The following is a 52,160-nucleotide window of genomic DNA, read 5'->3' as shown; positions in this document are numbered from 1 at the left end:
AATTCAAATAATTGTTAAAAGAATTTTAATTGCACAGAAAATTTGCGCAAAAATTTCAATCGCACAGTCATTCAATAAATATTATTTAAAAAAATGTCAAAATATTGTTCCAATTTGTTTGTATTGGTAAAGAGAGACCGAAGAGAAAAAACAAAAGAAAAAAATTCAATACAACATATTTGATGTGTTACCACCCAAATAATTGTTCCTTGCGTTTAATGTTCGGTTGCACTGAAAATTTTCCGAGTATTTACTTCTCCTTCTCGGTCATGCTTGCAATTGGCCTGCCTTAGGCCACTTTGGTTTCTTAAGGTTTTTCAGTCAATTTGACCTATAAGCCAAGCTATTAAGTCAAATAGCACGAATAAATTTAAAAAATTGTTAAAAGAATTTCAATTGTATAGAAACTTTGCACAAAAATTTTAATTGCACAGTCATTCAATAAATATTATTTTAAAAAAAATGTCAAAATATTGTTCCAATTTGTTTGTGAGAAACAGAAGAGAAAAAACTAAAGAAAAAAAATTTAATACAATACATTTGATGTGTTACCACCCAAATAATTGTTCCTTGCGTTTAACGTTCGGCTGCACTGCACATTTTGCGAGTATTTAAAGGAAAATTTAAAAAATAACGTGAGGGTAAATTAATGAAAGGAAATATAATAATCGTAAGTACCGGAATGTAGTCCGGCTAAAACTATACACTGAATATCGCATGTAGTTAATTGCTTAATAAAAGTAGGAATTTCCTTGTACCAGATCCAGGGGAAAATGCCGCTCTTTTCCCGACCGTAGCGATATTCTATAACATATATTTTTATATCCCTCTATCAAGTACAGTGCAACCTTGATATAACGAAGGGCCAACAGACTGGCAAAATGTGTTCGCCATAACGAGGATTCTTTATATCGAGGTTCTTCTCCACATATTTTCCTATCAATAGGGTGAAGAATGTCGTTCGTTATAGCGAGGACTTCATTCCGTAGATGTTCTTTATATTGAGGTTCCACTGTATTGCTTTATTAGGTGTTATTTGTTGTATGAGCGCTAAAAATTAACTGTTGCATTATGTAAGTAGCAAATTCTTCAATTTTTCTAAAAGACATTACGTTTTGAATTTTTTGTATTCTGGTTCCAATTACCTTTAATGATATTTAATAGATTTGTTTCTGAATTTAAAACAAACTGTTACTGAGGCAGCTGTGTTGTTCGCCATAAACTATATTTTAAGAAGGTTAATGTTTTAAATAAATTGTCATGTTGAAATCAATATGTCTGTCATGTTTTACTGAATTTAGTCCGTACCACCCAACAGTGAAAAACCTAGACAGAAGATTCATCTTCATTCGGCTCCAGCCTCGCCCCAGAGTCATTCGCTCAGTAAACCTGCTGTACTGGACGTTAGCAGAAGACGCGCCATGTTTACGAGGGGTAGATAGAAGAATCGGCTTTTTTTCCTCGTAAATGTGAGCCACAGTCAACAAAAGTTACACGAGACGGGGGCTGAAGTTTTCACTTGTTTCTTGCTTGAACGAGAGTTATGCCAAAAGAAACGCGTGAAACCAACACTCAGAGGAAGTAAGGGGAACAATGTATGAGCTAGTGCGAGGACATCTGCATCCTCTGTTGTCCCAAAGTGTTTCAACTAATTGTGTCTTGGCCCGAATGTAGAGTTGTATGAAAAACAGAAGGACTGGATAGAATAACTTCGAACAACTATTCTCACTGGGGAAAACACGCACAAAAGCCTACGTTAGCATCAATCCACTTCCTATAATTCTCAGCGTGGCCCAGGGGGGTACACGGCATACCCACAGACCTTGTCCCTCAGTTTTAAGAGCAGCCTGCTTGATTCTTCAGCCAGTTCTAGTAAAGTTTAGGTCTCGTCACCCTCGATAGCAGCTCTCGTCCCACCCTCCTCCCCGTAGCGACGGGCATTCCTCGTACTCTCCCGTATCTTATGCATTTAGCCTCATTTGGCTTTGTGTGCAGGTGTTCCAGGTGAGAATATATTACTTTAGTAAAATCCAAGTAGTGGTCTATTATCAATGCTGCGTTCTGATTGGTTGAGCAACTACTAGGCTATATGTTATAGCCCACTAGTAGCGAAAAGCGCCGGCTTTGAAAACCAAAACAATGGCGGCTAAATCGCGTTTTGCTAGCTAAATTTGTTTTGTCTCGATTAGTTTTAACCCAACAAGTTGGATTTTACTAAAGCAATTAATTATTCCTCTCGCCCTCGTGGCCTCTGAGTCAACCGGCTATTGACTCAGAGCCCATTCGGCCTCGAGGAATAATTGTTAAGTATTCTCTGATGTAATTTACAATGACGAAGTAGAAGCACTGTTTCACTAGCTTGCACGTCACACGTGATTGGAAAACGGCTTTGTTGTTGACCGCAAACCTTTTACCTCCGTATTTGCTTCTCTCTTTGGTTTCGCAATGGAACGTTATTACAACGAAGGAAGAAGGGAGAAAATGAAAACGATATTCCGAACGTTTCCAGACGGTGAACAAGGTCTTGACTATCAGTTTCGTTTGGTCTCCTCTTCAGTCTATGTTGCATCTCCGTTTTTTTTATTTACTCTAAAGAAAACGCATCTCCCGTGTTCGCTTGTGTTTCCTTCTTTGGTAGACTTTTGTTCACGAGCTGGATTGGATCTCTTGGAATCAGGATGTTCACTTTACACGGGATGCTCTTTCCTATCACAGGTCTGTGCTTGTGTGCCAGTTACGTGCTCGCAAAAATTATTAAAGGAGTCAACAACATTTTGTCACCCATTGCAGATTGATGCCTCTAACTTGTAAAAAGAGGAATCGAGTCTGAGAAGAAAACTCACAAAATTTATTAAGCGAACTCTCCTTTTCAGTCTATTGTGCTGTTACAATTCTCTGCTCATTCAGTACTATACCCATTTAGTTTATTATCAGCTAGAAAACCAGCTGCTTTAAGTACAAACTAATGCTGGCAAAAGTCTTCTCTGATTCGTTAAAACAGACTGATAAGCAGGAAACCTGGAAAAATAGTTTTTCTGTCTACGTGTGCACAGTTACACTGTAAGCTTAGGTCATCTGGCCAACACAGTAACAGTGAGAAAAATAGTTAAATTACACCTTTTAAGATTATCTTGTCAAGCTGTCGATCTACAGAAGGTGAAAAGCTTCATCGAAAATTATCGGCTTTACTTTTCCACAAATTAACAGGCTTCGGACGTGATTGGAAAATTCAGGAAGCAAACAAAAGCGCAGTACGTGGCAGAGAACAGAAATTACAACTTAAAATAGATATTTAATTTCATGGTCACCTGAGAAACAGGAGATATCCCACACTATAATCCCGTATTACTTGCAAGTATTATTAATCGAAAACACGGGAAATAGGAAGCTAAGATTGACGAATATAACAATGATTTCCTGAAAATCCAGACGAAAGGTCTTAAGATGTACAAGCTTCTTCTTTTGTTGGAAAGAAGAGTTGCCATGGAAGCTCAGTACTAAAACAGAACACACCTGCTTTACAACGAATTCATGACACTAGTTGTATATGCTTGTCGAAGCTGAACATGAATGTAATTCTAAACAATTAATTAACTGATCAAAATAATATATTAGTAACATTACTTAACACTCGGACAATATATCCCTAAGTTAACCTATTATGCAGTAACCACCTAATTGAAAACATCCCCTTAAAATATTAATTATAGCATAAATCAAACCTGGTTAGGGGGTAACGTAGATCGAAGCTAAACTTTCAATTGCTTGCATTTTTATGGTCGCAAGGCCCCTTTTGATACCTGCCAATGACTTGTCAGGTTTAACGACTCTGTTTCTTGAAGTAACAAGTAGCCTTACGTTATGCCAGACAATACCTTTGTAATAAAGGAATAAATTGAACCCAAATGTCTTCCATGATTACAGTATTGCTGCCAACGGGCATAATTTAACAATTAAAATAATTCCTAGTTTAAAAACATGGTTACAGCATGCTTACCTCCATCGATCCACGGATGTTAAGTTAATTCATCTTCGATAGTGCACGTTTAGGGTTGTTCAGCTCCGCAAATATTCTCCAAATAGCAGATGTCGCCCTTCGAGTTTTCTTCTTGCTATTTCTTCCATGCTTTTAGCTATTTTTTCGCCTAGTTCTTACTCTTGAAACGAGTGAAATGTCCGCCATTTTTCAAGTTCTCAACCAAAACAACTCAACCTCGTTCCCAGGTCTTCTCGGTTAACGGTGCATTAACCTGCAAGAACGCTGCATTTTTTACGTCATTTCCTCACTAAACACAAAATTCTTCCAAATTTGGTCATCAGTAACTGTTTATGGTGAATTAATTGTGTGCTTTTAGCTAATCAGAATCGGGGAAATATTTTGAATGAATAATAATAGTAATTAACAGACCAGCATTTTCAATTCTGAATCAAAAAAGCATTGTTACGGTACAGAGCATGTCTTGAGTAAGACCTGATGTCATATTTATTCAAAAAGCTGAATGCAGTGGTTATAGAAGTCAGTCACAACTATTTTACCACCACTAAGAACAGTTTCTGATCAGTGAGCATTAAAAAGGATAGTGACCGTTCTCATGCGTCTGTTTTTGTAGAGATCTTGAAGCTATTCACGAGTACAGTATTGCTGCCAACGTCCATAATTGGTAACGCAGCAGCATTTTCAATTCTTAATCAAAAAAGCATTATTACGGTACGAAGCATGTCCTAAGTAAGAACTGATGTCATATTTATTCAAAAAGCTGAATGCGGTGATTAATAAAGTCAGACACAACTATTTTACCATCACTAAGAACTGCTGCTGAGACCGGTTCATTAAACTCTCCTTTCCCACTTCCTTTTGTTCCAAACTTAGCGACAAACTTGCCACTCAGATCAAACACCTGAATCCTGTGATTTTGTTCATCACAAACCATCAGGTGTCCCGCTTTGTCCATGGACAAGCAAGACGGCGCGTTGTACTCTCCGTCAGCATCTCCCTTCTTCCCAAATTTATTAAGAAAGTTACCTTTCCTATCAAAGAATTTTACAGAATGATCACCTTCGTCTGATACTATGACATATTTGCCGTGTTGAATACAGTGAAATGGTCTAGTGAAAGAACCCTCTTTTCCAATTTTACTTAAAAATTGACCCCCAGCAGAAAAGATCTTTATCAACTTATTCTTTAAATCAGCAACAAGGATGTTGCCATCACTGTCAATTGATAAACCACAAGGATTATTAAGTTGCCGATCAAGACTTCCTTTTTCACCAAAATGGCTCAGGTATTGCCCCTGTTTACTGACTTCTTGAACCCTATCATTATTTTGTTCAGCCACAATAATATTAGCAACATGAAAAGCTATCCCAGCAGGCCTGCTAAACTCACCAGGCTGTGCTCCCTCTCCACCAAGAGATTTAATAAGAGTTCCATCGCTCTTGAATAAATGGATCTTATGGTTACCAATGTCACTCACTGCAATTTCATCTTCATTTACTGCTACCCCCCAAGGATACTTCAGTATCTGTTCTCCAAAAGATAACACAGGTCTGAACTGTCTGGGTTTGACTTGAACCTCAAAAGGGCTGCCACGGATATGTTCTCCATTAACCTTCACTGATGCACTGCATGTTCCTGTTTCTTTGGCAAAATATTTGATCTTGTAAGTGCCATCTTTGTTATCTTGGACTTGCACCTCAGCTGCGCAATTATCGCTTTGACGATTGCTGATTTCCAGTGTTACAGAGTCGTAATCGTCGTGATACTGTTGGCCCTCCGCGTTTCTTGTTGTCACAATGAGCTGTGATTCAAGTCCAACAATCGCTTCACTGATTCCTTTTCCATCAGCACTTGATTGTTGGGCTCTGGTAATGGAAAGATAATTAAGGGAGCCAATTTGTTCAAGGGATGCAAGATAGAACAACTTTTGATTTTTCACAAAACAGAGTCCCGGAAAACCCCTTTCACAGTCGGCTGTGTCATCTTGGTTATTTTCATCCTTTACTATTTTGTCCAACATATCGCTCGGCTGCATGATTTCAGCGCTTGTGCATCGCTTTATAAGTGTTTCAGTCTTTTCAATATCTGATTCACAAAGTTGACACCCCCTCTGCATGTCGTTCCTATGTATTTCTATTTGTTCAAGAGTTGATTCTGTTTTCCTTTCCAAATTATCAAGGATTTCTAGTTTCTTTGCTTCAATAGCTGCATGAACGCTGTCAGCATACTCAATTACGTTTTTCCTGACACATGCGGCTTGTTCCAGAACTTCATTGTAACGTTCGTTAAGTTTCTCGATTTGACTTTTCTTTGCTTGCGCTTTTTTTTTCTGAGATTCAATCGCAGATTTCAGTCTTAACTTCCGCTCATTTGCAGCCAGTTCAAGAAGCATCTTTGCGTGCCCCTCGTGATCTAACAAAGCACAGGAGTTGCAAATTGCGACTTCGCAGATCTTGCAAAAGAACTTCATTTTTTCCTTTTCGTGGCCTGGAATTCCGCAAAATGTCGGTCGCTTTAAAATGTTCTCAAAGTCTTGGTCTTGAAATTCTTCCAATGCCAGCGCGTAGTGCTCTTTATTCGCCTTGATCCTATTGTGAAGACCAATGCACTCTTCACACCAGAAAGAATAACACTGGAAACAATAATGGCTTTGTTTCGTTCGTTCGTCGCAATTTCCACACTTAACTCCGGTTGTGTTGCACTCCCTTATAGCTAATACATCGAGCAAGCTGTTAATGCGAAAGTTTGTTGGCAAAGCTGCTAGGTTTCCATTATCAGGGACATTGAATTCCTGTCTGCACTCCGGGCACGCAATTTTATCTCTTCTGCCACTCGTTCGTTGAATCCCATTCAGACAATGAAGGCAAAAACTATACAAACACGGCAACTGCTTTGGATCGGTGTACTTGCTCATACACACAGAGCATGATAACTCTTCGTGAAGGTTGTTTAACAGGGTTTGAATATCCATAAGGAAAGAAGAATATATAAGAACAAACTGAAAGAAGAAAAACACACGTCCCGCCTTACTTGTCTACAAAGGTCTTTAAAGCATTGTCTTTTGATCTCCAGAAATGAAGCTCCAGACGCTGACCAATCAGAAAGGGTTATTTGAGATATGTCATCAAGATCAACAATTCCGAGAATAACGTTTGCGGGATGGATTCCACATGTTGTTACTTTCTTCGCAACAGCTTAGTAAATAAACTAAACCATTTTGTTATCACGTTTCAGAAACTCGAAAACTCGAAACGACTCAATCCTGAGGAATGAACATCTTTCCAATTTCCAACTGAACACTTGGGTAATCTTCCCTGAGGGGGTATTTATAGGCACCTCATTTTATAACACTGTACCCTGGCTCCAGAGGTCCGTTCTCGAAAATAAAAGAAACCTCTGGCACCAAAGTTACGTACACTGTGGACCGTAGTCTAAATTGGTCCTTTTTTTTCTCCCCTTCCCTAAAAATGTCGGACAGCCACCCAGCCTTCAAAAATGGCGTATTCTTTTCGGCTCATAGTATAGAAAATTTAAAGGTTCCTCTTAGCCTGCGTAGCCAGCGTTTTTGCTCTCGCTCTTATTTTCAAGTACCGTATTTATTCGATTAACCGCCCTGGGCGCTTATTAAATTTTTGGACCTTGAGAGTGGGCGCTTATTCGAGGTGGGCGCTTATTTGAGGCTGGGCGCTTATTAAGTTTTCACCATTTTCAGCAAGTGAGGTATGTTTATTTTGCAACAAAACAACAAATGCTAATAACAAAACGCGAAGAAGTAACAAAGCAAGGTTTCTGTAAAATACCCTGAAGAAAACTCCGTCCTCGGGGAAGTCTCTTATTAGAATTTACTCACTCAAGTGGGTGGGGTGGGGCTGAGCGCTTATTTGAGTTTGATTGAGAGGGGGAGGAGGTGGGCGCTTATTCGAGGCTGGGCGCTTATTAACTTTTTCTGCCTTTAGGATGGGCGCTTATTCGAGGTGGGCGCTAATTCGAGGTTGGGCGTTTATTCGAATAAATACGGTAGTTTCTCTGCCGTAAATGCTACTCAGGGAAGCTCCTCAGAGATGCGCACAGATCTGGGTAAATCCATTCTCATGTTAAGAATATACTATTACCGTTCGTGACTGAGAGGAGCGATTACGATCTGTGTTTATGAAATACTTGTCTTTTAATTTAATGCCACGGGACATTGATTTTGCCATTTCAATGGCCATGAGTAAGCATACCTTATTAACGCTAGCTGTCAAACTAGCCGTCAAGTTCAATGGTGGGATTCTTTATATGTTTGTACCGCAGACATAAAGTGCTAACAATAGTTCACCGAATCGATAAATTGTCGAAACGGAAACCCTCCAAGCCTGGTCTAAAATTCCGTTATGTAACAAACGAAAGGTATGACAGGGGAGTCGATAGAGGGCTCGTGTAACTCCTGTATGGTTTCGCGATATTTGGACCATGTACTCATGCTGGACTAGTGTCGATAGCTGTGCTGGTAGTAGCACCGCGCGATTGCTAGTGAATAAAACTCCCTAGATGCATTGCTTAGGGCGCAGTCTGCGAACCCTCCAACTCTGTCCTGAAATTTTGATTCAGAGAGCAAGTCCTATAGGCAGCTGTAGTCTGGCGGGCCCGCAACTTTGTGCAGAGCTCGTGTGAGTGGTCTTCATGGAGGAAGCTCACTTTTGCAATGTTGCTTGCGAGCCTTTCTTATAGCAGAAGTGTGTGTTGTGGAAGAGCTTGCCTCTGGAGGTTCAGCATTTGACATCCCTTAATATCTTTAAAGGAAAATATTAAATAACTTAATTTCGATTACGGAAAATACTTAATAGGCAATGTAACCTTTACACAAGGCCTTCTTGTAAAGCAGGTTTTTTAATATTTTAGTTTTTATATTAGATTCTAGTTTAATTAGGTCGTTAGTTTTCTATACTTGAATGTTTATGTAGCTGAAGGAAATATCGCGTATAAATAAATAAAGTTACCTACCTATCTACCTACTACTTATTAGTCCAAGGGCAACGAACTGCGCGCGCGTCACCTTCAGAAAGAAACTACGTTAAAACTGTCCCTATATCCATATAATTTATACGGAAATATACTCTGTACTCTTTTGAAGCTAAAATTTGTGTGAAGATTAGTTTTCAGCTGCTCTAATACATCGTGAAAGTAAAATATCGGTTCTATCGATGGTTCTGTAGCTTAAATTTTAGTGACATCATGTGAAAACCAACAATAGTGCTATCCATGTGAATAAACCTCTATCCACTGGATAGCGCCATGGTTTTTCCCAGTACTTATCCGCTTGATAGTGATTTAACTGCGCTGGGGCCCGGTGATGAATGGGGTGTAAGAAAATGTACATGAAGAAGCAATATAATTTAAAAACTGAACGTATTTCGAGTAAAAATTAAAATGCTTTAATTTCTATCCTCGTCTTTCTCTCGGGACACATGGAAAATGGGTTCAAGAATTGGGTGCAGTGATTTCTGGAATCGTTTAGGTTGGCAAGTGTTAGTTATCATTCGTCGATGGTATTCCAGGCATTATCAAGAGAGAATAGCACTAACCAATCATAAGTAAAGCTTGTCCACCCAAACGATTCCAGAAATCGTTGTGCCGAAAGCTTGTACCCACTGCAGTTATTGCGCATGTGCGCAATGGCGGGATCTGGGCTGACTACATCTACATTTAGATTTTCACTTTGAGTATGTGCGTATTTGCTAAGACACGCCCTCTTAATATGTCCCTCTTTTCTGACTTTGCGTTATTCGCATTCTCATTCAATAGGCCACTTGCACTAAGAGGTCACGTGACCAATGCTTCCTTTAAACGATGAGTTGGAATCTTGCTGATGCCATAAAAACGATGTCACATGACCCCTTAGTGCAAATGGCCTATTGTTTCGATGTAATTCAGTGCTTTTTAATGGCTCTCTGGACTATTTCAAGTCAAAAATAGAATAAAAAAATAAAATCAACAAATTTGAAAAATTGTGATCTTGTATCTTGTTTGCAAAATAGAGTCTCCATGACGACAACAACCACGCATAAAAGGGAAAAACACCACGCGAAATACGTCAGTTGCGTTGAAGCTAGTTTCAAAAAATGGGCTCGTCTTGTTCAATTTCAAGCTCTTACAACGCCTCCCATAACTTCAGCAAGCATTCTAGAAATGGTAATAACACAAACAGAGTATCAGAGACTATAAGCAGTCAATCGCGAGGCGAGGTTATTGAAATAATGAGCGTTTCAAGCGAAGAAAAAATTTCAACTTCAAAGGCGGTATCATCAGTTCCGTCATTTCAGTGGCTCGTGTCATCTCCGATTGTAGATATAAAAGAGCAGAAATATTATAATGGACGAAAAAATCGAGCTGTGGAGAAAAATGCGACGACAAACTACAACAGAGGCGAATATTTGAATTCCTGGAGGCATCCAGCGCAGATTCCTAAACAACATAATGATAGTATTCCTTCATCTTGTCTCTATCGTACGTCAGCAGCAAGCGATGTAAGCGATCATCTGTCGTCGAGATGTAGAAAGGACGAAAAGAAAAATCAGTGCTTGGGACGTATCCCTTCAGCTATGGATGAAGATGAGGCTCTGATTGGATTTGGAGTTCAGAAAAAGGTCACATTTTCAAAATCGTGCCTCTGAGGTAAAGGGGTATCCTTTAGTGTAGTAGGCTAGGGCAAGGTTTTTTTTCCTTATTACGGTAAAGTACGAAGCGTATTGTCCAAATAGTATATATAGTATTGGAAATAATAATTCACTTTCCATTAACGTAATAAAAACTTGCTTGCCATTTTTTTTAAGCTAAAGACCACAAGCTATTTATTTTTTCAGTTGTGTCAATTGATGAAGACATGTTGTTATCGTATTTAGATGTTTATTTGCTGTTGATAAAATTAGAAAAAACACGAATATGTATAATGGAGTTAGAGAAATGGCAAGAAAAAGATGTTTTCTATTTCTGTTGTCGCATAAAACTAACAATAGTTACAATAACATGTAGAAAAATTATTTTTGAATATCGAAGGCTACCAGCTATTTATGCGAGGGATATGATAGGATATGTTATTATCAATTGAATTTATTTATATATTAACCTACCATTTTTAGAATCAGAAAAATCGTGATCTTGAAAAGAACGAAGAACGAGAACCGAACGGGCATAACTAATTTATAAAGAAATGGAAATAAAGATATCAATTAAATATTTTTCGCAGCAAATTACGAATGTATATCAGTAATGTTGTGTTATCCAGTGTCTAAGCCCAATCTTGTCGTGGTATAACTAAAAAAGGCTTTCTGTACCTTCCTAAACTTGCACCGATCAAAGACAAGAAGAAGAAAAAAGTTGTGAAGTATCAAGATCTGACCGGGGAGGTTGGTTAGTTAAGTGACCGTAGCACCAGTTCTTGGTGGTGTCCTGGCAATTGGGAGCGATAACAAACGAGTCTGGAAAAGAATGGAGTGACTGTGACCATCGACCTGTCACAGAATGCTGCTCTACTTGGGACTCTGATAGAACAGAAAAACACTTGAAGCCAAAGGCTGAATGATGTATTAAGAGTAACCATAACATAACATAACATCACCTTTATTTAAACCTAGGATTTACAGTGTAGCTGTAAAAGCTAATATCTCCGAGAGAGAGAGAGAGAGAAAAAAAAATAGAATGATAGTAAAAATAACCTTGAAAGAAAGAAAACAGAAAAAAGAAAACGAAAATAAAACAAAATACATAACTATGAGAAAAAGAATTTAACTATCTATTATTTGTATTATTTAATTTTATTATAGTGCTGAACCATAAAAACATTAACGATATTGATAAAATTTGTAAGTAAATGAAATTATAAAAAAAGACTTTATTAACATTGACTGATGACTCGTAGTGTGCAGCATGCAGGAAAGCTAAGTAATCCCTTGCTTATTTCCCCCAACCTTTTCAATGAATTTCTCATTTCAGTTCCCAGTTTTTATGCGTTGGTTTTGCTCAGACTGGACTCTGTTCATTTATATACAGTCTTGTTTTTTTTTGTTGCCGTTATCAAAAAAAAATCTTGCAATTATTATTTATAACGTGCATCGTCTCTCTGGAAATGATGCGAAAAAGTGTTACTTGAGATGTGTCGCAAGGAATGGCTTCTAGGATTGCATGCAAAAAGATCAATAGTTCTGAGAATTACGTTTTGGGATGGATTTCCTCACAATCATGTTCTTACTTTCTTTGAAACAGGGAGTTCTTTAAAAACGAAAATAGACCCCGACCCCGACTCCGAGTTTTACTGACACCCCCCAGAGATGGAAAAATGGCTACCCGCACGTGAACATACATAAAGACTTCCGTTTTGACACTCTGCATGACAAATTGTGTTCAGTGAAAATTTTTCATGTTTTTTTACAAATACAAAGGCGATAGCAATGAAATGGAGTCAAAGCTCAACTGAAGGTCAGGGGTCAATTAAATACTAACTTTTAAAAGTGTAATTTACATGTTTGTAGCTATTGTTTTAGGGTATGAAAACAATAGCTACACCTGTAAATTACACTTGTACTGTAAAAGGTTTATTAAATTGACCCCAGGTGTTGTTCGAGATCTAGTGGTTTAAGAAAAGGACCATTAGAAAAGTTATGAGGGGAGGGCGAATTTTAAGTCGCATGAATTTTCGTTCGTTAATATTTCCCTTGCATAATTTTTTTAGACCTTTGCAGGAATATTTCTTCTTCTGGGGTTTGATTGCAGAATACCTGGCCCACTAAATCTCTTACTTAAAAAAATTGCTCCCACAGTCCCACGGTCGTGTTAAATCATGCCGAATCACTTTAAAAATCTGAAGTGAGTAAAACGAGAGCTCCTGCAATCGATGCCAAGTAACTAGCGTGTTTATAAAACGATGTATGCTAATGACTCCCGCAGTACTCAAAAGATTTTCCCTTGCACGAATTTTTTCTGGCGTCGCCCGCCCCTCCTCCCTCTTGCCTCTCATAACCAGTGATTTTGTTATCTCTGTGTCCCTTAAAAATCCCCAAATCAAAGAGCAAAATAATTCATGCTTGCTTTAAGTTTGTCTTATGCGTCCCGTAGGACGCAAAGATCGATCGATCGATCGATCGGAACATGTGTATTTGGGAAATATTAAGCCCGTTTGCGTAATTTCTGTTGTCGTTATTATGGCTGTTGTTTAACGATGCCAGAGCCAATGACTTAAATCGGCTCCTGACGATGCATATTTCTTTTAGCCTTTGTTTCTAAACCGAGCTAACCTTCTGAACCGCAGAAGACTGGACCAGGAGGTTTCGATCGAGAGGGACTTGAATCTAATTGGAAAAATGGCGGCTTGCTCGGTTCGCCGTCAATGTATATTTTACCGGAGCGTAGAAGTAGAATAAGTTAGCCAGTTTTGTGTGGACAGTAACGTTAACGTGCTGAGAAGAATGTAGTCTATTTTACAGGCACTCATAAGCATGTATAGTTTCTAGAATTTGTGGATAATTCGGGAAAAGGACCTCGAACTCAGTCGCCATGGTGAGTCGGAAATAAACTATTCCTAATATAAGCTTACATATTTTTTTTATTAAATGAACCATTTAAGCTTATCATTTTATAAGCCCGGTAGCGTTTCATTTATGGAAATGGAAATTTTTAAAGGGTATTTGTGGGATACTCATGTACATCATCATGTACATAACAAACCTTTGGGACCGAAAGCATATCTAAAAAGCTGCACGGCTTTCGTTACTTTTAATGATGTTTATTTTATTATGCTGAAATCATATATAAACTTACAAAAAGAAGCACGAAGAATGTTTTTTAGTTTTAAATTATTCTTTGGATAACCATATAAGTAATGTTCTTTTAATGTTTTCCTGTTGAATGTAGTGTCAAGCTCATTTTAGCTTACGAATGTTATTAACGCAATACGAGTAAGGTTCATACATAAGCTTATATCTTTAAAACAGCTGTATATGTCGTATTTTAATTATTCAGTTGTATCTCTTGGGTAGTCCTTCCACTTGGTACTAATTTTTGTTCTCAAAATTTCACAAAAAAAGCATTTAAAAAGATTTTCCTGTGATTTTGTTGGTTTGAACAACTAATAAATACAAGTCACTACAAGCCCACAATAATATTTTCAAAACTTTATAAAATTGGAATAGCCAACTGTACGTCCTTAAGCCTTTGTTATGTGTACCTATCTCCTATTTTGTAGTCATTTAATTTCTATACCCCCCAGAACCTGGCAAAAAAATTGAACTCCAGGTTGCCCAAGCAGTATTTCAATTTATTCCTGCTTTGTCAATCTGTATTTGACTTACAGTACTGCTGTTGTAGTGAATTGAATTTTGTGGTCCATTATTTTTCAAACCTCCTAATTATTCTTAATAATTTTCTTGTTACCATGATGAACAGCTTAGTTTTTTTGTCAGGCAAAACATGAAGTTTTAGACCTATCATTTTTTAAAACACTGGTTATTAGTTTTACCCTGATGGTTCAGAAAATCAGAATTTACGGTGGCTGAACATAGTTTTGGCAGTTTGTGAGTATACCGTAAAATTCCAAAAATAAGCCCCTCCATGTATACCATGTATAAGCCCCTCCAAATATAAGGCCCCCAAACTGGTAACACAAAAACCCTCTGTTAAATTGCCCCTCCCCTGTGCTTGGAAAATTGCCCTCAAATGCAAAGTAAAACAAAGCAAAAACGGTAAATTTACTTCCAACTATAAGACTAGCCAATCGATTTTGAAACGCAAATTTCCCTCCATAGATAAGCCCCTCCGAAAATAAGCCCCTCAAAAAGGGTCTTTGAAAAATATAAGCCCCGGGGCTTATTTTCAGAATCTTACGGTATGTCATTTGCCAAATAATGGCAAGAGAAAGCTTGCAGCTCACAAGCTGAAACTTTGCAAGTAAAAAATGTTTTGATGAAAGATTTTGATTGACGGGTAAAATTTGACGTTTTCGTTGTTCCCATCTCAACATAGCAATTGAATACAGCCTTAAAATTTCACTTTTGCTCAGTTTCATAAAATTCACCCATTAGATTTTCATATAAACTTGCACACAGCTTACAATAATCATTAATCATTACCATTTCAAACTTAATTATTTGACCAAATTTTAACAGACGAGTTTTTACATTGTCAGTAATATTATGGTACTGTCATTATTAATTGTGTCATAAAATTTGTCTCTTCAACTTCCATTTCAAAGTTCTCATTATTTAAAATACGATAAAAGGAAAAATTCTGCAAAATATCACAAAATTTTAATGAGTACAGAATGCAGATTTTGAGAAATCGTCTTCAGTGTACCATTGCTTTTTCCCCACCATGTTTGTTTGTCTGATTTAAAACATGCGCTGTCACGCGAGTTACTGCTGACCGCCTGCAAAACTGTGTTCAGCTACCTTAAGTGTAGCTTATATATTTTGATGTGTCTTTAATTATCATGTCACTTGGAGGCAGTGTGGTGCTCAGAGGCAGTGTGGACGAGCGGCTAGAACCCTGGACTTGTAATTCAGAGGCCCCAACTTTAAGTCCCACCCTGATTGCTACAATCATCATCAAAAGTGTTGGGAAGGCTGCTGCTTTGTAGCTCTTTTTTTTCCTTACTCCCCTCCCCCCTGACCCAAATGAATGTTGAGCAAAACTGTTATAATGTTTGTGCGCATAATTGTCCTGTTATACATGTATCCCAACATTGAATACAGGGGAAGGGCAACTTTTAGCAAAAGAGAAAACTCTCTTTTTTGAGGATTAAATTGGACTACTGTTAAGATATACAATCTTCCCAATAAGTTTTGTCTGGGATTGTAGCTAGATTTATTCTCGTTACCCCAGTAACTTGGGGCTCGTTGCTGGGTTGCGGGTTAGGCGTTAATTTGTGAAAATGTCTTGCTTATATCTTAACTCAAACTGGTTGTAAATAGAGGGTGGCTACTTAATAGAAGGATGCTCACAGTATTAGAGGTTCAAAAGTATGATTTCTGTTTTAACTTTATTTTCAGTCCAGTAAAAAAGCTGGTGAGTCAGTGAAGGTTGTTGTAAGGTGTCGTCCAATGAATGAAAAAGAAATAGCACAAGGACATCAAAGGTGAAAACTTTTTAAAAATTTTTACTGTGATCCCTAAACATCCATTAAAAAATAAATGGTATTTTTCAGTTGTTTCTTGGGAGCCATAGGCAAAACTTGTCATAGGGTGCAAAAATATTGGGAAATAATAATTATGCAGATTAATTTTGTTCCCTGTGTCACATTATGCAGGGACAAGGGTCTATTATGCAGAAAGGCACTATTATACAGTTTCTCTAGAGTGAGTCTGGCATAAAAGTGACAAAATTGTAAGGTTTTCTTTTTCTTGAGGTGTGGTGTTAACACTTTTCTATTATTGAATGTTATGGAGTTTTTTTAGTGTAATATACAATCAGATGCCTGTGTAAAAATTTCGCACTCAAGTTATATTAATTTTATTGCCCGGCCTTCCTTTCAGGAAGAGACGGGTTATTAACATGTATCAGGTACATGAAGTAGCATTCACAATTTCTTGAAATGTTTTTTTTTTTTTTATGATCTCTTCCTAGAATAATAGAGATGAATGTTAAAAAAGGAACAATTGAAATTACCAATCCATCCAAGAAGGAGGAAGTACCACGAATGTTCACTTATGATTCTGTTTATGACTGGAAGTAAGTCATTCATTGAACTCTCTATTTAGAAGTAGAATGGTGACTGAGTCACTATTGTAAATAAAATGTAATGTGGAGTAAACAAATACTGTTTAGTTCTTGTAAACACTAGCTAGAATAATGAAATTTATTGAATCAAAACATCTTTTTTTTGTTTCTTCTGTTTCTCAACTCAAACATTCATCTAGATCTTTTGGATTCTACCTGCAAAACAAGTTCAGAGAGAAAAACCCACTGCTTGATTTTATTACATAAATTGGTCACATTACTTTTGCCTAAAGAAAAATTGAGTAAATATGCAACACACTCAAGATTCCAGATTTACTCTTAATATTTAAAAAAAAAAAACAGTAAATTACGTTTTAAAATATATATTTTTTTATTTGTTACCAAAGCTCAAAGCAAAGAGACCTCTATGATGAAACATTCAGTCAACTGGTGGATTCTGTGCTTGAAGGTTATAATGGTGAGTTGACAATAATTATTCCATTACTTGTAAGAGAAAAACAAACAAAACACACCTTATTTCAGCGAGCAATGCATATACTAGGACACTTTTTTTACATATCTCCTTCTGGAGACAGGACTGCCATTTTATGTGGTCATCTGAGCCAAATAATTGTCTAGCCATCTGCAGGGCAATGGCAGTACCTTCATATCTCAGTTATTTTTTAGTCCAAAGTGTTTGACATGCAGGTAGTTGAATCACTTGGGAAGTGTTTGAATTAAATTTGGATGAAATTCCAAGCGATGCTTAGTTAGCACTTTTAATTGTACATTTAGTTAGATGTTATGTAAAACTAATAGTAATTTAATTTGTGATATTTCTTTTGGCAGGTACAATATTTGCTTATGGTCAAACAGGGACGGGAAAAACCTTTACAATGGAAGGTAAGAAGCATATTTTTTACATTCATCAAATATAATGCCAGCAGTTTTTTTTTTACTCAGTTGATTAATGGTTAATGTGTAAAATAATACATCCTGGCTGTAAACACTATCTAATAATAACTTAGGTGGTCCAGGTTTTCCATGCTTGACATCATGTTATCTTATACTTCAATTTTACAAAGCTTCCAGAGGAGCAAAACGTTTTTTCCACCATGCTAAGAAACTTAATGTCATCTAGTATAACTAAAGTATTTCAGTTTGTCAGACCAAAGTCCAGCCAAATTTTCTTTGTGCAAGAACAAAAGTGACCCACTTTTATACCAACAAAATCAAATTATCACTTAAAATTATATTGTTGTAAATTGTAGGAGTGAGGTCAGACCCAGATATGCGAGGAGTGATTCCGAACTCGTTTGATCACATCTTCACTCATATTGCCAGGACACAGAACCAGCAGTATTTGGTCAGAGCATCATATCTTGAAATATACCAGGTACGTATGAAATACAATATCACAAAACAAGGTGGCATACATGTACCTGTACATGTAATTATCATTTGACAAGAGTGCATTAGTATTTTCAGGCAATTTGTGTGACTGATTTTTTGTGTTTTGCTGCCAATGGCACGGAAGTTGGATATTTGGCAGGAGGGCTTCCCTTATATAACTTTGTTGAGTACCCCTCTCCAGGCTTTTAGCCAGACATTGAAAACTGGCCATCCAGAAGGCATGTTTTCCCATAAAATTAAAAGAGATTAAGTGAATTTTCCTTGTATTACCAAAAATGGGCTTCCATAGGACGGCTGGACTCCCTTTTGGCTAAAACCATGCCCCTCTCCCACCCGCAGGTGGACAACCCTCACACTATCCTCAGTCTCTTTGTAATTTTCCTTAATCATGGTTCCATTATCTGCCAGCAAGATTTAAAAAACGGAAAAAGAGTTGTATTAATTTTATGAATTTTAATGGTGGATGCTGTTTTTAACAGGAGGATATCAGAGATCTATTGTCAAAAGATCAAGGTCGGAGACTAGAACTAAAGGAAAGACCAGATACTGGGGTCTATGTTAAGGTTAGTCAGTTGAAATGTTTTATTTTATTGCTGCGAGCGTCACGTCAGTGAGCAGCAACTGTATTTGTGACTGACCATGTACGTCCTAGGTGCTATGCAATTATGCATTCCAATACTCGATTAGCCTGTGAATGCAGACGTTTTTCCAGTTTTCGCTCCTCTCCACCTGAAAAGTACTTTTCTACCAACCTAGGTTTTAAGGTTGGTGCACTATTTGATATGAAATTTCTTTCAGACTACGTGTTCCTTCTATCTTGCCATGTATAAATAACGCAGTTAGCTGTTATGAATCTTGACTCGCTCTCTGAAGGTGTTATTTTGACAAGTCAGTTATTTGTTATGATTTTTAGGACCTGCAATCATTTGTCTGTAAAAGTGTGAAAGAGATTGAGCACGTAATGAATGTTGGCAATCAGAACCGAGCAGTGGGGTAAGTACATACATGTAGCTTTTAGGGCCTGTTTACATGGAGGTGGGGACCCCATATAGGTGAGGTAGCATGTGGCGGGTCACCCCACCTAACATGTAAACGTGATCAAATTGAAATGAGAGATTATATGAACAGGCGGGCTACCCCACCTAAGCGGGTTACCTCACCTAAATGGGGTCCCCCACCTCCATATAAACGGGCGTTTAGACATATTTTAAGCCAGAAAATCACTTATTATATCTAGCTTATCTAAGTGTAACCTGACCTTGGTACAGTGTATACGACACAAGCGTTCATTTCAATAACCAGTAGCCTCATTCACGATTATTTCCTAAGTTAAGGAGGTAAAATCCCAAAAATAACGACTGCCAAGTAATGTTATACCGTTAGCTATTGCATGGTTTTAGGGCGTGTCGAAAAATGAACTTAAGAGGGTTGCGTTTAATTTTATATACTTCAAATTTAGGTTCATTGGTGTTGGCAGGTTTATAGCGATTGCTTAGTGACAAATGCTTTTTTTTCCAATATTATCGCTTGCTCAACAGAAAACTGCCGGCGCAAATTTTTTCTTTTGAATTATTCGCTCAGCCGAGATTGGAACTCATGATTTTGCCTGCCATTTTGGTAATGAGCCCCTCCGAATCCAATAAGCCTCCACTAATGATAAGTCCCTCTAAAAATTACTGGTTTTGAAAAATATAGTCACTTAGATTTGTTTTCGAGATTTTAAGGTAGAGCTGACGGTCTTGTACTTTTTCTTACTTGGTGCATTTACAAGTGCTGATTGGTGATATCTTCTTTTTCTCAAAAGAGCCACGAACATGAACGAGCATTCGTCAAGGTCCCATGCAATCTTTATCATTACCATTGAATGCAGCGAGGTATTTATGTAATATACTAGTTCACTATTGTTTAATTAGATGTAGAACACGATACGTTTTTTTGCATCAAATGGAAACTCGGAAAAAATCCGAGCCCAAGATGGGATTCGAACCAATGACCCGTCGTGATCTAGTCGGATGCTCTGACCACTGAGGTACTGGAGACTCGATGGCCAGCAAGGGTGAAATGTGGGTCTTTGACTAGATCTGCATCACGCAGGCACATAGTCAAACTAGGACAAGCACGTATTACTCATAACTTTATCACGCAGTCACATTAAGGCATATCGTAGATGCAACCATCCAACCACCAAGTGAGTCTTAAGTAGAAGTAGAACATAATACGTTTTTCGCATCAAATGGAAACTCAAAAACACATCCGAGCCCCAGATAGGCCCTCCGTGATCTAGTCGGATGCTCTAACCACTGAGATACTAGTGATCCCTCATCGTTATTCGAATATTTTAGCTGGCTTATGGCAGTTAGCTAAGTTAATTCTTAATTTGCTTTTCAGCCTGGTGCGGATGGCGAGAGTCATATTCGTGTGGGTAAACTGAACATGGTGGACTTGGCAGGAAGTGAGAGACAGACCAAGACAGGGGCTACGGTAAGCGTTGTCACTACTGACAGATAACGTGTGGTTGGGATTTTTGCGGGGCGTGATGACCAGATTTTTCCAAAGTCTTTTTGAGCATTTTGAGGGAATGTGAAATTAGGCGTGGTCATGCACAACACGTACGAAGTTGTTGGTTTTTTTGACTTGCTTCGTTGCTGTCGAGTAGTTGGATCTTAAGAAGTCACTATTATGGAAGGTTGACTGGCGGGTACACTAAATGTTACAAGACAAGACATCAACTCTTTATTAATGAGTGGAACATTTCCTCCAAACATGTGTCTGAACGACCTACTGCCCATCCTAGTCCAAAGACAGCAGTTTTTGTACCTGCACGTTTGCTTTCAGCATTTTTTTCCCACTGATATAAACATTTGTTGTCTTTTTAATTGGGGAGTGAATAAACAATCAGGACCGGCGACGATGGCGACGAGAAAGTAAAAAAATAATTGGTATTTTTAGCAAAATCATATCACCTTTTTTGTTACATTTCTTTAACATCCAGTGCAAGACTACATGTACGACTTGAAACGTCCTAACGCGACGTTTTATGGAGAACGGAAACTGCAGGAAAATTCTCTTACATTTGACAAATTGACCGAGGTTAAAAAAATGCGATAAAGTCTTAATAGTAGTGCCTCTTAGCTTCGCAGATCGCAACCGGTTAGGGTACTTCTGAGGAGCTGAAGAAGGAAACAGGGATAAAGGAGGAGTCACGTTTCCTCACTCCCTTCCTAATCTAGTTCGCCGCTTTCCCCTCGTTTTTTCATATTTGTGTTCCATTCGTGCCGCTCTTTCCTACCTGAATACCTAGAACAGCGATGTGCACTAAGAGCCTCTTTATTCTGGTTATTTCTTTTAGGGGGAGAGACTCAAGGAAGCCACTAAAATCAATCTCTCACTGTCAGCGCTTGGCAATGTTATATCTGCCTTGGTAAGGAAATATTAAGTATAAGGAAGGTATAGATCTAAACAACTATTATGTCGAGGGTATGAACTTGGCGATTATGAAGAGAACGTTTTATAGTTTGCAGGAAGATGTATATCCACTCTGTACTACGTGTAGTAAGTTTCATCTGCAACTAGTTCCTGCCGCTTTAACATGCTGCTGCTGGGTGGTTAAGGTTTACCTCTGATGTGTGAAACTGTTTAACAAGGAACTTTGAAACCAAACAGTGTTCTCATGAATACGAATCGATAATAATTTGCGAAGAAAGAGTTACTTATGTCATATTGATATTGGTGTAAACGAGGTTTCAAATCCCAGGCATGCTAATACGTTTTGTATCCTGGGATTTGAAACCTCGCATATAAATCTGTATACACTTGTATGCATTTTAGTAAAGGTTTTTTCTCTAATATAAACCCTTTGACTCTTGTCAGACAATATGGGGAGTGAGAGTTTTAGTGTTCCAGCTTTTAAATCTGTAGACTAAATCCTATAAACTAAGTTACCATCAAATAGAACCTCTTAAGCAGGAATTTTGCATGATACTAATTTATTTTCTGTATTTTACAAAAAGCCGCACAAGCTATGCTTACTTGTGTGAAAGCCAGTCTCCCAGTTTCTGTTACTGATTTTCATTTTTTGATACCTAGCTTAATTGATCATGTTTTGTTAGTTTGAGTGGGCTTTTTTCATGGACTCCGCATCCACATTGGCCAATTTGAAGTTTGTTTTGAGTCGGGGATGCTTTTGATTCCTTTACAAGCCATTATTAAGTAGCGCAAGAGGCAGGGTCAAAATTCGTCCTCCAGAACAGCCCCCCAAAACGCGATTCCACAAATACAACGTCGACCCGGTCTCACCTGTAAAACGGCCACTACAAACGCTGCATTGTAGACCTTCCTATAGGCGGAGACACTTCTCTGGTCCCAAAGAAGTCTTCCCACGTGTGGTTCGCCGTCGACTGTCTTCTGTAGCCTTATCGAGATATTGGCTCGTTATTGCTGTTTGCTGTATTGACAACTCTTTTAATTTGTTTTTGTTAGGTGGATGGCAAAAGCACTCATGTCCCGTACAGAGATTCCAAGTTAACAAGGTTATTGCAAGGTAAAACGAGTTTAATTATTTAGTCTTTCGTAAGCAAAATATCTATTTTCGTAGGGGAAAATTAAAAGTGCGCATTTGGTCATGTATTATAAGAGAGTCATTTTTCAAATGTTCATGTAACAAACGTGAAACCACAGGAAAGTGCCGCTCAGCATCTCTCATTTGCATTGTCAATCACGAAAAGTTCAGCTTTGCTGAATATCTCAGAGAATGAATCAAACAATAACAAATGAATAAATAAATACTTCATTATTCAGTATTAAACAAGTACACATGTTAAACCAGTTTAACTGTGTGATCTGTATCTGTTTATGCAGACTCGCTTGGAGGAAATGCCAGAACAGTTATGGTTGCTAACATAGTAAGTACAGGAAGTGGCATTTAGTTCAGTGATAGAGTGATTTTGAATAGTGACTGTTGTAACACTGTCATCGGTAAAAAAAAAACAAGCTATGCTGGCCAATCAAAGATTTCTGCGCAACGCTTCACGGCATAAGCGCAATTATGATGATGATGATGATGAATGACTGGTGGTGAATAGTGATTCATAAACCTTTTTTAATTTAACCTTGTTCATTCAGGGTCCTGCAAGTTATAACTTTGAGGAGACGATCACAACGTTAAGGTAAGACTTTGCATCACTGCAAATATATTACACTGTTAACTGTAGTAGAAAAAAGTTCCATGGGTATTCACTCACAGCAAGTGTAACAAAATTAACTCTTACACTTTTCTCCCCCGTCTTCAACAAGGACCCACTGAATAAAGCTATTTTGTATGACTGGGAGTAACACTTCCTTTCCTTTGAATCTGAGAAAATTTAAGTGGCGCCGAAGACGTGTGGACCTATGCGAGTGAAACCGCAGGCTTTAACAAGAAAGGAGTACCCATCAAGCGGAAAAATTTAGCGCCATCGAATGAATTGAATGGAGTGCGCTCCTTGCCAACCTCAATCGTCACTTCAGATTAACACAGACGAGCGCACTTTATATTTCACTTCATACTAAATTTATTGAAGAAAATATCATGATTTGTTTTAAATTGAGTTCTCTCTTTCTCAGGAAAGGTAGTTATCCCTGTAGCACCCTGGTAGCAGAACCTCCTTTTTTCGTCTGGATCTAGTATCGATCAAGCAAGAGTGTCCCGCGCGGGCAGGGTGTCCCTGTAGGTTTTCCTAGCCTCATTAGAAGTATCAGGTTGAATCTCTAATTCACTGCTTTTTTATGTAAACACAGATATGCTAACCGTGCGAAGAATATCAAGAACAAACCTAAGATTAACGAAGATCCTAAGGATGCCTTGCTGAGAGAATTTCAAGAGGAGATCGCCAAGTAAGAGAAAAGAATACACCTGTCGACTTAACGTTACTTTTATCCACCCACTTAAGAAATGCTGCTTTTTACATAGTTGAGCAGCCTGTATTCGTCGTGCCTCCAGCAGGTTTTGGTAGTTTCAGGTGTAATCACCAAATGACGTAATACAAAAGATTGAAAAGACACTGAACAATATCCACACCACAACACAAAAGCGAACCAACAATGGTTTCCGCAATACCAAGAAACACCCCACTTTTCGTTTTTTGTCCAATCAATGCTTAGTAAAATATAACTGGTAAAGTGTAATCCAAATAAATAAATGAATGAATGAGAGGGAGAAAGGGTGGCGCAGTGGTGAGACCACTCGCCTCCCACCAATGTGGCCCGGGTTCGAATCCTGGCGTCGCCGCCATATGTGGGGTGAGTTTGTTGTTGGTTCTGTCCCTTGCTCCGAGAGGTTTTTCTCCGGGTACTCCGGTTTTCTTCTCTCCAAATTAAAATTCGATCTGGAACGCACGGACGCGTTTCTACGAGTTCTTTATGAACGTAAGTGCTCCGTGGGTAAACAAATTACATTTACAAATGAAGGAACGAACAAACAAACAAACAAACGAATGAATGAATGAATGAATGAATGAATGAATGAATGATGCATGCATGCATGCATGAATGAATAATTGCAGTTAGTAAACTCCAGTTCCATTTGAACGATCACACCATAAAATTTGATCCATCCATTCAAAAGTAAGAACCACATCACGCGGGCATACGTCCGCGTGATTTGCTGAGTGAGGCACTTTGCCAAAGACACTAAAATACATTTTTATGAAAATGTGTTTTATTTTATTGTTGATTGGTTTTGTTTTGAATTTTCCAGACTGAAGAGAGAATTGGAACGCCGAGGAGGTGGAGGAAAGAAAGTTAAAAGGAGAAGAAGAGGAAAGAATGGTTAGAAGCCAAGTTATATGATTATTATTGTATTTTTGTATTTTACCAAATATACAAGAAGCCTAACTGCGGGTACAAAACACGACGCTAAATTCAGTGTTTCCAGTTTTGTTTTTCACAAGACGAATTTCGCTCGCTAGGTCTTGACTTCGTAAGCACAGCAGTAAACGTATCTCGTTCAAGCTCAAAGTTTCCTCAATTATTTTTCGTTTTTTATTGGGACAAACCGATGCTCGTTTCTACAACTTTCTTCCATTTTCACATGCTCACATACCCACTTACAATCCTCTATTTATCCAACGTTAAAAAGTTAACAAGGAAAACCCTTCGATCTTCCTAGATACGTCGCTAAGGGCCTCTGCTCGCTGGGTAATGTTGATAGAAAAAGACAATCATTTTGCAAGCTTACGTTGTGCCGCCTGCGAATGTATTTCAACTTTTGAAGCTTGTTCATTACATAAAAACGTGTCTGTTTCCAGGCTCAGTCGAAGAAGAAGAAATCGAGGAAGAGGGTGAAGAGGGAGTTGAGAGTACAGATGACAAAATCAAAGCTGAACGGGCTAAACTTGAAGAGGACAAAAAAGCCTTGCAGGATAATCATTCCATGATGGCTGAGGTTCGTAACCGCTTTAAACTCACTGACTTTCTTTATGTCTTTAATGGCTGTGACCCTAACACCTGAAAGCTCAACTACTATAAAGATCCAAACGAACAACTATTATGATCCAAAATATTACAAAACTTTGAATGAAGTTGGTGTGAACTGCAGAAATACAAATCTGAATTCAGTATGACCTTCGCGGTTTTGATTGCGTTAGCAATTCAAACAAGTGCAAATAAAACATGAAAAAAAGACACTTTGTTGAGATCACCGCTTGATACATTGAGGAAGAGTAAATGTTTCAGAAAAAAAAAAAAACAGAAAAACATTGAAATATAAACAACAATTAAACGATTACCAATGATTTGACACAAAAGGATTCACCTTCATTGTCTATCGAACAGATTTCTGTCGCTAGACATCCAGCGTTTTGTATCATCAAATGTGAAGTTCTTTATTTTATTGCCGAAGTCAAACGGAAAGCAGACCACGTGATCACGCGCCTTTAGTACCGTTTTATCACGTAATGTCGTTATAGAAATGCTTTGATCTATGTAAGGATCATTATTGGCCCTATCAGAATCACGATGGAGATCATGCTGTTGGTATATGAAAAATATTTCAATTGTCATTGTCATCAAACTTATGATAAGTACTACTTTTCTCTGTTCAGGAGAAGGAAAAGTTCCTGGGTGAAATACAAAAGCGAGAGCAGCAGTTGAAAAAACAGCAAGAACAACAATCAGCTTTAACAGCAAAAATCAAGGTCAGTTAACATCCATGTTAGTTAATTGACCCAGTTACTGTTGCGGTGTCACTGTCTCTCATTGTTTGAGTGAATTACAAGTCGTGCAGCATTCATTACCAGATATGAAGCCCCGACCCGGATCCAGTCTACAATCGGTTCCATGCGGCGCGGACTAGGTTGTTTACTGCCTCCCTGTTTTCTCAATGCAACGACGACGGCAGGTTAAACATCGCTGAAGTCGCGCTTTTCCACCCTTCGTTCAATTTTTCCTTCTTGCTCAACCCTTGAAGCACTAAAATGCACATACAAATTCTCCAGGAAGAACTAGATGAGAGAATTTGATAAATGATCAAAACATTTCCTCTTTAATGATCCTTTCAATAATTCTCAGAAGCTTTTCTCTTGACGGTGTATTGCTATCATTAAGAGAAAGTTGATGTTGCATTTTTTTGGAACTTGAAGTGTTAAATTGCCAACATTGAAACCAATGTTCTATGCTGCCTTCTGCTTCTGATAGTGAATTGCAGCTTGCTGTGTTCTGGCATTCGTAGAAGGCAAGTTTGGGTTTTAAAGTGACAGTGGCCCTTCGACTTTTCTTTTGTTGGGCATTTGCTGAGCTTCATTTCTGTGGGAAATGTTTCCAGGAAACTGCCGAGGTTGGTGAAGTTATTTGCAAGGAAAAACGGCAGTGGTCGACTCCCTTAAATTTTGGTCTTGTTGTTGTTGTTGTTTGTTTGCTTGTTTGTTTTCCTTTTTTCTCCTGTCTTCTGTTTGACTAAATCGTTCCCATTTGAGTGTGTTTAGAATGATCTCTTACCCCCTGCATATGTTAGGTGTCACAAGTGGTACAAGGGACGGGGATCCGCACGGGCGGCTCAAGTGTGAACGGGTTAAGTACACAATCATCTAACTTTATTAGTTTCCTTTCACAGATGATGGAAAGCAAATTATTGGTTGGAGGAAAAAGTATTGTAGACACAACCACTGAACAGGAACGAGCTCTTGAAGAACGGAGACGACAAATCGCTGAACAGCATGTAAGTTATTGTTTCAGTTGACCATTTTCACGATGAATTCATTTTACTTAACATCCTTTGAGGTTTTGCTTTCTCCAACTAATGAGGACCTGTATTATTTCAACCCCGCTGATAATAACGCCATCGTTATAGGGCCCCTGAATTACAGGAGTGACTCCTTGGTATCGATTTTTGTGATATGTAGTGATTGCGGATGAACTACACTGATGTGGACTCTCTTCACGATCAGGCATAACATGAGACCTGTAAGGGTCAGGTACCCGCACCCTTCTTTGCTCTAGTGGGATCAATTTAGCGGTATAAAAAGACACGGAACATTTATTTTCAAACATACAGAACAATTTCATTTTATGGAAATGAATACGAAGTGCGTTCTTGTTATCTAAACTTAGCCTCCTACTCAGTCTTCCTCAGAACGCAATTCTTATAATCTTGAGGCCTGAAAAGTGCAGAACCTAGGCTTCATATTTTGTTTGAAATAACGGAAGTAGAGAATAGAACAATTCTAGGGGCAAACTCAAAATAATTGTTACTCCTACAACAATTATTTATTTTGTTTCGGTTTGCCTTATGGTTATTCTCCATCAGTGGAAAGTCTAAAAAGCTTTGTAATTCCACAACTTGCAACTAGTTTGGCTCTGTTGAATACATTGCGACTTACGATTTTGTTCTTTCGCTTATGTTGAATAGATACTTTTTTCCCTTCTTTTTAGCGACGTGAAAGAGAGATGCAGCAAAAACTCGAAGAAAAAGACGAAAGTACAGTAGAGATAAAAGAAACGTTCACATCTCTACAGCAAGAGGTGGATAGTAAAACTAAGAAACTGAAAAAGGTAAGGGTGTTTGTTTTGGCGAATCTTTGTTTACATTTTTTTGCCTCATTAACATAATGCTCATCATTATTTGACGATGCTAATAAAATAAAACCTTCGAATATTGAAAGAGCATAACAATTTCAGTTATCGCTGAAAATTTGAGCCTGATGCACCAAATGGTTTCGCAGAAATTCTCTTTTAAATACTCCAAATTTTACAAAGTATGTATGGCTCATTAACATTTTTGCCACCCATCAATCTCGCAGTTTTCGATGGCTGATTTAGTGATATTTCCTTCAATACTGCTTGCAAAGAACTGAAAAGTGCACAACTTACTCAAGTTAATCAGCTCATTCAACTTTTAAATTTAGCTCGTATATACGACCACGGCTTCTATGAGTTAAGTCGTATGCTAATGAGGAAAAATGTAAACAGTGACTTCAGCAAAGATTTGCCTATTGAAAAATATCTCGATGACTTTGTCATAAGACTGGACTGTTTTGATCCCACCCTTAAAGGAACAGTATCCCGTTACTGCGCATGCACCAAACTTTGATTTTTGGACAGGATGTCGCGAAATCAAAAGATGCTAGGAGAGTAAGAGAATCTTGAAAAATCCGTTTGCATCGCGCTTGGCCGGGTTCAATACGACACTAAAACTTCTCAGAATTATAGATCAATGATATTTTGTTCCTGTTAAGTTTTTATTTGGGCAAAATCTGGATTTTTTGGCGTTACTTTTATTGCCGTTGGCCGGAGGACCAAAAGATTGGAAGCACTTTGATGCCGATTCAAGGCTTATTTCTTCTGCTAGCTTCCATACAAGCTCAGATAATTGTGAAAGGAATACGCAGAAATGAAACAGCAACAATAAAGACTGTAAGAAAGAAACCGTTGAGACATTGATGTGACTGAGGAGATCTTGTGGAGGGGAGCTTCGTGAAGCAGAATGTTTTGCAACGACGCGTTAGTAAACTTTTAAATGAATCACCTTACGGCCGACAAAATCGAACAAACAGGCGCTACACGTTTTGAAAAACTAGTGACATGAATCATAATATCATTCTTGACTAATCTTTGTGATGATTCATAGCGTTGAGATTGCATTTTTATTTATGTCTTTCAAACGTTTGAGGTTAGAACGCGAGCAAATCAGGCAGATATTAGTGGACTTGGAGCGATTGACCTCTGACACGAGTTTCAAATTAGAAAATATGTTTTTAAAGCGAGCGGAACGAGATTTTCGGGTCGCGAGGCGGCCCAGCTAGCGATAAAATCGCGATGAGTCTTCGAACCGCGAGCCAAATTTTTATATAAGACGAAAGACTTCTTCGAAAGTCTAAAATATTACTTGAGAATATAAACAACAAATCTCTGTCGGCGGTGCGGTCCGGAAGGAAATCTTGTCGATTCAATTTGACAGTTCTATTGTCTTTAAAAGAAAAAACAGATGACGCTCGCGCGTGCGCATAACCGGGACACTGTCCCTTTAATATCCACTGTGTGAGGAATCCATTTTTTCCTGTAGCTGTTTGGAAAATTGCAAACTATCCGGGCGGAGATTGCTGACCAGCAAGAAGCGCATATTCGGGAACGACAGGAGTTAGAGCAAGCACAAGAGGATCTCACGCGGGAACTGAAACTAAAGTAAGTCGGGAAAATGTGTGTTACTGAGAAATGATGTTTATTGTCATTAAGTTACACAGACGAACCAGGAAAAAGAAATTCGAGTTCTCTCAACAAAAGTGGACTCAACCACGGAGCTGCATGAGGCACGTTGGAGCTAGCATTAACTTATCATTGAACAAAGGAGACTGACTTAGAGGAACTGCTTTGGTAAATGAAAACAGGATCATTTTAACATGGATTTGCGATTATCAATTTTCAAGCTGGCACAGAATATCAACTATCCAGCCTCGGCTAAGAAAACTTACCCAAGGCTTTGATTATTCCGAATATGACAAAAGCCTTAATGATTTAAAGTTAGAAATAAAATAACGGCAAATGCACTATCGCACGGAACACAGTTGAATGTTTATCTTCAAAGAAAGAATAGAAATTGCTCTTGGACTGAATCAATTATCCTGCACTCAAGCTTTCTCTTTTGAGTGGCGAGGGGAGCAATTTGCGAGAGAGCGCTCAAGTGAGTGGCGCTCCTCTCGCGTCTTCTACCACGTGCCGCTCGCGGATAGCTCACAATCACACATTGTGCGCAACCTATAGATTGATCACTTACCTGTTAGCATACTAGTGTCTAAGAACCTGTAGAGAGCTCTAGTTTCCAGAATTAACTGTAGGCTCTTAGCCAATAAGAAGGCAGATGGTGAGTACAATGTATAACAACAAATGCGCTGGATTTTCTTTTTCTTTTTCCTAGGACGTTAATAATAGAAAACTTTATTCCACCTGACGAAAAAGTGAAACTAACAAACAGAGCGACTTTCGATGAAGAAAACGAAGAATGGAAATTGAAACCTTCCTCTCAAAATTCCAGGTAAGTTTTTTCTGATGTGTATAGGCTGTTACTAGTACGACTGGAACGGCGGTGAAAACGTCACTTAAATGTGAATTTGCGCTGTTTCAAACTTCATCGCTCATTCCATTTCATTCAATTTGTCAAATGTTGGCGAATTTTTCTGGAGTTGAATACAAAAGGACTGTTTCTAAGTTTAGAAAAAGAAAACAAAACGTTCACTTCGCATACGTGCAACGACGGCTGAGAAATGTAAAAAGAAAGCGTGATGCACGTGCAAAGTTGTTTTGCTAATCCCAAGTTAAATTTTTTTCTTCTTACCGTTCTCATTGACATCACATTTATGGTACGAGGTCACAAACAAAGTTCATCGTTAAGCACAGTAACTGAGTTAGTGACTCACTAACTCAGTTACTGTGCTTAACGATGAACTTTGTTTGTGACCTCGTACCATAAATGTGATGTCATCTGTTTGTCGAGGAGCAGGATTTGGCAAAAGTGGTTGGAAAAGGGATGCCGGCGAAAGTATGGGGATGTATAGTCAAAATATGAGTAAAATTTTAAAATTCTTTCAATAATGTTGTGGTAATGTAAAAGGCCACAGGTTATAGGGAATTTGGGTTCCGCCTGTTTCACCATCATCATTTCAACCACTTATCATCTTAAGTTCCATGTAATAGTTATTATTATGGCCATTTAATCTATTTTCATTTTTTGGAATCACACGTTCATGCAAATACAGCGTGTTCTTACAATGTAACTACTTGGTGAGTGTGTTAGTTGAGTACACTTGGCGGCCTTTTCTCGGACAACACCCCACTGAAATCTTATGTTACATTACACAGCCAGCAAGCTATGGCCAAACGACCCGTGTCAGCCGTCGGCAACAGACGACCTATCACCGAGTACGCCAGGATGGCCGCTGCTATGGGAGGTCACATGAGATACAAGGTATAACAGCTTTCAGTGGAATTCGTTAACTTTGTTGTAGATGTCCCTTCTATAATTTTCGGATCTTTCACTCGGTGCAGCTCTACTCTTGTCGTCATTTACAGCTTTTACACGTGTAATTTACAAGTGTAGCTATTGTTTTTAGACTCTAAAACAATGCTACAATTGTAAATTACATTTGTTAAAGTTTTATTAAATTGACCCCAGGGCCGCGCAGGTCAGCTATGAAAAGGGAGTTCAAGCAGCGACGTTTTAGAGCGACGCACGTCAACCGGAAGTGAGCCTTTCTCTCTTTTAATAAGCCTTGACGCTATCAAATTTGTATTAAAAACGTCACTGCTTAAACTCCTTATTGGCCAATTTTTTTCCTTGTCCCCAGTAGCAGTCCCACCGCAAAATCCGATTTGTTTGACTACAAAGGCTCGTATCTCGTCCGCAAAGACATCTTTCGACTAATCATGATATTTTTCTCCTGTAAAGGCTGAGAATATTATCATGATAGAGTTGGATATGCCGAACAGGACGACCAGGGATTATGAAGGGCCTGCTGTGGCACCGAAAGTCCAGGCTGCTCTTGATGCCGCTCTGCAGGACGAAGAGGATCTCACACTGGATGCTGAGTGAGTGTTTACACAGTGTCAAGTAATATGCTGCATGATCTTTCGCCCCCGTTCGCATTCACAAAACATGCTTAAATACACCAGCTTTAGCAAGAATGAAAATCAGTTACGAAAGCGTTAAGCTAGACTTCCACTAGTTCAAGCTTATTTCCTTGCCAAAGCCATACGTAGTTGTGGAAAAATTAGGAATATGAGAATTTCATTTCAGTCGTGCTATAGTCGAACTTCACCGCCCTTTAAGACACCTCCAGAATACGAACACCTCTTCAAATCAGACACAGACAGTACTCTCGTTCTCCAAGATGTCAAACTACACACTGTCCTAATCCTGTATTACAGACAACTTTGTAGCGCCGACACTCCGTAATGTGTCCTTTCTGAGGAGGTATCACTAAACTTGTTAACCAATACCGCATGTCTATCTTTTTTAGTAAATGCCACCTCCACGCTGTTAAAATTGTATTACACGTCCCTCTCTAATAAACGTCCCGTCTAATAAACGCCCCCTATGAGAATTACTCAAAACTAATTGGGATTAGCAAAAAAGAAGCATAATCATTCAATTCTTTCAGTTTCTTGCTTGATTAACAAGGCTCTGGCGGCGTATTTTATCTTGCTCAATGTTAATTTCAAAGTAAGGATAGAATAACGATTGCCACACAATAACCCTGAGCCGCGAGGATTTTGACATCGATATTAAGTTGTGATCTGAAAGAGCGATATGGATCCCTAGAAGGCCTAAACGTATCGACTGATGGAGTGGATGTTCCGCTGTTTTTAAACTCTCTTGAAATTTTTGCCGAAAGCATATTAGTTTTGTTGAGGTTGTTCGAATAATGAGAATAGACGCCCCGGGCGTTTATTAGGCCATTTACTGTACAGAGTGTAGGCAGAGTATCAGAGTTTTGGAATTATTTTCTTAGGGTTTTTCTGGTCTCCTAAGTTTTTCTCGAAGGTATGGTAATTCCTTTTTACGTACTTTCCTTTTTCAGTGTTCTTCTCAGTAAAACGAAAGTGAAATCAAAGAGACGAGATAGACCTGACCGAACATCTGAGCGTCCGAAAACGGGGTAAGCATAGAAATGTCACGTCAAGGACAGTGAAAAGCCAATCAATATTATCCGTTTGATGAGTAGGTATAAAGATCGATTATTTACCAGTGCTTGGTTTTCACACGTTTCTTGACTTTCATGATAAAAGCCTTTTATAGAGCCCCCCTCACTGATCTCCCGGATTTGAAGTACAGTATTCCACATTGAAAATTTGTTTGCCCAGTACGGAACACAAGGATTAGGCCACATTGGGAAAGGAAGAACAATTTTTTCAAACTAGGTTATTTACTATAGATTCTGGTAATAGTACGAAATAGTGTATCAAGAGATTAGGTATTTAGTGAGAAAGTTGAAAATTTTGTTGCCGTTGTTGTTGTTGTTGTTGTTGTTGTTGTTTTTCTTTTTAGGAATTGGTGACCCTCCGGCTTTTCCTTTACTACATGTAATACCATGCATGTATTTACAATACATGTGTAGATTTTCTATTTAAGCCCCTATCCTTTATTAGTAAAATCCAACTAGTGGTCTATTATCAATGCTACGTTCTGATTGGTTGAGCTACTACTAGGCTATATGTTATAGCCCACTAGTAGCGAAAAGCGCCAGTTTTGAAAACCAAAACAATGGCGGCTGAATCGCGTTTTGCTAAGTTGTTTTGTCTCGATGGTGAGGTACATCGTGTACAAGAGGTATAACTAAATCGAACTGTTACTTCCCCCTTTAAAATTATCAGTTTTACATATTAATGTTTGGAATCAGTGCTGAATTTTTCGATTATCCCTGTTTGTTGTGTAAACTATGACATGAGTTAAATGTCTTAACTCTACGTTCTTGTCAGGCGAAAGAGTCGAGGCCCTCAGTCATCAGGTCAGCAGCAAGGGGCATCAGAGTCTGCTCAGTATCCAACTGCCAGAGGTCTTCTGGCGCAGCAAAAGAGAGTGTTACCACAATAATAGATGTGGATACTAAATGATAGATTCAACTTTACTGAAATAATATTCTCTGTAAAATGTATAATTGTACATAACCTTACTTGCAGAGTTTTTAATTTGGTTTTATTTTGAAATCAATCTTGTCTCTCTTCATTTTGTAAAATCTTGAGCTTAATTTACAAAGATTATTTCCTCCTCTGTGTTGATGTTGAGAGGTACATCAGATAGTTTCACTGCTGACGCGTATGACCATGTCGGGCTAGCCTGTTCCAAGCAATCAGATTGTGGGGACGCCGCGCAAAGAGATGTGACTAGGGAAAACAGCAAGGGGCTTGGTGCGCCCCGCTCCTCCACTATATGAATGCCTGACTTGCAGTAATCGTGATGAAGATTGAACGAACGCGCATTCACTTTTTCAGCGACGTTTTCGCTACCGTTGCCGTCCTCGGATCTTGAGGTCCCTAATGACTGTCGTATGGCGCGAAAAGCTTTCCCTTGCTGTGTAGATATAGCAGGAGGTTGTCCGTGTGCGTTGCTTTCCTAACTATGTATGTCCGGCAAGTGTGACAAATTGAAAGTATGATATAATGCCATGAATATTTATTTGAAACCTAAAAAGAAAATTAAAGAGTACTGATCAAGTTTAAACTGCGTATGTGAGGTTTACTGTGAAGTGGGCCAATCTAAATTTCATTTCCTTGTGTTGTGGAATCTTACTTTTAAAATCGTTCAATCCCTAGAGGATATTGGATAAAAAAATTAGCTCTTTCTTGTTTGAGGTCACAAGCTTTATTTTCCCTTCTTATCATTCACTGCAGCTTAGAGATTAGAAGCAGAAACCAGGATCTCTTTCCTCTACGAAGAGCTTGAACCCTTGCAGTGCATCTGGGTCAAAAAACTGCCATTCTCCTTTCTCCAACACATTTAAATTGTTCGCCTCTCCTGAAAATATTTCCGTAAAACACCATTTGAAGTTAGGAGAGCCGTTTTCTGGTCATTATTTGACCAAAAAGAACCAAAACTACCCCATACATTGTTTACAATTCGACCTAATAGCAGTAAAAAGCTGTTATTCCACGCGAGATAAAACTTTGCTTGAATACGATCCAGTCATCGTTTTTAAAAGGCGAATCTGAGGGGATCTGGGGAAGACACCGGGAGCAGGGGTGTGAGTCATAATCATTAAAAACAGACAAGTGTGGACGAGGCCACCGTTGTGCCCAAGGCAACGAGAATCCCTTTTTTGCCGTCACTGTGAGCCTGCGAAGAATCGGCGAACCCGTTCGGATCGCTTCGCTTGCCGAATTTCTCCACGCTCCACATTAGCCTGTTCCAGGCGTTCAGATAGTAGAACGCGACCGAAAAGTTGACGAGGAAAACAATCGAGGGCAAACTACTCTCGTTTTTTCCCCTCGTTTTCGCGTCATCAGTATGGAATTTCTGCGCTCGTTTCTCAGACGTCATTTCGCGGGGAAACCAGTGATAATATCGTGAAATGTCGGCTGTTTTCTCAGGCTAAAAAACGCGATTAATTTTGAAAGAATGCAAATCACGTGAGAGTTTCAGTTTTTTACAACTTAATGGCCTTTGGACATACCCATTACCGACAAACACATAACTAATCTGTTTTATCAGTCAATTTTTATCTCACTGTGATCTGGCTAATTGCTGTCGGTAAAGCAATAGGGTCTAAAACAGTTTTTGGTTTTACGCCACTTCAGCTAACTTCTGGCTAAAGATTTATGACAAAAAAAGAGGAGATGTATACCGGAAAAATTCTAGTTTTAGCACGTTTTGTTTCTGTATTTTATACACTCAAACCAACAAGCTGTTAGCTCTGAATTTTAATGATGTATTTCATGAAAAAACAATGTTTTAATTTATTCCTTAAATGGTCATTTTTTTGTCATATTCATCAAGTGATTCGTCATAATTGTTTTACCCTGGGTACAAGAGGTATTTTTTTGTTCCGTAATTCTTAATAGTTCGCGGCGAGTTTTTATCAAACCGTCCGGACAGTTTTTGTTTTTATTATCCTGGGTATTTTGAGAACGAACGTGGAAATCAGGGTATTATATATTGTTCTCAAACTCATTAATAATTCATTCAGAAAATACAAAGGAAATTAATGTTTAATGAGTGTTTGGAAATCGGATGAGACACTGCTTAGTATTTGCATCCTTAATTTCTCCTTCAAAAATGATTTTGTTTGAGAAGAAATATCAAACATTCGACACAGTGTTTCATCACCAGATGAAACACCTCGAAGTTCGTCAAAAATACTCCGCTGCGCGTCGTATTTTCAACTCTCTTCTCGGTGTTTCATCTGGTGATGAAACACTGCATCTCATGTTTGACATATTACTTCTTGTTGAAACGTTGAAAATTAACATGCTGAAACTAAATTAGTAAAATATTGGACTTCAAATAAACGAAATTAAGAAATAAAAGCTTGACAAAATTTGTATTACTTATTTTCAAAAAAATAATTACATAAATTTGTTTCTTAAATGACCATTTCTTTGTCACATTCATCTTTGTTCTTGTCCAAGCGTTGAAGAACTTCATCTGGTTGACCATCTCTTAGCTCTTCCCTTTTGCTCTTGCTTGGCTGAAACAGCATTCCAGCAAAGCTTCCTTTTCTCTTAAAGTATCGAGCAGCTGCCAAGATTGCCAAAAACACCACAATCATCAAGACACTGATTACAAAAGCACAGATCATTAATGAGCATGGTCCCACAGTGTCCACTATTGTGCTACCCACAGATAGTGGAATCAACATTCCACCGGTGCTTGATGTGACTAGAAAAAGAGATGCTGTCCTTCCTGATACAGTCACAAAATTCTCTGCCCAGCTTATGCCAGCTGGGAAAACTGAAGATGTTGAGATGCCAAAAATAACTGTTCCTACCCACAATTTTGTTGAGTCTGCAGCACTGCAATCGCCATCTTTGATCTGTGAAATTAGTACAGCCGATCCCAACACACAGCCAGCCAAATCTAAACACAGCATCTTGGATGGTGGAAGGTATTTTGAGATGGGTACTGCTGCAAGCCGTGCCAACGCAAAGCTTCCCCAGAGGCCAGAATTTAAAAGTGCTGCCCCATCCTTGCTCATCTTTAAACTACTTCTGCTACCAAATACGAAAATATATCCTCCATAGGCTTCTTCTAAACCCGCATAAATCAAAAGAAACACAGAGAAAAGGGACAAAAAGGTGACTCTGTACATCAAGCTACCCTGTTTGGTTTTCGGAGCATCCTCATTGCTTGTTTTTGTGTCCTGTAAGCTGCATGATTTGATGAAAACAAATACTAAGAATCCAATACCTGTGATTGCAAGAGGAAATGCACAGATCCAGAAGGCCCATGTAACAGGAAAAGTATTTCCACTGGAATTGCTAAAGCACAAGTTATTTGAACTGTCTCCTATGCTATTATTACTGGCACATTGACTGCTGTTGGTATTGACACAGTTATTTGTAGGGACAATGTTCTCTTGAAGGAATGGTTTAGCTGTGAGTGGAGCTATGAAACAACCAAGTGCAAATAAAAAGTGAAGAGCTTGCATGTATGGTCGTGATTTCTCTCCCCAAACATTTAGCAAAAGTACATTTCCACCTGCAATAAAAAAAAAAGAAGAAAAATGATGTAATATATTGAGAACATAAATAGTACAGAACAAGCATGGAACCAATTGTCGACAGCTATTTGTTTCCAGTTAGACAAAATACAAGTAGCTTTCAACCACTTTTTTGGAGCAGCATGCAAACACCCAATTGTGCAGACCCTAATGTATGATACATTGATTTTGCAATGTATATCTTGAAGTTATGAATATATGAAAATTATATATGTGAACTACGGAGTGAAGAATTATGTGAAGGATGTCGATTAAGATCATCGCAGTTACATATGCAACTTTTGCAGTTGCGAAAAGAAAGCCTTCAGGCTTTCTTTTGCGATGATCTTCCTTCACATAATGTATATCTGACAAATTTGGGATCTCATCTGAATCAACATTTAATTATCATAGGTTTGAAAGCCCTGCACGTACTCAGTAGTACATAAGTCAGTTGTACAAACATCTATTTTTAGCTGTGATAACCAACTTGAGCCACCAGCTACTAGTAAGGGAAAATTAAATTCTACCAAGTCACCACCTTTATCCTCAGGAGATCAGAGCAGACAGAATGGCTAAGTAGTCAGCGTGATGGAAAAAATAATCCAAATAGAACATAACAGGATTATAAAAACCCCAACTGGCAGGAGGTAACCATTTGGTTATTTACAAGCATGGCCGAGAATTTGAACTCAGGACAACCAAGAACAAATCCAGCATTGGAATGGCCAGAATGGGACTCAAATCCAGGTGCACTGGATCTTGTGAGTCTGCCTGGGCCACTGACCAGTATTTTACTGAACATGGCACTGGTTAGTACTGTACAAAATGGTTTTTACTTATGAGTCTGTGTACAAAAAAGTGAGTGTGGCTTTCGAATTAAAAGCTCAGTACTGACCAGTAATTTACTGTTAATATATAGTACTTTATATCATGCTGCACAAGTTGATTCTTGAGTCTGTGGATTAAAAATCTGATCGTGTCACCATTTCAATGAAAGCTATAAAAAAAACTTAGATGTGCTTTCCTCTTGTGGTCTTCTTTGCCTAGAATTTTTCATTAGGTTACCACACTGAGAGTGAACTACATATGTACGGGGTTACTGTAAGTTTAAAAAGACTCTTAGCCTGTTCCAAGCGTTCAGATAGTGGAGAGCGGTGCAGAGTAAAGAAAGCGATGAAAAGTAGAGGAGGACTGGGGAGAGAGGTACCTCTCCTCCTCCCTCGCTTTTATTTTTTCGCGCTCCTTTTTACTTCGCACCGCTCCCCACTATCTGAACGCCTAGAACAGGCTAACAGACTCTTGAAACATATAACCTAATAAAATTGATGGTAATTAATACAGCAAATCCCAGGGGGGGAACTCGGGATTTCAAGTGACGGGGATGATGGAAGGATTTTTTTGGGTTTGAAATTTTCGATTCCGGGATTTTTTGGGGGCGAAAACTTGGTTTGGGTAGCTTGATTTGAGTAGGGATTTTTTGGGGGTATTAAAAAGAATCAGATGAGGGAAAGGATATATTCAGAAGGTATGATGAATAAACAAACACGAGTGTTCAATTTCCAATGTTTTTCTTTGTGTTATAGCATTACCCCTTTCTGGAACTTTTAAGGGCCACAAAATCGGCATGGGATTTTTTTGGGGTCAATTTTTGGTCCAGGGATTTTTTTGGGTTTTGCTGGAAGCCCTAGGGATTTTTTTGGGTCTTGACTTTTGGTTCCATTCGATCATCCCTTGAAATCCCGAGTATCCCCCCTTGGCAGCAAATAAAGTGAGCTCAAGTTTTGCTTACATGTATCAATCGCTCCAAGGCCTATTCCCAACAGTGCGTATACGATAAGTAAACCAACCAGAGATGTAGCATATGGCAAAACTATCATCATGGCAGTGCTCCAAACACAGGAAAGTGACAAGACTCCATGGCCATTATACTTATCATACAACCAGCCGCCAATAATGCTTCCCACAAGGTAACCAACTGAGCGTGACATAAACACGTATGACATATTCTCTAGTTTGGTACTTGTGTGGCAGGCCAATTCTATCAGGGTAGGTCCATAGATGGCCACACATTCACCCTGTAAATAAATAAATTAAAACAAATAAGATGCAGAGCTTTAAATATCACCTTAAATAACAGCTAAAGATCTTATCAAACTTGGGAGATGTTTATTTAAGACTTTGCTGAAAAATTCAAGTGAGTGCAGCAAAGAGTTCAAGACTCTGAGACAGAATTGAAGGAAAATAGGAAAATATGAGACTTCAAGACTCATAACAATTGCTTTGGAGACTGGATCAAAATTTTCCGAGACTCATAATTTTCAAGATTAACCATTGCAAAATAAGATGTTCAATGAAGAGGCTTCTCAATTTAATAATCAAAAGAATTTTATCGTTAATTGACACATTAGCTTCAAGTTTGAATTTCTAAATCTCCTTTGGTGGAACGATCTTATGCAATAATTTTTCATTTCTTTCAACACAATCTTGGCCAGCTGCCTTAAACTTTGCACCAGACGTAATTTTTAACATCCAGAGACAAGTAAAGAAGTTGACAGGACTGTTATTCATTAGAGACCCAGGAGCAGTTAGTCGAGTCGGTAGATATAAGGAATTTAACTACGTACACTCAACCCAACTGACTACCCCAATGTCTTTGATGGTTTTTTGATGACATTATGTCTGTAACTTATATTAATCAACAACAACAACAAAAACAACAATGGTAGGATTGGGGCTGGGCTGAAGCTGTTTGTGCTTTTGTAGTTGTGCATTCCGTTGTTGTAGGGTGACTAATTCGGCTTTCAGGCGGGCCACCTCTGTCTCGCGTTCCAGAGCGTCATTCTCGGCTCCTACCCGTGCAATCTCAGCGGTTAGTGCAACTACGTCTTCATTTGGGGCACTGGTATTGGTCTGAGTCCCCGAAAAGGGAGTACTGCAGGGCTGAACTTGGTTGGTAGAGGGCAAAACGGGAGCCGTCTGTGGCTGGTACTAAAACCTGTCCTGAAATTCATCTTGGTCATCATCAACATGTTGCCCCTCGTGCATTCCTGCGTAATCACGAGGAATACGATCTCGCAAGTGATAAGACATCGTAAAGGCTAAGACGGAAGGAAAGCTAAAGCTAAAACTAAAACTAGCCTCCCCGCAGATGTCCTTAGGGGTTCGTTTGTCACGCATTCATTTCTCCCTAAGCAATGCTGACAGTAGACGCCTTTACTAGAGTGTAACTTGAGCTAACAAACACGTGAGCGAAAGGGCACCAATAGCGATCGGGAAATTAACTGTTTTGAAAGGCCTTCTGAAACAAAACTATTACCATTATATTTGATTTTAATGAACAGGTGTTACCGATTAAAATAACAATAAACAGCTAAATTTAAGGAAATGAAGATATAATGGAATGGTATAATTAATTATTATTATTATGTTTCTTTCGTCTTTCAAGTGCTTGCAAAACGGTTGACCTGTTAGCCAAGCCTGCTGATATGTGAATCAGCATTTTTGAATCGAAAACAGACTCTATTGTGTGTCCTGATCCCGACGTTGGTAGGGTTTTCGAGCTAGTTTTTCTCCATTTAATTGTAAAGACATACACCAAAGTTCACCCAACTTTTGCTAGCTAATTTTTATATTTGGTTGTTAAAGAGAGGTAGATAATTTCCCCTTCGCTACTAATCTACATGGGCAAACATGTACAGCCACTGGCAAATTACAGTCCCCTTCAGTTTGATGGAATTATTAAGTTCTCGCTAAAAGGAAATTGTTTCCTACAAGCAGAGGTTTCTATCTGGCATGGCTTTAAGCATTTGCGAAGTTGTTCGCATGGCTTGTCTCGCGTAGTTGGTTTATTTAAATACTAAAAGGCATGCCAAACAGAAAACTGACTGGTTGAGAAAAATTATTGTCACGTAAAACACCTGTAGAGTGCCGCAGGATCTAAAAGATCTACAAGATCAACAGGATCTACTATACTTCCTACAGGGCAATTCCATTTCATATAGGCTTACAACCCCCTCCCGCCTCCCATTAATGAAGTACGGGAAGGTGGGGGGTGGTAGCCCCCACGCAGGCGTTTTGAGGGGAGCTCGTTTTTCATTCCTCCCTTAAAAACGCCTGCGTGGGAAGCTAGGGGGGTGGGGGATGGGTTGTATATTAAATGAAATAGCCCACAGGACATTCACACTCCTGTTGGTCTCTAATGTTGCTAAATTTGGGGACACGCACAATTTCGGAACATACTTTCAGAGGAGACAATCAATAACTCACCAAGCCAAAAAAACTAACAAATAGACAAACTGTCCTTGCTGCCCGCACTGATGAAGCAGAATACCTTGCGGTTGCCCTTGGTGCATCTTCGTTAGTAAAGGAGATGGCAGCTGAACCATCTGTATTTCTTGAGAGCTGCGCATCATTAGCTTTCGAATTTTCGATACACTCATCTAATTCATTACTTTTGTCGTCCCAAGTGTTAACCATCTCCGCCTTAATAATTTCATCCGTAGCTTGGTCCGCAGCTAAAGATGACAGAAAGATTCTGAGTTACCGGGAAGACGTGGCAAGATAAAAAGCGTGCCCCTCGCGAGTACCCTAAGGTGTGGCATTGAAAAGGGGGAAATTCGTCAAAGGAAAAAGGAGATAGGTCCTCCTATAACTATACATAAGTATTTCTCTAAATCAAATACTTTCTCATTTATTATGACAAGTACACTTCTATTAGTTTGTAGTTTGACCCCTTCGTTTATTTCCGACGATTTTCGTCTTGACAGGGAATCCAAGGGATTTCAGCACACTCACGTGCCCAAGTTAAACCACTGGTTACCCAAGCTACTTGGAAGTCGTCACATTGCGTAACAATTTTTTCTGACAAATGTAAGAGTTTGTTTGGGAAATGTAACGATCGTACAAAACAGTTCGAAATATATGTGAAAGGAATTTAATGAAGAACGACTTACTTCGTCTATACTTATGTTTCCGTGGCGTTTTGGGCCGTTTCAGAGTGATTTTAGCGAGTTTCAGGTTCATATGGTTTTAAACCCCAGAGTTTCCTCTCCAACTCATCGACTCTCCATATATTGCGGAACGATACTTCCCATGGAAGTGAGTAATAACTGAAACATGCTGTCAACGGATGTTACAAGATATCCCTTAGTATGCGGTTTAATATTGTGTTCATATGTATTTTAGAGGCCATACGATTTGCGTTTAATATTAAATACTGATTTATCCTGTCCACTTCATTCCCTGAGGTATACTTACGAAAACGCGTCAGAAACATTAAACAAAAAAGGGTTACAACCACTATAAGTTTTCCTTTATGCTACTCAAAAATCTTTTTTAGGAAAATGTGTATTTTTCGGACTTCTATTTCTTATGCAAAACAAAACCAAAACGGCAAGGAAGCACACATTACACTCTCACTCCACGGTATAATCACAGCTGTCCTTGGCTGCCACTGGCCAGGCGCGGATCCACACCGGTTTCCACCGTTTTACGGAAATCGGTCAGATTTTTCATAAAGAAAAAACATTCCAAGTTGCAAAGCTTCATCCAAGGTAAATGGAACTGGCTAATATCCTGTCTGAATGACTCAGAAACCCAGTATTTATCCTAGATTGCCCCCTGGACCTGTTGAGCCAGACACAACAAGTCTTTGGATGGATTTGTTTTCTTAAGACTCAGTTATTTCGATTATAGTGACTTGAAATTGTTTGCCACTTTCATATTTGAGGTCGATTTTTCGGAAACATATCTCATGACAAGTGCTGAAAATTTCTGGGGGAGGATACCCCCACAACCCCCTACAAGGCTCGTGCCGTCGGCACTCGCGATAATGCCCCTTCCGTTACAAAAACCTAGCTACCGCTCTGTATAGCATAATCAACCTTTTGAACAACCTGGGCCTGTCTGTGAAACGGCACCAAAATCCTTGTTCTGGGCCCCCACCTGTGTACCAGGTTTTTGAGTATGGCCATGATTTTCCTTTAAAAGAGTCATTGCCGATTAGCCAATCAGGACCAATAAGGTTAAAGGGATGTGCATTTCCAATCATTCGTTGAGGCCATTGGGGGTCCAGAACGAGGATGTATATCTGCACTGCTTTGCAGATATTACTTATGTCTGCAACATAGGCAGCCATGGCCAATTCCTAAGAATTCGCAGAAAGCTGAGGATGTTTTTCAAAAGGGTCATTATAAAAGTAACAAACATTGGGTCCTATTGAAGAACCAATCCCATAAGGACTTTTGATGGGTCTGTGACCCACTAGAGCCACTTTTTTGGTTCTATTTACTAAGCAGGCAAAGGTAAAAAAGCAACCACTTTTTACATCGGCACTAAAGGAGTGTAAGAAACAACACGGTTCCTGACGATTTCCAATTATACAAAATTTTGACCTGGGTCTTCGTTTTCTACACACTCCCCGGTGTGTAGAAAACGAAGACCGCCCTCAAAATCACTTGGAAACTGCTTTTAACGACTTCTAGACACTAAAGGAGTCTAACAAACAACACGGCTTCTGACAATTTCCAATTATACAAAATTTTGACCAGGGTCTTCGCTTTCTACACAATCCCCCCGGTGTGTAGAAAACGAAGACCCTCCTCAAAATCACTTGGAAACGGCTGGAGACTGCTTTTAACGACTTCTAGACACTAAAGGAGTCTAACAAACAACACGGCTCCTGAAAATTTCAAAACGAAGACCCCCCTCAAAATCAGTGGTGGCGTCGTGAAATGTCGGCTGCTTTCTCAGGATAACAAACCCGATTAATTTTAAAGGAATGCAAATCACGAGACAGTTTCAGTTTTTAAAACCTTAATGGCCTTTGGACATATTCATTACCGACAAACACATTACTAATCTGTTTTATCAGTCAATTTTTATTTCACTGTGATCTGGCTAATTGTTGCCGGTAAAGCAATAGGGTCTAAAATAGTTTTTGGGTTTAAGTCACTTCCGCTAACTACTGGCTACAGATTTGTGACAAAAAAGGGCAGATGGAAAAATTCTAGTTTTGGCCCTTTTTTTCTGTATTTTACACTCAAACCAACAAGCTATTAGCTCTGAATTGTAATGATATATTTCATAAAATAATAATACATAATTTATTTCTTAAATGGTCATTTCTTTGTCATATTCATCGAGTGATTCGCCATTATTGTTTTACCCTGGTTACAAGAGGTATTTTTTGTTCCGTAATTCTTAATAGTTCGCGGCGAATTTTTATCTAACCGTGCGCAAGGTTTTTGTTTTTATTATCCTGGGTATTTTGAGAACGAACGTGAAGTCAGGGTATTATATATACTGTTTTTGTTGAAACGTTGAAAATTAACATGCTGAAACGAAATTAGTAAAATAAACGAAATTAAGAAATAAAAGCTTGAAAAAATTTGTATTACTTATTTTCAAAAAAATAACTATATAAATTTGTTTCCTAAATGGCCATTTCTTTGTCACATTCATCATTGTTCTTGTCCAAGCGTTGAAGAACTTGTACTTCATCTGGTTGACCATCCCTTAGCTCTTCCCTTTTGCTCTTGCCTGGCTGAAACAGCATTCCAGCAAAGCTTCCTTTTCTCTTAAAGTATCGAGCAGCTGCCAAGATTGCCAAAAACACCACAATCATCAAGACACTGATTACTAAAGCACAGATCATTAATGAGCATGGTCCCACAGTGTCCCCTATTGTGCTACCCACAGATAGTGGAATCAACATTCCACCGGTGCTTGATGTGACTAGAAAAAGAGATGCTGTCCTTCCTGATACAGTCACAAAATTCTCTGCCCAGCTTATGCCAGCTGGGAAAACTGAAGATGTTGAGATGCCAAAAATAACTGTTCCCACCCACAATTTTGTTGAGTCTGCGGCACTGCAATCACCATCTTTGATCTGTGAAATTAGTACAGCCGATCCCAACACACAGCCAGCCAAATCTAAACACAGCATCTTGGATGGTGGAAGGTATTTTGAGATGGGTACTGCTGCAAGCCGTGCCAACGCAAAGCTTCCCCAGAAGCCAGAATTTAAAAGTGCTGCCCCATCCTTGCTCATCTTTAAACTACTTGTGCTACCAAATGCGAAAATATATCCTCCATAGGCTTCTTCTAAACCCACATAAATCAGAAGGAACACAGAGAAGAGTGACAAAAAGGTGACTCTGTACATCAAGCTACCCTGTTTGGTTTTCGGGGCATCCTCATTGTTTGTTTTTGTGTCCTGTAAGCTGCATGATTTGACGAAAACAAATACTAAGAATCCAATACCAGTGACTGCAAGAGGAAAAGCACAGATCCAGAAGGCCCATGTAACAGGAAATGTATTTCCACTGGAATTGCTTAAGCACATTAAGTTATTCCAACTGTCTCCTATGCTATTATTACTGGCACATTGACTGCCGTTGGTATTGACACAGTTATTTGTAGGGACAATGTTCTCTTGAAGGAATGGTTTAGCTATGAGTGGAGCTATGAAACTACCAAGTGCAAACAAAAAGTGAAGAGCTTGCATGTAAGGTGGTGATTTCTCTCCCCAAACATTTAGCAAAAGTACATTTCCACCTGCAATAAAAAAAAAGAAAAATGATAACATTGAGAACATAAATAGTACAGAACAAGCATGGAACCATTGTCGACAGCTATTTGTTTCCAGTTAGACAAAATACAAGCAGCTTAAAACCACTTTTTTGGAACAGCATGCAAACACCTTGTGTAGACCCTAATCTATGATATACTGATATGCAATGTATATCTTAACAAATTTGGGATCTGGATCAACGTTTGTCAAAGGTTTGAAAGCCCTGCACATACTCAGTAATACATAAGTCAGTTGTACAAACATCTACTTTTACTTCTATAACCAATCTGAGCCACAAGCTAATGGGGAAAATTAAATTTTATGAAGTCACCAACTTTACCCTCAGGAGAGGAGGGAGAATGGCTAAGTAGTCAGTGTGATGGACTCATAATCCGGTGGCCCAGGCAGACTCGCAATCTGGCACTCCTGGATTTGAGTCCTGCTCTGGCCACTTGCTGGATTTGTTCTTGGTTGTCCTGAGTTCAAATTCTCAGCCACACCAAATGGTTGCCTTCTGCCAGTTGGGGTTTTTAATCCAGGCTGTTATATGTTCTATTTGGATTATTGGTTTCTAATTATTTAATTGGAGTGCCTGTAAACTGGTTAGCTAATTAAGCTAACTGCACTTACCACAATAAACAAACCCTATACGTGGCACTGGTTTATTACACTGTACAAGATAATTTTTACTTATGAGTCGGAATACAAAAACCTAAAGTGTCTGTGGCTTTTCAATTAAAAGCTCAACACTGACCAGTATTTTACTGTTAATAGAACTTTATATCATGCTGCACAAGTTGATTTTTGAGTCTGTGGATTAAAAATCCAATGGTGTCACCATTTAAATGAAAGCTATAAAAAAAACTTAGATGTGCTTTCCTCTTGCAGTCTTCTTTGCCTAGAATTTTTCATTAGATTACCACACTGAGAGTGAACTACATGTATGGGGTTATTGTTAGTTTAAACAGACTCTTGAAACAGATAACCTAATAAAATTGATGGTAATTAATACAGCAAATAAAGTGAGCTCAAGTTTTGCTTACATGTATCAATCGCTCCAAGGCCTATCCCCAAAAGTGCTGATACGATAAGTAAACCAACCAGAGATGTAGCATATGGCAAAACTATCATCATGACAGTGCTCCAAACACAGGAAAGTGCCAAGACTCCATGGCCATTATACTTATCATACAACCAGCCGCCAATAATGCTTCCCACAAGGTAACCAACTGAGCGTGACGTAAACACATATGACATATTCTCTAGTTTGGTACTTGTGTGGCAGGCCAATTCTATCAGGGTAGGTCCAAAGATGGCCGTACACTTCCCCTGTAAATAAATTAATTGAAACAATAAGATGCAGAGCTTTACAGATCACCTTAAATAACAGCTGAAGATCTTATCAAACTTGAAAGATGTTTATTTCAGACTTTGCTGAAAAATTCAAGTGACTGCAGCAAAGAGTTCAAGACTCTGAGACAGAATTGAAGGAGAAAGGAAAATATGAGACTTCAAGACTTTGAAGCCATGGAGATAAGGATCAAAATTTTCCAAGACTCATAATTTTCAAGGTTAACTATTCTTTCATAGCAAAATAAGATGTTCAATGAAGAGGCTTTTCAATTTAATAATCAAAAGAATTTTATCGTTCGACATATTAGCTTCTCGTTTGAATTTCTAAATCTCCTTTGGTCGGTAATAATTTTTGCAATAATTTTCATTTTTTTCAACTCCATCTTGGGCCAGCTGCCTTAAACCTTGCACCAGACGTAATTTTTAACATCCAAAGAGAAGTAAAGAAGTTGACAGGACTGTTATATACGATACATTGATCATTATAGACCCAGGAGCAGTTTATGAGTCGGGTCAGTATATATAAGGGTAAAAACTCACTACTCTCAACCCAACTGACTGTCCCAAAGTCTTTGATGATTTTTGTAATGACATATGCCTGTAACTGAATCATAGTGGCTTGTGCGTTCTGATACCGACATTGGATAGGGTTCTGCAAACAAGTTTTTTGCCCGTAGTTACTAAAACAAGGAATGACCTACAATGATCTACAATGACCTACAATGACCTACAATGACCTACAAAGATCTACAATGACCTACAATGACCTACAATGATCTACAATGATCTACAATGAGCTACTATGAGCTGCTACGAGCTAAAATGAGTTAACATAAGCCCTACAATGAGCTAGAAAATGACAGACAATGATGTTTGTCGTGTGTCACGCTTGGACGTGACACTAGCCCCATGGTATTAAATTGCCAAGCACATTTTGAAAAGGCGAAACAAAAATAAAGCCTGATTTCAGGTAACTTGAGAAACTTGAAAATAAATTATTGCAATCGCATTTTTACCGGTAACACTATTATACCCTGTATTGACGGAAGTCATCCAGGCACTCCCTTAGTTGGCCTAGATGGGTATGGGCCGCTGAGCAGGATATGGATTTTACTATTTAGCGTTACAAACAGAGCATCTTGTTGGACCGGCAGCCACTTACTGTAAATGATCTGATAAATGCCCACTCTCAAATAAACGCCTCTTATATCTAATAAACGCCCCCCCTTATGCTGTTAAGTTAGTATTAAACGCCCCCTGTCTAATAAACGCCCCCCTTGAAAATTGCCCCCAAATACTTGGAAATGGCGAAATAGAGCGAAATCAATCAATTTATTAATTTCATTGCTTGATTATCATCAGTTTGTGTATTATGTCATGTTCAATTTCTAGATAAGCCGTCAGCCCGCAGTCAAGATTCTGTTAACACAAAAACGTTTTTAGCCGAAAGCATACTGTATACAGTTATGTTGAGTTTGTTAAAATAAGTTACGAGAATAAACGCCTCTCTCTTTTAAATGCCTCCCATCTATTAAACGCCCCCACTTGGACCGCTAAAATTAAATTAATGCCCCAGACGTTTATTAGATCATTTACCGTACAGGGTCTTATGATGTCTTATACAGGCCAGGGTACTTAAACAATTTTTCTCTTAAACAGGGTCAGAATTTGAAGGCCTCATTTGTTCATCTATACCCAAACGTCCCTTGAAGATCCCCCCGGATCGACTGTTGGGGTGACTGTGTTTGTTTAATTTGTTTGAAAAAAAGACAACACAAAACACAACTAACGAGAAAGGTTGCAAGGGATGGTTTTCATTATCATCATACATGTATTATAACACTGTTAATTTATCTCCAAGCGTAATAATTAGAGATGCTGTCATCATTTGGGCTGTCATGCAGTAGACTAAACGCGATACATTTATGCACACATGTCCCCTGATCTTTTTTTTCTTTTTTTGTCTTTTTCTAAAATCTTCATTTTAGCTTATTACAGGGATCTTAAAAGTATTTTCAGGTCCCCTCGTTCAGTCATTGTAGGTCATTGTAGGTCATTGTAGGTCATTCCTTGTTTTAGTAACTACGGTTTTTCGCCATCTTAATTATTGCAAAAACCAACAACAAAGTATACCAAAATTTTATAGTTTGTTGTTGAAGGGAGGTAGATAATTTCTTCTTTGCTACTAAGCTACATGGGCAAACAGCCACTGACAAATGAGAGTCCCCTCCAATTCTACGGAATTATTAGTTCCAACTAAAAGAAAATTGTACCCTACAAGCAGAGGTTTCTATCTGGCATGGCTTTAAGAATTTGCGAAGTTATTTGCATGGCCTGTCTCATGTAGTTGGTTTGTTTACGTGCTAAAAGGCATGCCAAAAAGGAAACTCTGCTGTTAGAGAAATTGTTAGGTAAAACACCTGTAGAATGCCACAGGATCTAAAAGATCTACAAGATCAACAGGATCTACTATATTTCCTACAGGGCAGTTCCATTTCATATACAACCCCCTCTCGCCTCCATTAATGAAGTACTTTGAATTGTCCTCACCCTTTGGAAAAAAGCTTATTTTCCCCCAAAGGTGAAAAGCGCCCAGGAAAATGCACTGATGAACATACTACCTCCCCGCAGAAAGTGTAGGGAGGTGGGGGGTGGGGGATCACAACTTGGCCTCTAATGTTGCTAAATCTGGGGAAACGCACAATTTCGGAACATACTTTCAAAGAAGACGATCAATAACTCACCAAGCCAAAAAAAGAAACAAATAGACAAACTGTCCTTGCTGCCCGCACTGATGAAGCAGAATACCTTGCGGTTGCCCTTGGTGCATCTTCGTTAGTAAAAGAGATGGCAGCTGAACCATCTGTATTTCTTGAAAGCTGCGCATCATTTGCTTTCGAATTTTCGATACACTCATCCAATTCATCATTTTTGTCGTCCCAAGTGTTAACCATCTCCGCCTTAATAATTTCGTCCGCAGCTATACGAGCAAAGAAAGATTCTGAGTTACCGGCAAGACGTGGCACGATACAAAGCGCGCCCCTCGCGAGTACCCTAAGGCGTGGCGATGAAAAGGGGGAAATTCGTCAAAGGAAAAAGGAGATAGGTCCTCTTATATCTATTAATAAGTATTTCTCTAAATTAAATACTTTCTCATGTTATAAAATCATTTCGATTTTCACGTTTTAGGGACAAAATGGGAGCATTTTTTTTTTTTGGATCTCTATCCTCCCCTCCCCTGTTTTTAGATAGATCATGACAACCTTGTTCCCAGGGTCTCTCTTCATCCTGACCGAGGGCCGATTTTGAAGTCTTTTTTATTTCACCTTTATTTTAATTATTCTTTAATTACGACTAGTGACCAGTACACTTCTAGTAGTTTGTAGTTTGACCTCTTCGTTTATTTCCGACGCTTTTCGTCTTGACAGGGAATCCAAACGGTTTCAGCACACACACCTAAGTTAAATCACAGGTTACCCAAGCTACTTGGAAGCCTTCACATTGCGTAACAATTTTTTCTGACAAATAGGCCATTTACAGTTATGGATGGAAGCGAGGCTGACGGTGAGCTTGTTTTGATACAAACCTTCCTGCATTATTATGTAAATCAAGTTATTCTTATGCTTACTAGTATTTTTCAAGAACAATTTCCATAACAAAGCAAAGAAGGTTTGTATCAAAACAAGGTCACCCTCACCCTCGCTTCCATCCATAACTGTAAAATGGCCTATTGTGAAATGTAACGATTGTACACAACAGTTTGAAATATGTGAAAGGAATTTAATGAAGAACGACTTACTTCGTCTATACTTATGTTTCCGTGGCGTTTTGGGCCGTTTCAGAGTGATTCTAGCGAGTTTCAGGTTCATATGGTTTTAAACAGTTTCCCTCCTCTCCAACTCATCGACTCTCCATATATTGCGGAATCATACTTCCCATGGAAGTGAGTTGAGTAATAACTGAAACATGCTGTCAACGGATGTTACAAGATATCCCTTAGTATGCGGTTTAATATTGTTTCCATATATATTTTAGAGGCTAAACGATTTGCGTTTAATATTAGATACTGATTTATCCTGTCCAGTTCATTCTCTGAGGTATACTGACGAAAACGCGTCAGAAACATTAAACAATAATTACGAAGTGCGTCTACTACGAGTGAGTGAGTGACTCATTTGCATATCTCAGTCCCTGCAATAACTCGTGGTACGCTCGCGCGTACCCACGAGTTAAAAAGGGTTACAACCACTATAAGTTTTCCTTTATGCTACTCAAGAGTCTTTTTTAGGAAAATGTGTATTTTTCGGGCTTCTAATTCTTATGCAAAACAAAACCAAAACGGCAAGGAAGCACACATCACACTCTTACTCCACAGTATAATCACAGCTGCCCTTGGCTGCCACTGGCCAGGCGCGGATCCACACCGGTTTCCACCATTTTACAAAAATCGGTCAGATTTTTCATAAAGAAAAAACATTCCAAG

General features: G+C 38.7%; 4 protein-coding genes across 4 annotated transcripts; 1 reads left to right on the top strand and 3 right to left on the bottom strand.

Moving 5' to 3' along the window:
- Positions 1 to 4,745: 4,745 nt before the first annotated feature.
- On the bottom strand, positions 4,746 to 6,968 carry LOC140927154 (E3 ubiquitin-protein ligase TRIM71-like). The gene has a single exon (XM_073376806.1). The coding sequence runs from the start codon at positions 6,966 to 6,968 to the stop codon at positions 4,746 to 4,748; it is 2,223 nt and encodes a 740-aa protein (XP_073232907.1).
- A 6,360-nt stretch (positions 6,969 to 13,328) lies between these two features.
- Positions 13,329 to 34,769, top strand: LOC140928939 (kinesin-II 95 kDa subunit-like). The gene is made up of 26 exons (XM_073378744.1): positions 13,329 to 13,528; positions 16,015 to 16,100; positions 16,589 to 16,693; positions 17,089 to 17,159; positions 17,531 to 17,584; positions 17,953 to 18,077; positions 18,574 to 18,657; positions 19,008 to 19,087; positions 19,899 to 19,968; positions 20,483 to 20,575; positions 21,444 to 21,515; positions 22,574 to 22,634; positions 22,952 to 22,995; positions 23,216 to 23,259; positions 23,870 to 23,965; positions 24,828 to 24,898; positions 25,378 to 25,514; positions 26,173 to 26,265; positions 27,180 to 27,284; positions 27,998 to 28,117; positions 29,628 to 29,746; positions 30,477 to 30,593; positions 31,418 to 31,523; positions 32,004 to 32,143; positions 33,136 to 33,213; positions 34,034 to 34,769. The coding sequence occupies exons 1-26, from the start codon at positions 13,526 to 13,528 to the stop codon at positions 34,146 to 34,148; spliced, it is 2,289 nt and encodes a 762-aa protein (XP_073234845.1). The 5' UTR covers positions 13,329 to 13,525; the 3' UTR covers positions 34,149 to 34,769.
- A 1,434-nt stretch (positions 34,770 to 36,203) lies between these two features.
- Positions 36,204 to 39,817, bottom strand: LOC140927153 (sodium-dependent glucose transporter 1B-like). Its single transcript, XM_073376805.1, has 2 exons — positions 39,542 to 39,817; positions 36,204 to 37,748 (listed from the first exon to the last, which is right to left on the bottom strand). The coding sequence occupies exons 1-2, from the start codon at positions 39,753 to 39,755 to the stop codon at positions 36,634 to 36,636; spliced, it is 1,329 nt and encodes a 442-aa protein (XP_073232906.1). The 5' UTR covers positions 39,756 to 39,817; the 3' UTR covers positions 36,204 to 36,633.
- Positions 39,818 to 44,732: 4,915 nt separating this feature from the next.
- LOC140928938 (sodium-dependent glucose transporter 1A-like) lies at positions 44,733 to 51,480 on the bottom strand. The gene is made up of 4 exons (XM_073378743.1): positions 51,477 to 51,480; positions 50,422 to 50,637; positions 47,368 to 47,653; positions 44,733 to 46,308 (listed from the first exon to the last, which is right to left on the bottom strand). Exons 2-4 carry the CDS (start codon positions 50,629 to 50,631, stop codon positions 45,185 to 45,187), a joined length of 1,620 nt encoding a protein of 539 aa, XP_073234844.1. The 5' UTR covers positions 50,632 to 50,637; positions 51,477 to 51,480; the 3' UTR covers positions 44,733 to 45,184.
- Positions 51,481 to 52,160: the final 680 nt, after the last annotated feature.

The sequence above is a fragment of the Porites lutea genome, chromosome 2 (genome assembly GCF_958299795.1).
Source record: "Porites lutea chromosome 2, jaPorLute2.1, whole genome shotgun sequence".
Taxonomy (NCBI): domain Eukaryota; kingdom Metazoa; phylum Cnidaria; class Anthozoa; order Scleractinia; family Poritidae; genus Porites; species Porites lutea.
The sequence above is the reverse complement of the archived record's forward strand: the minus strand, read 5'-3'. Positions and strand labels throughout refer to the sequence as shown.

Bases quoted from the DNA above. Each gene is read 5' to 3' on its own strand.
- LOC140927154 (XM_073376806.1), bottom strand. From the start codon at position 6,968: ATGGATATTCAAACCCTGTTAAACAACCTTCACGAAGAGTTATCATGC.
- LOC140928939 (XM_073378744.1), top strand. The intron at 17,160-17,530 runs GTGAGTTGACAA...TTCTTTTGGCAG, and splicing joins TGTGCTTGAAGGTTATAATG to GTACAATATTTGCTTATGGT. The intron at 20,576-21,443 runs GTAAGCGTTGTC...TATTTCTTTTAG, and splicing joins AGACCAAGACAGGGGCTACG to GGGGAGAGACTCAAGGAAGC.
- LOC140927153 (XM_073376805.1), bottom strand. From the start codon at position 39,755: ATGTCATACGTGTTTATGTCACGCTCAGTTGGTTACCTTGTGGGAAGC. The intron at 37,749-39,541 runs GTAAGCAAAACT...TTTTTATTGCAG, and splicing joins CCTTGGAGCGATTGATACAT to GTGGAAATGTACTTTTGCTA.
- LOC140928938 (XM_073378743.1), bottom strand. From the start codon at position 50,631: ATGGTTAACACTTGGGACGACAAAAATGATGAATTGGATGAGTGTATC. The intron at 47,654-50,421 runs GTGAGTTATTGA...ATTTATTTACAG, and splicing joins TTGTTTCTTTTTTTGGCTTG to GGGAAGTGTACGGCCATCTT. The intron at 46,309-47,367 runs GTAAGCAAAACT...TTTTTATTGCAG, and splicing joins CCTTGGAGCGATTGATACAT to GTGGAAATGTACTTTTGCTA.